The sequence below is a fragment of the Lampetra fluviatilis genome, chromosome 3 (assembly GCF_964198595.1).
Source record: "Lampetra fluviatilis chromosome 3, kcLamFluv1.1, whole genome shotgun sequence".
NCBI lineage: Eukaryota > Metazoa > Chordata > Hyperoartia > Petromyzontiformes > Petromyzontidae > Lampetra > Lampetra fluviatilis.
In genome coordinates, this window is record NC_136277.1 from 13,512,244 (window position 1) to 13,582,865 (window position 70,622).

The window sequence follows — 70,622 nt, forward strand, 5'->3', positions numbered from 1 at the left end:
GACAAACACGCACAGAGACACAGAGACGACCACAGAGACTCACAGAGGAGAAAAAACCCACAGACACGCATAGAGAAGCACAACACCCAGAGAAACTCATAGACACGTAGACACGTACAGAGATGCACATACACACTTAAAGATTCAATGACACACCTAGAGAGCCACAGACACCCAGAGAGACCCACAGACATGAACAGAGACCCGCAGACGCGCACAGAGACCCACAGACACGCACAAAGACCGACAGACCACCACAGAGACTCACAGAAGCGTATAGACTCACAGACACGCTTATAAAAGCACAAACACCCAGAAAGACGCACAGACATGCACAGAAACCCACATACCCGCATGGAGAACCACAGACACACAGAGAACGACGGACGATCAAAGAGACTCACAGAGGAGCAGAGCCCTACAGACACGCATCGAGACCTAGCGAGATGCACAGACATACACAGATACCAAATACATGGACCCACAGGCACGCATCGAGAACCACAGGCACCCAGAGGGACCCACAAACACGCACATAGACCCACATACATCCACAGAGGCCCACAGACGCGCACAAAGACCCACGGACACATACAGAGACCTATATATGACCACAGAGACTGACAGAGGAGCAGAGACCCATATAGATGCATAGAGACCCACAGACACCCAGAGAGACCCACAGACACGCACAGAGACTCACAGACACATACAGAGATCCACAGACACGCATACAGACCACAATCACCCAGATAGACTCATAGACACACACAGACACACAGAAAGACTCAAAAAAACACAGAGACCCATACACACCCATAGAGACCCATAATTATGCAGAGACCCACAGACACGCATAGAGATCCACAGACACTAACGGGCACCTACAGACATGCACAGAGACAAACAGACACATACAGAGACCCACAGACACAAACAAATACCCAAAGATGACCACAGAGACTCACAGAAGTGCAGAGACCCACAGATACCCAGAAATACCCACAGATACACACAGACTCACAGACACCCAGAGAGACCCACAGAAGCGTAGAGAGACACACGTACGACCTCTTCATCACTTACAATACGAATAAAGAGCAGTTTCCACACCAATATCAGCACCTTCACCACTAGAATCAACACGATCGTGACAAACATTGTACCATCCTCAACATCATTACCATCACTTACCTTGTATAAATGTCTCGCGGAGAAACTCCCACTCACAAGTGGAAGAGCGAGTATCTAGGTGGCGCTGTAGCTCGAACCGCGTGCCTTCTTACGAAGTTAAGCGCCAGGTTAGTGACGTCAGTGGTGACGTCACTGCACGCGGGTTACTGCTCAGAGTGGGAGACCACGTGGGCCCTAGGAAGATTGTTACGTCACGCAATGCCTGGTGCATTTCCCTGCGGACTCGTGGGTCCCCTGTGTTTAAGTAGAACATAACCCACCCACTAGATATTACACAGCAATACGTACATGCACCTGCAATAGTTTTACGTGTGCTTAAGAAATGTAACGTGTATTATATACACGATGTGTTGTGTGTATACAATGCGTGCTTGAATATGTACGTAATTCGATGAGGGTACATAGTATTAAAATATGGATATGCACGTATGGAAATAGTCATACATGTGCATACATGTGTCAACTTTTATTAATATGCGTACACATGCAACACAACCCCTCCCCCATCCTCCCATATGGATAATTACATTACAGTACATGTGCTTGTAATCATTTTACGTATAGTATGGGATAACATTTAATAACATTCAATATGCTCACAAGTGGCAGAGCCAGTATCTGGCTCTGTCACTTGTGAGCGTAGACCCACAGACACGCAGAGAAACCCACACACGCGCAGAAACCCACAGATGCACTTAGACTGACAGGAACCTACAGTGACCCACAAATGTGCACAGAGACTCACAGACACACACAGAGACCGACAGACGATAACCGAGATTCACACAGGAGCAGAGACCCACAGACACACATAGAGACCCACAATCACCCAGAGAGGCCTAAAGACACCCAAAGAGGCTCACAGACAATACAGAGACCTAGAGACACGCACAGAGACCCACAGGTACACACGGAGACCGAAATACATACATAGAGACCCAAAGACACCCAGAGAGACTCACAGACACATACAGGGATCCACAGACACGCAAACAGACCCACAGGAACCCAGATACCTACAGACACGCACATAGACGCACAAACACCCAGATAGACTCATAGAAACGCACAGACACACAGAGACTCAAAAACACACACAGAGACCCATAGTTACGCAGAGACATACACGGACGCATACAGAGACCTCACTGAAGATCATAGAGACTCTCAGAGGAGCAGAGAGCCACACACAGATATATACATCCACATACATCCACAAAGACCCATAGACACGCACAGAGACCCACAGACACGAACAAATACCCACAGATGACCACAGAGACTCACAGAAGTGCAGAGACCCACAGACAGCATAGAGACGGACAGACACCGAGAGATACTCACGGATACACACAGAGACTCACAGACACCCAGAGAGACCCACAGAAGCGCAGAGAGACCCACATACGACCTCTTAATCACTTACAATACGAATAAAGAGCAGTTTCCACACCAATAGCACCTTCACCACTAGAATCAACACGATCGTGACAAACATCATTGTACCATCCTCAGCATCATTACCATCACTTACCCTGGATAAATGTCTCGTAGAGAAACTCCCATTCACAAGTGGAAGAGCGAGTATCTAGGTGGCGCTGTAGCTCGAACCGCGTGCCTTCTTACGAAGTTAAGCGCCAGGTTAGTGACGTCAGTGGTGACGTCACTGCACGCGGGTTACTGCCCAGAGTGGAAAGACCACGTGGGCCCTAGGAGGATTGTTACGTCACACAATGCCTGGACTCGTGGGTCCCCTGTGTTTAAGTAGAACATAACCCACCCACTAGATATTACACAGCAATACGTACATGCACCTGCAATAGTTTTACGTGTGCTTAAGAAATGTAATGTGTATTATATACACGATGCGTTGTGTGTATACAATGCGTGCTTGAATATGTGCGTAATTCCATGAGGGTACATAATATTAAAATATGGATTTGCACGTATGGAAATAGACATACATGTGCATACATGTGTCAACTTTTATTAATATGCGTACACATGCAACACAACCCCTCCCCCCCCCATCCTCCCATATGGATAATTACATTACAGTACGTGCGCTTGTAATAATTTTACGTACAGTATTTAGTATAATGAATATGCACGTGTTTTGCCTTTAATGTAGTGTGTATATATTGCCACTATGATCACTATGATCATTGTCATGACGATCATCACCGTTGCCACCAGTAACACCATCGCTGATATCATTTCCTTTAGCAGTATCGTCACTGCCGTTAACTCATCCATCATCATTTCCAGCACAATTAACTACATTACAACCATCACTATCGCCACAATTATCATCACCGACGACGTGGATGTAAGTTGAACTTCTTTCGCACCGTACAGTCAGCCATGCTAATCGGGCATGTGGGTAACATCTTCCAACCACAATTTTCATGACTAAAGCCATTACGAATAGTATCACTATCATTTCTGGGTGTCCGTCACCTCTACAACCAACATCCCACTCGTATTTACCATCTTCAAATTACCATCACTTACAACACGCAACACGAGCTAAGAGCAGCTTCTCGACCACTATCAGCACCATTACCACTATCAACACAATCATGACCAACATAATTATCCATTCTGAAGGACGCTACTGGGCAGTTGGAGGCAGTCGCCCTCCAACAACAACGGAGGGCGGAGGAGCGACGCTCACAACAACGAGCGGAGCGCCGGGTGGCTAAAGCACAGCAAGTTGGCACAGTAGGGGGCACAGGTGGGTGCATCAGCCAGTCATCTCGGTCATCTCGGTCAGTCGACCCGTGGCACCTGGGTCTGCCCCGTGACCTCCTGCCAGCGGGCGTTCGACACTTCACGTGGCCTCAAGGTGCACATGGCCTGGCACAAGCGTCGTGGTGACGTCACCGCCAATTAGTGGCGAATGGCGGTTGTTGTTGACGTGTGGGGTGTGGGGCGTGTGGGGGGTGGAGCCTGTGCGGGGGTGTGGGGCGTATGGGGGTGTGGGGGGGTGGGGGGCGTGTGGGGGGTGGAGCCTGTGCGGGGTGGGGGTGTGGGGCGTATGGGGGGGTGGGGGGCGTGTGGGTGGTGTGGGGGGCGTGTGGGCGGGGCGTGTGACGGGGTGGGGCGTGTGACGGGGTGAGGGTGTGGGCGAGGTGGGGGGCGTGTGGGCGGGGCGTGTGACGGGGTGGGGCATGTGGCCGGTGTGGGGGGCGTGTGGGCGGGGCGTGTGTGGGGGGGGTTGGAGGTAAGGGGCCCCGCCTCATTCATTTCCAGGGTCCCGCCTCTGGGCAGGCTGCGTTCGCGCTCCGCGCTGGGGCCTTCTTCACTCGCGCGGAATCAGGAAGAAGAAAAACCAAGGGGCCTCGCCCGTCTTCTCGTCCTTCTCCCCGGGGGCTGAGCGACGTGAGTGGTGGAGACACCGAGCCAGGGCCCGCCGATGCCCTCCCGTGAGATGCGACCGCTGGCACGTCAGTCAATGCGGTCTGCGAGATACAAACCGGCCGAGGTCTATCGTGTCTATGAAATGCAAACGCGGTGATACTGTACGCTTTTTTTTACCCCGTATTCTTGTACAGGGGACATCGAGTACAGTATTCAGGTTCATAACGGGCGAATAAAGTCTATATGTGTGTCTCCCTTTGTAATGGGACGTTGTAGGATAAATGTTCAGATTCCTAAGGGCGCGGGGTGACCAATAAGATCTTAATTTGTCCGTAATAAGAGAGGGCACTGATAAGGAGATTGACAGGAATGGTCAAATGCAGACTTGATTCCTTGCAAAAGGTTTCTATTTGGTGATTGAAACGAAGTTATATCATGTTTGGAAACGCTCATTCGGCCATATCACTCCACTGCTGGATGAGGGGGCCTCTTTCGTCGGATAGGCGCGGTTGGCCACGTACGGTGCGAAAGAAGTTCAACGTACATGTCGGGCAGCATAATAAAAGTACAGTACACCTTTTTTTAATGCCCTGTTCTTTGCTGCCTACCGTGTGCCCCCCCTCCCCTCCGCAGCCTATAACACCTGCGTTATGCCTGGTGGTTACCTGGACAAGTAGAATTCTAGGACAACCGCATTCCAGCTTCGGATCTCACGAGATCGGTCGCGTCCCCCCCCCCCCCCCCCCCCCGTGATTTTGTTATCGTACACGTGCAGTCGTATTTTAAGACATTTCCCCCAAAAAGGAGTGATACACGAAGATCCTGGGCGAAAGGAGGCATATTTATCGTGAATAGAAGAACTATGAGGCAGTCAGTCGTGTGCAGCAAAAAAATAGGCGCTTGATCTTGGAACAGGGCCAGAGAGTACGGGGACTCCTACTTACGAATGAGTTATAGGTCCCAGAGGTCTGTTCGTAAGTCGATTTGTTCGTAAGTCCAACTTGACTCCAGTCGATTCTAAAATGGTGTACGACGTGTACGCTAAACACGGGGAATGGATTTAAAAGTTGTATAATCTGTAGATGTAGATGCCGCTAGTTCTTAATGTTCTGCAGATGTAGATGCCGCCACCACCACCATCTGTTGCGTAGCGGTTGAACTTACGACTCTTAAGTCCGAACAGGCAACTGGATATACGGTCAGGCTCATATCTCTGAAAGTTTGTAAGTCGAATGTTCCTAAGTAGAGGATTCTCTGTACTCGACAGTGCTAATCGCACCTTTGATTAGCACGGTTGGCCACATACGGCACCAAAGATGTTCAACATAGGTACATACATACTAGGGAGTTCCAGATCATGGAGACAGCAGAGGAAAGTGGGCACATCCTTCCACTCGGTAAAGATTGACTGGGAACTTGGACAAAAATCCTTGGTTATTGGAGCTGAGAGTGTGTGTGGAGGGGGGTATGGTGAGTTGAGCGGTTAAGGGTGCGTGGAGAGAGCAGAGTGAGATGAGAGGGAAGTAAAGGGAGATTAAATGGGAGAGATAGGCAGGGGCGAGTCCATCAAAGGGCTTGAATATAGTGAGCGGGTTCTGGAAGTTATCTGGGATTGGAATGGGGGAGGTCGTAATGGGATTGGAGTACAGGTAGGTTTTGTATTCATTTGGAGTATTTGGAGGTCACATGAGGTTTGGTTTGTTCCGCTTCTACTGCGGAATGTAAACCAATGAAATTGAATATCCACATCTTCTCCCCACAGACGAATCGTACAGAATGGCATGTGCAGTGGCCACCCCGTTGCTGGAGCCGAGCGGGGACTTCCCGGCGTGGCTGGAGGCGCAGGGCGTGAATGAGGAGGTGGCCCGGGCCATGGACTCGGAGCTGGGCATCCGGGACTACGGGGTCCTGCGCGCCTGCGTCGAGGACACCCTCGTGCGAGCCGAGCTGCTGGCCACGGCACGCGACCGCCTGCCCTTCGGCTTCTACGCCGTGCTGCGACAGGTGGTGAAGGCCCTTCGGGAAGCCGAGCCCCACGACGCTGGGACGCCGCGCTGGGACGACGACGCCACCGGCTCCTCCTCCCCTGGCGACGTGACGCTGGGAGGCCTGGTGGACGTGCTGCTCGCCCTGTTCAAAGGCTTGAGCCGGGAGCTGCTGTTGTCCGTGCAGAGGCTGAGTGATTGGGATGGAGTTCAATATCCTAAAGCTTCGTTAGACACAGATGTGTTCAGTAAAGAAGAATTGACAACTGAAATGGAAGATGATCTATTACATGGTATTTATACATTACCCTGTCAGTAATAATATCATACTACATAAGAAACACTTTTCTGTTTGGTTTCCTGCCGGGATTTCTGGCTGGCGCTCAGCCAAGTGATCGGGCACGGTGGTGACGTCACCCGTAACCCACAGCTTTTGAGCCGGGTGTGTGTGCTGACGTCACACCCCCCCCCCCACGCACCTTCCACCCTGGACGTGTATCCTGTGCAAATGCACGGGATACACTGTCATACAATCATGCTATATTGGAAAAAAAATTATTCATGCTGGCTGGAGGGATGGACGTTCATGTCTAAAAGGACATGCTGGCTACTAATATTACAGATAAAATTGATAACGGTGCAAACTGCAATTACAGTGATCCCTCGTTTATCGCGGTTAATGGGGACCGGAACCCCTCGCGATAGGTGAAAATCCACGAAGTAGGATTGGCCCCCCTAGGAATTTCCGTATATGTGTGTGTGGGTACCAGAATGTTTAAAATATGTATATTTATACTTTATATATATATTTTACTTAAATCTATTTAATTATAAAACCTTAATATTATACACTCACTCACATATATTTTACTTAAATCTATTTAATTATAAAACCTTAATATTATACATTCACTCTCTCTCACGCAGCCAATCAGCTCACGGGATACTGTACATCCACTCGTGCTCTCATTCGTCGATCTCGCGCCGGGAACCAATCACGTGCCTTGTCTGAGTGCCCGTGGGTACAGTATGTACAAAGCCTCTGAGAGAGTTTCTCTCTTTGTCTGGCATCCTGGGAAACCGTTTCTCTCGCGCATCACGATGAAACAACGCTGCTTTCCGCAATACGGCTGCCGATATGGCGGTATTTTTGAATTTTTATTTTTCGATTAATATTTTTGAAAAATCCGCGATGCACTGAGGCCACGAAACTTGAACCGCGAAGTGGCGAGGGATTACTGTACTTGTTCACGCCACTGCTAGCAGGAGCTCCATTAGAGGGAACTCTAGAGAACCCCTCATCAAGAACATGTCCTAATCTTGCACACTGGCCAGAGATTTTACCAGAGGTGAGATAAGGTACACTTTATCCCACCGCACGCAGCTTGCCAATGGACTGTGGTGTACCCATTCTAATGACAGAGGCATCGTGATTTAATAAACTCTCGCAATCACCTCGGCTGTCGCACTCTCGCAAATCGAGTCGAACCGGCAAGTCATGTGTGCCAAGCATTACACCATGGCAGCATCCATTATAAAGTAATGTTCTTGTGATTTGTCAATTTTAAAATTAAGTGACAATGTCAGGAGAGAACAAGCCCAAAACTCGCCATTCCAGTGACGGCTCAAAATTGCTTCGAGTGATGTCTATACCGAGGTGACGTATGGTTAAACAGCCCCATTGAAAAATTTGACGTAGAGCACCATCCAGCACTGGAGTGGCAAAGGGCCGTAAATTGTTATGATTTTATCATTTTAATCTTGACCACAGACAAAACTATATTTTTTGCTAAAATTCATATTTTGCAGCCTTCCAATGTGATGTGGGGTTGTACCGCATGATGTTTGGAATTTTTCTCCCAAGTGCTGGCAAATTTTTCAGCCATTCTAGAATTTTACTCCATTCTAAGAAAAAATCACTCCCTCAATCAATTTCGACCGTACTGTCTATATAAAACATGTCGATGTGTCATTTGGGTTTGTTGCAGATGAGCCAGAAGAGATAGAAGATGCAGTCGGTGATGACTCAAAAAATAACTTGACAGTGAACATTTTTAAAATGGAGCCCTTTCAAGGTACAGCCCTTGCTTGATTAATCAAATATGCAACATATTCACCATATGTAGAAACTTTTGTGAACCTAGTTCCAAGACCTTCCTCTTCTCTGCCTATGACTCCCTGACTTCCATCAATGAAGTATCTGAAATGTACATGTACTTCTTTTCCCATCCACAACTGGATGAGGGCCCCTCCCCACTCTGCGAATCATGGTAATTATTTGACCACCCTTTACGCTGCACAGTGCAGGTTGATGACGGGCGGAAAATAAACGTGGCAGTACAGTGCAGTACAACAATGGATTTGGCTGCACTGCCGTCTTCTGCCCACCACGTAGCCCTGTAGTATATATAAAAAAAACTGTTATGGTGGTTAACCACAACCAACCACTGTCTAGGTCCAAAGAGCCTGCTTAGCTTCTGAGATCTAACAGGATCAGGTGCATTCTAGGCGATTTGGTTAGACAAATGACAGCCTGCAAATTGCCTGAAACATTTTTGTGGCATGTATTGTCTGACCGTCATTCGGTCTTGTCCGACGCGTTTTCCAGATGCCGTCACTGATTTCACAAATCCCGTGCTGATACCTCAACCGTCGCAGTGCAACTCTGAAGCGCATACTACAAACGAGCCACTCGGTAAGAGATCGAGTTAGGTTGCAGACGTGCAACACCGATGCAGTTTAAAGGGTGACTTTAAGTACATGAGACTCGATGCAGATCAGCACCAGCATCATCGCGAGATTGTGTTCGCACCGCATTGCCTCTCCCAGAAAATGTTTTCTCATTGAGAGTAGGTTTGAGGCCAGAGTGATGGTTAGCGCAACGCTTTAAACAGGACCCTGCGGGGTGGGCTGGTAGGAACGAATAACCAAAGAATATCAGCATAATGTATTATTACACTTGTTTAGCCAGGAAAGCCCCACTGAGTCAAAAGGTTTTTGTAGGGTCCTGCCAAGTGTTTGCAGTAGGGGGCGATGTTGCTACACCTAATCGGACGATACGAAGGGAGAGATTGAGGCCTAGTTCTAGGCTTTAGACCTAGCTGTAGGCTTTAGGGCGCTTTGAGTTAATTTTTAATTGAAATGTTTTAATTATTAATGTAAAAGATTTAAATTAAAATGTTTCTATTTAAAAACATGACGGAATGTAACATTGTCAAACATTAACTCCCTTTCACACGCGTGGGTACGATACGAAGGGAGAGTTTCAGGCCTAGTTCTAGGCTTTAGGCCTAGCTGTAGGCTTTAGGGCGCTGTGAGTTTTTTATTTAATTTCAAAGTTTTAATTAAAAGCTATCTCAGGGAATTATAAGGGAATGTTACACGTGTTTAGCCAGGAAAGCCTCATTAATTTAAATGTTTTAATTAAAAGCTATCTGAGGGAATTATAAGGGAATGTTACACTTGTTTAGCCAGGAAAGCGTCACTGAGTCAAGGTTTTTGTAGGGTCATGCCAAGTGTTTGCAGTAGGGGGCGATGTTGCTACACGGACGGACGGTCGGATGGACGGACGAAATAATCTATTGGTGGCTGGTCCACTTCGTTCCTACCAGTATTAACCCTACGACCTGAGTTTGTTTCGCACCTAGTGTGGTGATGTACAGTCACATAACCCAAGTGAATGACACTTGGGAAGAACACTTTGTTAATCCAGCAGTGGATTAACAAAGGGATGTGAACTATGATTACATATTTATAAAAAACAAGCCGGACCCATGGAAAAGCTGACTTTGTTTCAATCAAACTATTATATACCCACCAATCTCTAATCAATAGGTGTAGTTTTAACATAGGATCTTAAATGTTGGGCTTGCATCTCCTCACTTTTCCCACTCATAACAAGCTCATTACATGTATGTGTATATTATAGAGGATTTTTACAAGTATATGGACAATATATATGCGCACTTACTGATTCAGTCACTCACCGATGGTCGGTGACCTCATCACTTATTGTATCATTCCGACTAAGTTCCGAACTTCATTCATTTATTCCTCCACCAATATTGAGGACTGGGTCTACCACTGTTTTTTGCCATCATACTGCTTGTGGAAATGCTGCTCTTTCTGCTTCTTTCCTTGCACTGCTTGTCTTTGGAATACCACTGCTATCGTCGCATTTCCCAAGTTCTTATAACCTTGCTCAATAACTAATTATCTTTTACAGCTTAAATTATGCTATTTATTGCTGACTATCTGGTGTCTTTGGGACCCCGGAGTCTGTACTCGGCGTTCGTTATGAAAATACATAAATGCATTGTAGTTTTTTTTACTGCTGCAAAATCTAATTGGTGGCATCGGCTTTGGCCATGATGACATCTTGATTGACTTTCTGGTAAAGGTGAACATCATTTGGCTGACCAGCCCGGAATCTTGATCCAGAACGTGACTTCACTGCCAGCATCGGGCACAACCGCTGCGTTCACTCAACCTTATCTGTGGCCTCAGCAGGAGGCGGCTGAAACATATGGTGAAGAAACTGCCGCCAAGAAAAAATCCCATCCACCGAAGCATCAACGCTCATTTGCATCGAGCAACAGGAAAACGAACCCGGGAATCCGGGCCGCCTCCGTCGACAAGAATGGACCGTACGTGTTAAAACGCCCGAAGGCGGCTGAGTTGGAGGACACCAAAGAGAAGCCGTACCAGTGCGAGCTGTGCGGCTGGAGCTACTCCCACACCTCCAACCTGAAGCGCCACCTACGCACGCACACGGGCGAGCGGCCGTACCGCTGCAACATGTGCGGAAAGACGTTCTCGCAAAGCTGCCACATGAGGTCGCACAAGCGCACGCATACGGGAGAGCGGCCGTACCACTGTGGCGTGTGCGGAAAGACGTTCACGCGCTCTACCATGCTGCGATTCCACCAGTGTGCGGACGTGGAACACTGCCCGTGAGCGAGTGAAATGTCGGGGCTACACGAACGAGCCGGGTCTACGACTTCAGTTGATTAGTCTGTAATATTAATAACGCTATTTCTGCGTTGAACAGGGCCATGGTTTTGGTGGAGTGTTCTTGCCTGTATGTATGTTGAACGTCTTTTGCACCATATGTAGCCAAATGTGTTAATGTTGAGGGGGAATGACGGCAAACTAAACACAAAGCAGTTGTAAATAAATTAGTTTTAAATCTAGATTTAAAAGTGCAAAGCTCCAGTGGCCTCCTTGCATATAATAATCGTAATTTACACTTAGAAAGTGCGTTTCACCCAGAGGTCGCAAGGTTGTACAAAGCTAAAAGCAAGTAAATAACTCCTGATTTAACCACGGATACAAATACCCCCCCCCACCACACTCCCAAAACACACAACCAAATTAACAAAGAGAAAAGGCCTCTAAGAAAAAAAAATCTTAACGCGGGATTTAAATAAACCGAGGGACTCAGCAGATATCGGATGGGGAGTGAATTCCACAGTTTAAGGGCCACAGTAAAAGGCCACCCTGGTCACCCATTGAACAGAGGTACGACTTCGGCACACAATAACACACAGACGACCCAAGAACTCGCGTTGGGACATGGGTGGAGCCGTGGAGGTCATGGGTGGAGGTCACGGATGTAAGAGGGGGAGGCACTGTTGAGGTTACAGTATTTAACAAGCCTGACTGCTGATGAGACCCAGAAGGTTTAAACTAGTCCAGATTTTGCTTGCTTCAACATATGTCGATGCATCGTTTTTGTCGGGAAAACAAATAGACCTCTGATTAAAAGTTGTTTTTAATTTAAATGTGGAGACACCAAACGGAGTTCTGCATGTACAATTTTCATTGAGGGTGGCTCACAGGTCAAGAGCGCGGAGCTGGAACTGCTGAAATTTTCTAAGTTCAATTATCTGCGTCTATCCGCGCTTCGTTGTAGCGCCGGAGATGGGCCACACTTACCTACAGTGGTCAATAGGGCCCACCAAGGGCGGTACCTCGTACCGGCAGGGGAGTTGCTGCATTGCTCAGCCCAAAGGCAGGAGGGGCTGTGGGGTGTTCTGGGATCCCCCGCTGCCCCAGAATCCCACGCAGCCCCGCCCCTCGGTGGGGAAGGTGAATATAAGCGAACCTCTCCAAAGGTTCGGGGGAGAGGCCGACCGAAAGTATGCCGTAAGTGGCCAATTTCCAACTTTCGGCATACTTTCGGTTTTGGCCGAAAGTAAATTTTTAACTTTTGGTTTCGGCCAAAAGTAAATTTTTCACTTTCGGTTTCGGCCGAAACTGATATATATCGCCGGTGACGATTATTTGAACCGGTCCTGGGCCTCCCCTAGGTCGACCCAGCCTCAAACGAGTAAGTGGTGTGGTGTCAACATCGCCACTGGAGAGACAAAGGCGGCCGGCCGTGGTGAATCCAAGTCCCGGGTGAAGCCGGGTAGTAAAGCTAGTACAGTATTTCATAAATCTTGTGTTCGGTAACTTCGGTTATATATTTTTCTGTTTCGGTTTCGGCCGAAAGTGAAGTTAAACTTTCGGTTTCAGCCAAAAGTAAATTTTTTTCTTTCGGTCTGGTTTCGGTTTCGACCGAAACCAGAAATTCTGTTTCGGTCGGCCTCTAGTTCGGGGTCCAGTCGACAGAAGGCCAGCCAGCTTAGGACCCTGGACCCCCTAACCCCGCAGTCCTTGTAAAAGCCGGGGCTCTGTGCGGGCCAGTGGTGGGACCCTGGGACTCCCAGCCTGACATCCTTGTAAGGGCCAGGTCCGAGGAAGCCAGTGGTCTAGACCCGCACCTTGGCTGGGTCGGGTTAGCCTCCCCGAGGTAATTCGAAGCCAGAGGACCTGAGAGCGTAGCCGGTGTCAGGCACGCTAGACGTAGGCTGAGTCCCTATTCTGTATACGAAGGTCCGTTACTGTTGTGCGTTATAATAAACGCGTCGCCTCTACAAGTGTCTCCGGAACTCACTACACCTGTACGAACTGAAGCTCTGTGTGTGGATAGCAGGATCTGCCGATCGCTTCCCCCTACATCATTCTGTATTCAAGGATCTTCACTGAACGGTGTGATGGATATGCCTTTAAGTGTTGTTCAGAATTATATTTCGAATTAATATTGAGCAGTGTTTTCCATGGAAAGTGTGAAGCAGTTTTTATTATATATATTTGCACTATGCACAAATTACTATTTTCTGCGTAGTGTCAAAAGTAAATCTAGGTGATACCTTTTCACGGAAGTTATAAACATCGACAGAAGAAATAATTTTCTATTGACTGTATTCGTGAAAAAGGCATAAATATTCATGGAGAAACATAAGCATCTCATATTTGCTGATGACAGAAAATATGACCGTTGTCAGATGGAGATGACCTGCAGGGAAAAGTTATGATTTAATAAAAAGTCTGAAAGCTTGTGTTTGGGTTAAATGAGAAAAAACAAGGTCGTTAGACAAAGTTAATCAAACACTTCAAATATTGGAAGGACAACTGGAAAACATCAGAATGTATACCTAGGACAGCTATTAAAACTGATGACATCAAGATGTTATGATGCCATGTGACATTACATCCGAGTACTAATCTGTACCTTATGTTCGTCGGTCTCATTTATCTTTCAACTTACAAATCCTTGTGTTTATATCTGTAGCAATGTCATCTCTTATCTAATTTAAATCCCTTTCAGTTCACTAATCTACATTTAAAATTTTGACTTCAAACTTTCGTGACTGCAGGAATTCATATTCTTGGTTCTTTCGGTAAAGTCCCGTAGATAGAAAATTAAGTTAAAAATAAAAGCAAAAAAAAACACGTTTCAATCGCAACACAAGCGGTCTTCATCCGCCTGATGAAGACCGCTTGTGTTGTGATCGTAACGTCGTGATTTTTTGGTTTTATTTTGAATTAAAATATTTCTAATTTTATTTTCTATCTACATGACTTTACCGAAAGAACCAAGATTAGAATCTACATTTTGTCTCCGTGACCATATCTCTGGCCACTCAATAGCTTGGTGGGTCACTTCCAAGAACCATCATGGGCCTCATCTGACCCTCGATGTTACCAGTAACAAAACCCAGGATTACAGAATGACCAGAATGGACAACTTATTTAGACAATTTATATGAAGAGTACATACTGCATCAGGTACATTTTGAAGCGTAACTGAAAGTTAATCAATACAACACCTGTTATAAGTCTAAGTATCCCTATATTTACATATGCTTTTTATAATTCGTGCTGGCCTTTCGCCAGTGGTGGAATTCCCACTTTCCTTCAGTTGAGGTCCAATCAACAGCTTTCGATTTCTGCAGCGAAGGTTGGAAATTCCACATTTTTCTCCCAGGAACAATCCTTAATGAAAACACAACCCCCACCCTATTGATTTTGCTGCACCAAGTGGTGCACATTTTACCCTTCCCAGAAGGAAGATGACGACGATGTTAGTTAAATAATCCTTAGAAATCTCAGTCTTCTCAATGTTTAAAGGGTCCAGTCAGATGCACAGCACAGTTTTGTAAATCTCCATTGTTATGTGTCTTATCCACCACACCGATTACAGGGGTTGGAGTATATCGTGCGGTGGACATACCCACGTGTTATACCGCTGCCCCTCGCAGGCAGTCCGTCAAACAGACGTAACGAGCGTACAGCACTTAGAAGTGCTTGTCCATAACAAACTCGCACTCGAGAGTTTATACCACCTTGACCTGGAATCAAACCAGGTGCCTCCAGATGACGGTACCAATATGCAACCTGTAATATGATGCCTTATGTATGCAAATCATTAAGTTTGCATGTACATGACACGGGAATAAAACAGCAAACAATACAAAATACACAAATATATCATAAAACCATCAGTATACGTGAGAGTTTGGAATGTCTCCCGTGAGAGATTTTCTTAACTTGGCTATGCATAAAGTACACCGCAACAAGTGTTGGATAATAACGATACACAACGTCGTAAATATATTACATCCATTCCAGATATACAACCAAATCAACAGTAAGAGAGTTCCTGGTAACAGAGTAATGTAAAAGATAAGGTAAAGGTGGAGCCCTGCAATTGCTTGCTCACATCACTGCTGGCAGGACCTCCATTAGAGGGAGCTCTAGAGCCCTTCTAGAGCAGTTGTTCACAACCTTTTTTTTGGCTGTTACCCCCCTTGTTGAATTTTGTTTCAACCGAGTAACCCCCTTTCCTGGCCCAACATGGTTGAGAAATGTATGAATAATGAACATATTTTCACCAATTGTCCATTTTGTGAGGTATCCCAACTTGCTATTAACTGCAAGCGAATACAAAAAAATCACCGGACCCTCTGCATGGATGACGCCATTTGTTCGCGCTCGCGGGTTACCCTTTGAAACCCCACATTACTTACGATCAATGAGTTTAGCAAGGTCTTTTATATCATTCCAGGTTATATGAATTTATTTGTATTATTTTATCTTGGCAGATTCATAAATTATTATTCACCAATGACTCGCATGTATGATATAATTTCACACAGTTATAAACACCACACCTGTGACATTGCCACGTACACCCCAGGGGTACGCGTACACCCGGTTGAGAACCACTGCTCTAGGAGGGCATTTGGTCCACATTCACCCTGGTCAGATTCCTTGGAAGAGGTCGGAGTAGCCGCACCTTTTGGAGATTTAAAAAACCTGCTCACTGTTTTACCTGCCACGTTGGGAGATCACAACAAACCCAACCCACAACCTCTAGATTACAAGTTCAATTTGCAAACCATTCCATCACGGCAGCATCATGTATTCTTGCGTCATAAAATGTGGCAGAGGCGCAAAGGATCTACCATCAGGAGACCATTCGCAACCGAGCTCGCCGAATGTCGCTTGACCATCTCCGCTCTGCGTCTGTGGAGTAAGCTTCCTTGCGGTAATACGCAATGAGCGATCGCCTAGTCTTCAAGAGACGGCTGAAGATATATCTGTATGAAAGAGCATTTGGGCGACACTTGGGCTTTGTGCCGTGTGCTCTAGACTTGTGAGTGACTCGCTGCACGAGTTCTACACCGCGCTCTATTAATCGGACAATATTATAGAAGATAGGGTTGTTATAGGTTCACCTTCCATGTTTCATGTGCACATTGATACCATTACACATAATGTTCGTATGAAGTTCCATCCGTTCCTCGACACTGATACAAAAGCAATGAAATTCTGTCCACATCTGACGACTCGGAGGACTTGTGTGTGTGTGTGTAAATAGTGACCACCACTGGAAGTCCATGTATTACTAGATGCTAATTTGGGGGAATACTGCATGTAGTATGTCACTGGGGATCCATACATTCCCGAACATTGATAGAAGATACTGATGTTTGTAGTGGACACTACTGGAAGTCTATACAATTCTGGAGAGCACATAGCACTGCTGTGTGTTGTATACATCACTGGAAGTCCATATGCTCCTGAACATTGATGTAGGACGCTGTTGTGTGGAGTGGATGCGATTGTAGGTCCACATATTCTGGGACACTGTCACAGGGGACTGCTGTGTGTAGTGTACATCACTGGAGGTTCACACATTCCTGGACACTGATACAGGAAACATTGCGGAGTGGGCATCACTGGAGGTCCAAACATTACTCGACATTGATACAGGATATTTTAGTGTGTTGCGGACATCACTGGAGGCCGATACATTCCTGAACATTGATATAGACGACTGATGTGTGTAGCGGGCACTACTGGAGGGCCATGCCATTCCTAGACACTGATACAGGGCACTGCTGTGTTTGTATCATCCACCATCGGAGGGTCCATTCCTGCACAACGATGCAAAGGATTCCTTTGGACACGGGCCACCGCTGTACGTTTGTTCGCACTTTGCCGATCGCTCCGCCTCAGGCTCACATGAGCTGCAGCTTTCCGACGAGCTCCAACACCTTGCTCCTCCTGCAGAGTGCTCGCGGTGCCGGCATGCCATACACGTGCTCGAGGAAGCCATAGACGGGTGCCACCTGCGCCGGGTACTGCACCCCGCACACCCAGAGCAGCTTGAAGAGCTGGTCCAGCGCTCCAACCAGTGTCGACTGCCGCAGCGGCAGCGCTACGCCGGCGCCGCGTGCCACAATCGCGTAGCTCGGACGCCCAGATCCCACCGCCGCCGCCGGCGCCACCGCTCCGACTCCAAGGCCGACGAGGAAGGGCTGAGTCCGTGGAGGAAAGACAGCAGCGTCGTCGAGCAGCGCACTGGCGCTCGTGCCCACCTGTCGATTCGTACGTGGGTATTTTGCCGATTTCAATATTTTAACCCGGATTTATCCCTTCATATGGAACATCTCCTTTACAAGGCAGGTTTCAAGTGACACAAACATGGCAAAGACCTATAGAAACATGTTAAAATATGCATGCAGTATACGTTTATACAATGTCAAATACATTTATACAGCACAGAACAGGTATGTACATTTGTAGTGTAGAACTGAAATAAAGTTTAGTCAGTTGGTTTTCGCAGACACTCGTAATCTAAGTGTGGTCTTCCAGGTCAGGCCATGTGCTGGGGGTTTCTTCTGTCAAGCTTCTGCCACACTCTACTCCTCTACTGCAGGCATCAACATCAACTCCAGAAAATGCCCACATCATTTCGATTTAAAGCTTTCGTGACTGCAGGGATTCATCTTCTTGGTTCTTTCGGTAAAGTCACGTAGAAGGGAAATAATAAAATAATAAAAATAAAACATAATAAAATACAATTCTCACGACGTTTCGGCCACAACGCAAGCAGCCGTCCTCAAGTGAAGAACAGGTCTGTCGAAAAGACAGCGTCACCCGAGGACGGCTGCTTGTGTTGTGGCCGAAACGTCGTGGGAATTGTATTTTATTGTTTTATTTTTATTATTTTATTATTTCCCTTCTACGTGACTTTACCGAAAGAACCAAGGAGATGCCCACATCAGTTCTTCAGGAACTAAGGTAAATCCCCGCAGTATTGTGTGGCGAAAACCTTGACAGAAGATACGCACAACACGTGGCCAAGCTCGGAAGAGCGCACTTGGGCGGATGGAAATATTACAAGCTAACACAGCAGCCAATCCTACATTTTAAGGTGATTCTTTGATTAGAACAATTATTAGTAGAGCTGCACTGCATGATTGACCCGATACCTCGGTAGGCTTTGCCCCTATACCATCTGGGTCATAGCTACTTTCCAGCTTGGTTGGTTCCTCAGCGTGGCGAGATGCAATTTGCATGAACGACGCTATCATAAATTAAACATTGTCATGAGATTAATTCATTCAAAATTCTCACAGAGCAGCGCAGCACCCCCCGCATGTCAGAGAATGGCCCATGGAAAGAGATATTACAGAACCACTCCTGAAATATCTTCATAGTGACCTCTTATCCACAAATTAGTGTGCAGCTTTCTTCCAGGCATCCCCGCTACAGAGAGGAATGTGTGCCGCATGACAACCAAACCGGTATTTAACACTCTCAAGAGATGGATTTTTTGCCAAATGTAACACGATTTTTATCGTTGCGGCCATTGGTGACCGAGCCGAGACCATCAACCTGCTGCTCCTCCGATGAGCACAGTTGGCTACATATGGTGCGAAAGAAGTTCAACGTACATACGTCTATACCCGAGAACCCAGTTTAATCACAGGTGGTTTCGCCAAAACCCCCATTCTATTCCTGGCGTATAACTCACCGGAGCAAAGTCGACGAGGTAAGGAAGCGCACATTTGATGCTGCACTTGGAGCCCTTGGCTGGGCCGGCCATCGTCGGGGGGAGCAGGTGTGTCAAGATTTTGAGCATCGTGAAGCAGACTTCATCTGAATGAGAAGGAATCGTACATGGAGGCAACGATAGCAAAAAGAAAACGGAGTCAGGTGACGTGCACATGTTTACGGGCCCTTGAATGCGGGAAAGGGAGGTGGGGTCGGTGAATCAGGCGTAGATTGTCGTCACATGCTGTGAAACTCTTGACCTATTGGGCTGGTGAGACTGCTGAGTAAAAATCGTTACAGAAAGCGGGTGGGTACCCGTTTGTGGAAGATGTTGAGGGCTATCCCAACCATATGCGGGTTTGCTTCTCCACACACATGAAACACTCATTGCAAAATAATTGGCCAAACATTTTAATATAGTAAATGTACAGCCCTGTATCAGTCCATCGCTGGATGAGGGCCTCTGCATATTATGTGGGTTTGTGGGGATGACCATACTTCACCACACTGGTCAGTGTGATGTTGGTGATGGCAGAGAGTATAGATGTGGGAATATAGAAGCACTGTGAAATCCTCACTTAACGTGTGTTCCTACCTAAAATGCGCTTTTGCTATAACGAGGTTCTTCCATGGGGGTTACACTTTTCACACAGAGTGGAACGCGCCCCCCGTTATGACGCAGTTTCTGAGCAGTCGACAATGAACTACTTTCTTGAGCTGCGCGGCTAAGCTGTATGATGTTGTATGCAGAATGATACAGTACGTGGAATGATACATTATGCGGCATACCCTCATCTCAGTTATTTGCTCTGCCATGGGATAACTGCAGGATTATTTAAAAGTGCAAATGTGATTCAAATTTGCAATTTTTATTTATTCATTCCCGTAGTGTGTATATATATAGTCAATAATTCAGCGCTTAATGCAGCACTTTGCAGGAATGCATCTTCTGTGTTAATAAATTACTGTTTCGTACTACAATAGATTTTTCTGCACTGCTCACTGCTGCCCACCACGCAACCCCGTGCCCTATAACAACCTGCTGTGCATGGTGGTCTCCATTCCAAGCTAGCCTGCTTAGCTTCCGAGATCTTGACAAGATCGGGTGTGTTCCAGGTAATTTAGTTTTTGAGAATTAAATACTCTCGCGGACGCACGTACATTGTAAAGCATGTATGTATGTATGCTGAACTTCTTTTGCACCGTATGTAGCCAATCGTGCTGATTGGAGGTGCAAAGTGTGTCCACCCCTGCACTGTAATAAAGCATCATGTAAATCCACGCCTTTTTTTGCTCTGCACCTCCGATTAGCACGGTTGGCTATGTATGGTGTGAAATAAATTCAAAATACACACGTACATACTCGTTTCTGTTTGCGCCTTCCCTTCGAGGGGACTGCCTTGCAGCCGCGTCTCTCTGTGGCTGATAGAGCGGGGGTGTGTGTGGACCGTGCTCACCGGGGGTAGCTGCCACCTCCACATCCCGGAGGAGGATCTTCACGTCCTCGGACTCGTGAACGGCGAGCCGGCGCAGCTTAGGCACGTACGTGTGCTCCCACCGCTCCACAAAGTTGCGTCCCTTCCCGTATGAGATTTTGTCAAACTCCGCATCGAGCTGGGCGAGGGGGACAATTTTGCGATCTTGAACGCGATGTTCGTCAGCGGGGTCAAAGGTGCCCCCCATTATTGTCGTTGTTGTCATCAATCAAATAATAATTAGGGTCATTATTATTATCTCTAGACTATTGCAATTGTCACTAAACATTGATGGCATTGCCAATACACTCACCCATACAGTCACATGCAGTTACCTACCCAACCACTCACACATGCATCCTACCTACATATTTATACAACCATCCACCCACTTATCCACCTGAATTCTGACCCATCCACCAACCTACCCTCACTCAAATACTCAAATACACACCCATACTTGCCTAATCACTCCATGACCAAATTCATCACATTCTCACGCATAAACACACCCACTCATATACACATTCATTCACACACCACCCTCACCCACCCATTCACACTCACTCATCGCCTCTTTCACTCACACTCACATACAAACCCACGTAATCGCCCAACACTCAATAACCCACGATATCACAATTTCATCTAACATATTTACCCATTCATTCACCTTACTCACTAAATCACCCACTCATTCAAAAACTCATCCAACCACTATCCACACCACCCAGCCACCCACCCACCCACCCACCAACACAACCACCACCCGCAATCTGACTCAACTCACCAGACCGGGAATGGCCACCAGGCGCTGGAAATCTCGCGGGATTTGCTCTGGGTCGCTCGTGGCGTCGCTTGGGTCCAGCAGCAGTGTCCGGCTCCGCTTGACGGCCATTGCCGCCGCCATGCCGCACCCGCCCTCCTCCAGTTTCCGCTTGTGCCTTTTCGAGAATTTTTTCTGGTCGGCGTTCAGCTTGCGCCGCAGATTCCGCAGACGGACTTCTACAAATCCCGTGTGGCCCTGAGGGTCGTAAAAATGTTCCTGTGGCAGACACGGGCGCAAGATTGTTCGATGCGGATCGTGCGTATTTGTTATGCTGTAACGGGGGTGGCCAAACTTCCTCGCTGTACATGCCACATGCAAAAAATCTTCTTATGGCCGAGAGCAGCAATTGCGGGGCCGGTGTGCATCTGTGAAAGCTCCCCAGGAGTAATCATGTTTGGCTCTGTTGCCAGGTGCAAGTGCCCCGGACCACTCCTGCTTCTGCAGATTTTTTCTATTTCAAATGAGGTTACATTGAAAAGTAATACAATTGTATCTCTCTTGAGCCACACTTTAAACTATCCAAGAGCCGCATGCGGCTTTTTGAGCTGTGGTTTGTCCACCCCTGTACTGAAATAATATTAACGACGATTATTGAATCCTAACTCAGTGTCAGACTCATTTTCAGAAGGATGCTGCATGGGGTTGTTTGGTCAATGTCTTTTGCAATAAATGTAATGTTTTCCACTCACATTCTTACCACAAACTTATTCACCCACTTACTTACCACATTGTTACCCACCCACAATACTTACGCACCTACTCACTAATTCAGTCACTTACACAGTTACTTGCCAACACACTCGCTCACAATCGTACGCACAAAATTACTCGATTAGCACGGTTGGCTACATACGGTGAGAAAGAAGTTCAACATACGTACTCACCAACCCACCCTTTCACCAACTTACTCAACCACCAACATAATCGCTCACATTCTCAACCAATAACATATCCACATACTCGGTCACATACCCACTCACTCACTTGCTTGCTTAACTCACTCATCTACCCGAGAATATAACCAGCAGATTAGGTAAATAAACTCACATGGCCAGTGACACTAGAGCCCCCGATGTCCAGTCTCTGGGACGGGAAGATGTCGATTATTTCCTGGGAGATGCTCGTCTTCTCCACGGAACTTGGGTAGCTAGAGGGAGTTGGGGGAGCACAGAAAGACCCATGCGGCGTCATGATAAGCCCCCCCCCCCCCCAAAACCATGCCTCAATGCCTGATACATGCAGTGTAATACTTAACGTATTAAAATTGGTTTTATTACGAAAAAATATTTCCCCTCAACAATCTACAGTAAAACCTTGGATTGCGAGCATAATTCGTTCCGGAAACGTGTTTGTAATCCAAAGCACTCATATATCAAAGCACTCATATCAATTGTGATCACGTGACGCTCGGCAGACAAAGCGTATACACGTACAACTTGTATTGCAAGACCTCGCTCGTGTATCAAATTAATATTTATTCAAAAAATTTGCTCGTCTTGCAAAACACTCGCAGACCAAGTTACTCACAATCCAAGGTTTTACTGTATTCCCAATTCTGCTCTATGCATCATGTCATGGAACTCTCGCCGAGCGGTGTATTGCTTCACTTTCCCACATTCCCTGTGAATGATAAATGTTGTTCGCATTACTTTCAAATCGATTTTTTTTTCAAATTATTATCAGAGATAGCCAAAGTAGGTGAAAAAGCAAACAATTTGACAGTGACTGGACTAAGACCATCAATTCCCAACACTTGAGAATCCGGTTTGATCACGTGCGGCTGAAACTTGTATTCGAGCTCAGGTTTTCATAACACATGTATCAATTTGTACATGTTTGTAATGTACACCTAGACTAACTGAACCAAGGGGACACATAACTAGACGGAATAAACCATTCAAATGATGAAAAGTAGACCTTTAAATTAGATTAAAATGTGTCGATAAATGAGACTAAAATGTGTCAATAAATGACCATGCATTGAATTGAAATTGAATTGCAACAAGCCTAGTAGCTAGCTATGCTTCAAACCATACAATAAACTAATGCGATTTTCTTCTAATAAATTAAACAAATACCGTATCCATCCTGTTCTTCCTGTAAAGTTATGCAGGCCGGACATCGATTCCAAAGACTTTTATCCCACAATTCCATGCTTAAAACAATGCAATGTATTCTTCTTCTTGCGTATGGCTTATGTAGATGCAGAGCAACAACTACAATTTTACATTCAGGTGGTTAAGCCAGATAATCAGGTCAGTAGTAGCGGAGTGGATCGCTGTGATGTCTCCTTCGTATTTGTGGACTGTGCATTGCGTTGTTATATGTTGTACGGTCTGTTCTGGATGACCACAGTCGCACGCTGGAGAGTTTTTAATTTACCTTACTAAGCATGGACTTAAGCCAATGTTAAGGGGAGTTTAACCTCATATGTAATTTGCCCCTTATTGCTGATTATAGTATTTTAGAAATATCGTAATAAAATTCCATATCTGTAATTTTAAAAGTAACATAACCTAATTACTTGACTATGTTTAAAATTACTTCGTTTAAATCAACCTAATGCAAAATCAACTCGGAACATGCCCGATCTTGACAGATCTAAGCAGGCTTGAGCCTGGATAGTACTTGGGATGGTTCACCACTGTGCAAAGCAGGTGACTATAGGCTGTGGGACTATGTTATGGGAAGCACAGTGTGGGGAGGCCCAATCCTGCAGCATAATAACAAAGGGCTATCCACGGATCGTTAAATCAACGCATGCTAGGTTGATTTAAATTCATAAATGACAGCACTATGCTCAGTGTGTACAGAGACATACATTGTCTCTGTAGACACTTATATTAAAACTGGTTCAGAGTTTTGCTTGCAATGAATCAACGCTGCTGAAAATCTTTCGCTTCCAGAAGTCCGTGGGACCTATGGGTTGTGTAAACATTACTTTTATTTAAGTGGAGACAGCTTTATGAGACATATTGTCTACATATCTATATTTGGTAATAATATAGGACTACTGGTGCTGGTCTTTGGTAATCGAATTACACGAACCGGTTACCGCCCAGGACTACACATACACAATACGTGCAAAGATGCACACATACATCTTGCTTTCGCATATATAACCGCACATATATACTGCATAAAGATCACTATATAGCCTTATTAGTTGAGTGGTCGAATGCCGTTAGCGAGTACCTATTAAGGTCATATCGCGTACGTGAAGGCGGTGACCAGTGCCATGCCTTGCTGTCTTTGTCTCTCGAGTGCTAAAGTTTACACACCGCACCAGCTACTTATTTAAAGCAAAGTTCACCTAGGGGAGACCCAGACCAGGTTCAGATTCCACTTGCCACTGATGTCATCCATGGCTGGGCATCGAACGCCTGTCTACAGGTTTGCAGTGCTGTGCACGAACCACTACACCACCACTCCTCACAAACGCACACACACTAACTGCACATTTGCCAAGACAAGGACTTCTTCAGCCTCACGAACCTCACTTAAAAATGGTGTTAGTGAGCAACTATTACGGTTGCCACAGCACACGAGGACACACACACACGTGTAACAAACACAGAAACACAACAGATAGTTTATCCCGAACAATGAGTATATCTACGTAGCAACAGCCTAGCGTATGTCCGTATGTCTAGCTATCTATCTGGCCATCTGCCTTTATGCCTGTCAATCAGTGTGCCTGTGACAGTCTACCTGTTATTTCTATCTATGTGTCTGTGTGTGTGCCTTGTCTGTCTGCTGGATCATCTACCTGTTTATAGGTCTCTATATATACGCCTGCATGCCAATCTACTTGTGTGCCTACCGTTCCTCAGTCTGTTTTTCTCTTCTGCCCGTCTGCCTCTCTGCTTGCCTGCCTGCTAACCTGCCTGTATGTCTGTCTTTCTGCCTGCGTGATTGCCTGCGTGATTGCCTGCATAACTACCTGCATGCCCGCATGTCTGCATACGTGTCTGGTCAATCCTGCCAGCGTTCTTGCCTTTCTCTAACTCTGCCTGCCTGTTTATCTGTCTGTATATCTGTATGCATATGTCCGTCCGTCTGATTGGGAGACAACACCTCACCACACCGCGACACTGTCGAACTGCTCAGGAATACGTACAAGCCGTGCCGTTCGACCAGGTGGGAAACGGCCAATTTGACCAATTCCTTCCTCGAGGACTGCGATAACATGCCTGTGCTCTGGCACGCTTCAAAGAGGTGTGGCGCGCGCCTCTGCAGGAATGCGCGGAGGTTCAGGGGTGCCCGGGTCCCCGCAGCGCTCTGGCAGTTAGCGGCGACCGCCTGCGGAAATAACAGTGTCGCCGTTATCATCACGATCATCATCACTGTCGTTATGATCGTCATCATCATCATCTTCACGACGATTGTCAATCATCGTCATAATCGTCATCATCTTTTAGTGCTGTTGCAACGATTGTTGCGAAGTTGTCATCGCCACCACCATTCTCGCTACCAATTCCAACATGACCCTAGTCTTCATTTCAAATATGTAATATCAGCATTGTCTTCATCACTTGTCCTCTGGACCAAATATCCATTTCTATAGGCCAATTCAATTTGGGAGAAACTACACGTGTAAGGATGCATTGATTCATAAACTAAAATAGATTCTTACGATAACTTTGTATGCAACAAGTCGTGCGTGAAAGAATCAATAATTTTTTTACCATTTTTGAAAGGAGAATTATAGAATCTATTCGTGTCATGATTCGTGACAATTCATCCAAACATTGGAGGGATTAATCGGTACATGACTAGGAGACATCGATTTTGTTAATTGTTCTATTCAAATGTACACATGACTAGGAGACACTCATTGATAGTACTATTAAAATGTACACAAATGGACACATTTGAATGAGGTCAACTCATAATCCGCAGCTCACAAATTCAAATCCGGGGTGGCAGCCACCCTCAGCCCATCATCATCATCCTGCAAGGAGGTTACATTATTGCCATTTTGTGGAAAGTCAATGGTGAGTGTTCTATGTAGAGAAAAGCTACTGCAATGGGAATATGGAATTTCCACAATTAGCTTAGGGCTGTTAATTGAAAAGAGCAGTGCCTCCCACATCACTTATCCTAACAGGGGCAAATTTGGTACAATATTCTTTGGCTTTATAAAGCGTCTAAATGCAACCCTATCTCAACATTCACATCTTGACAAAATAGCCAAAACATTGCTTGGGTGATGTTTTCCCAACTGTATATAATTAATACATGTCTTGTCCTCGGAAAGTTTTAATTCAATTGTTTCTCATCGCATGATCTCATTCGATTAAAATTGTATACTTTTTCATGACAATGTTGTGTTTGTTAGTAGAGTACACCATGATGATATGTGCCCGTTACGATAATCGCTGTGGTATGTTCCGCATGCTTTCACATGCTGTGTTTCGTTCTCATGTGCAACCTGAATTCCTCTCGTTGGCCTCTTTAATGGTGTACGTTTTGGAGGTCTGAAATGCAATGCACCGTCAGCAGTCCTTGATCCATGTCAGCCTTACAAAAAGACTTCCAATCTCAATTTGTTTTCACCTGGTGAAACGAAGACTTATTCTTGAGTAATATAATGATAACAGACTGAGGGTGTAATAACCATCTTGATACATTCCGTCTGCATCACAGTGGACATTAAAGATCCCCTGACATCATTTGCAAGAGGCTATTGCGTGCTGGCGTCAGCATTTTGCCAAATTCGAAAGTTCCACTGCAAACACCTTGAGACTAAGCATATAAATTGTCGCCCACTACTGGCTAATGCCCCAGGTCACTCTTGCAAATGAGACTCACCCTGGTCTCAGAGTTCTCACGTGGTTAAACAAAATAAACTTAGAACTTAAATTCATTATTGTCTCCTTCACTCGCTCAGGAGTCAAAACGTTTTTGTGCACTTTAAATTTAAGATCGCTACACTCCAATGGTCTCCATTGATTGAGTTTATTGTTATTTATCACATGTAATATGTTACAGGTTCGTTTTGATGTTGCAACAATTACGGTCACACTTTTTTTATCTTCCAACTTGCGAAGCAAACAAGAAAACCAAACATGTCAAACTACACAATAAAAATTTGTGAAACGTAGCTTGTGTGTGTCAGTCATCTCAGTCAGTTAACCCATATAACCTGGGAATGTCCCATGAGCTCCTGCCAGTGAGCTTTCGACATGTTACATGGCATCACAGTCCACCTAGGCTGCCATAAGCGTACAAGTGACATCACCGTCACTTAGTGGCAGATGGTCGCTGTGGTTGTTATCGTGTGTCACTCTTAATTGCAATAGTTTGCACAGGGCACTGCGATTCCAACCTGGGTACGATTCCCAGCCACTGAAAACGTCAGTGACAACTGGAATCTCACCCTGGCCTTAGCCACTCCTAAGCTAAATGAGTATTAAATGGTCAGCGGGTAGTGTTGTATATGTGAATATCAGCATTGGGGAGACATAGGTGATTGGTGTAGTGGTGGCCACACCCCCGCCATTTCCCTGTGTGCCATGCTGGCCTTAATAGGTGCTCCCGAGTGTAACACGTAGGCTTTCGTGATCAATATTATCCATAAGAGGTTTTTTGGGTTAGATCGCGTAAATAAAAATGTGTCGTTAACCCAACCGATAATGGATATCCATTGTAATTTATATGCAGACATTAAACCCCCCTGGCATTCGCACCTGATTGGCTCACAGGTGACGACATCACATTTATCCCTCTATTTATGAACAAAACAGAAGCATTTCTCCAAATCTGTCTGTCGCCTGATGATGCTGGTTGTAATTACTGGCGAAACGTCGTACTCAAATCGTAAATGTTGTGGGGTTTGTCTCCAACACACCGGTGTGCTGCACTAGTAACGAATTGGCACGTTTTGCTTACGTGACAAACCTTACTAGTTGGCTGTCGGGTGGTGGCGGGTTTATTGACACATTTATATTTACGAAATCTAATCCAAAAAAACCTCTATTAAGGTGCTCCCTAATCTGCACTTAAGCTCTAAATGGCTCAATAGGGAAGCTTTGTGTTCAAAGCTTCACCCGCCATTTGCGTTAACAAATGCAGACAAACGCGACCTCATTATAACCCAAATAGCATCAAATAAAAAAAGGAAATTGGTTGGTCAAATTTCACAAAGGTATTCATGGAGTTAACCAACATCAACATTAAAAAATAACTCTTGATTTTACAATGGGAAGGGTTTCAAGGTCAAATCACACTTAACAGTCAGCTCAGCCCCCAGAGGGCACAATCTCCAGAACTACCAATCCTACTTGCATATACGCGTGTCCTCTGTTGTGACTGTAAAAATAGGTTCAATAAAGTCAACTCAACCCATCATAATTTATCCTCGAATAAACATCACCATCATAATCGTCATTGTCACCATCACTACCACCGGCAGCTGGACGCATGATACATGAAATGGATCGTACATGCAAGAATCCATTTTTTTTTAATTCATACACCTTTGCACGTAATGGGTTCACGTTAGCTCTGCTGCCGCTAGTGGCCAATACATCTCACCGCAAAATAAAAAAAAAATGAAGTGAATATTGGATAAATATGGCAAACCACGAATCACATCCAGGACTTAATTTCTGACCAAAAATGGACGTGACTAGCAATCACAGCTATTGCAAGAGGTATACTGGATGTGGTGTGCCGGGTATGCAAATATATTCCGGGTCACGGACCCGGACAGGCCCAACTGAAATTAAAGCCATGCGTATATCATGAAAGAAGCACAATCACACGCTGCTGTGGGTACAGGGTAATGGCATCACTGCAACTCAAACATACGAACGGCAGTCCCTGTCATACAAACCATAGAAATCAGTCCCAGTAGTTTCGTGACCGTACCCGAATGGCATTCTGCCAAATGGACCATAGGAATGGTCGTGCAGAGATTCGAACTAATTAGATAACCAAGGAACAAGCCCACATGCGAGCCGACAAAAGGGGCCCCGGCAACCCTACCCCTCGGGCTTCTTGTCCCCGCACGAGTACCTGGGCAGCACAACCAAGTTCTGCCGCCCACACACCTGGTAACGGTGCGAGCCTTGCTCTGCGAGGGCTGGGCCGGCTGCGACGTTAGCGATGGTGGCGGCGGCAGCGGCGGCGGCAGCAGCAGCGTCAAATGGACGCGAGCGTTCCCTCGACGGATCCATCGGCCTGGGCCTGATGGGCCTGTACTTGGGCACAGAGGCCACGGGCGTCCGGTAGTTTGTGGAAGCTGGCGCTGACGTTGATGTGTGCGTTGGCACGGGCGCGCAACGTTTGGCGATCGGACGCAGAGCGGTGTTGCTGCGAGGAGAGAAGGGTCCCGATGTCGTTGACGATGATGCTGGGGCGGAGGAGGTAAAGGAGGAGGAGGTGGTGGCGGATGAGGAGGCAATGGTGGTGGTTGTGGCGGTGGTGATGGTGGCTTTGGAGCGGCGTCGTGGTGGGGCTGATCGGCGGGCACGGGGATAGCGGCCCGAGAGGTTGGTGAGCGTCTGGCAGGCAGAGTCCTGCAGCGAGGTGACGTCCTTGATGATGAAGCCCGCCGAGGAGGAGCTTTGGCCTGGAGGTGGAGAAAGTGGAGATGACGACGGAGGTGACGGAGGAGTTTAAGGAGGTAGAAGAGGAGATGATGGATGGAAGAAGTGGAGAATGAAGAGGAGTTGATAGTGGAGGTGGAGGAGGACCAGGTGGTATCATTCAAGGTATTTTTTATTGATATCAAATTAACTTAAATGCTCCATTTAAATACCTTGATTATTAAATTCAATACCATCCTGTCAGTTGGTCCATGCTTTGCTCTGGCACCGATTGTTAAGAGTAGGTGTAAAGGAGCCTTTTTGTGGGAAGTCAACAGTGGACGTCGCATGAAGCAATTGATGCCCAACATAGGAATGTGGAATTTTCACTGCTGGCACTAGACCGGCTCATTTGAGCAGGGAGACAAGTTTGACGATGACAACTACGCGAGCCATGCTTGCCGCACGAGACGCTGAACCTCAATTGACCCTCGGGAGGTTAACCGAGCCAGGTTCCAGGGCCATGCTGTGCCACCTCGGCACAGCTCCAGGAGGCCCCTGATTGATTTTCCACTGCAGAAGCCAGCCATGCCCCTGACTGATGTCACATAAACTTTGTACTGGTCGTTTTGATTGTATTGTTTGTTGTTATAACTTTCTAACCAGCTCCTACCAGACATCTGTGAAAAAGAGCTTCATAGCTCATCGGATTTCTCCAGGATAAATAAAGATTCTGATTCACATGCACTGTTGCAGCTCAGATGTGCCAGTGGAAAAGAGGTGTTAAAGGACAATTGAACTGCACGAGTGCACAGCCATCATACCATTAGATGGGTCCATTTGCAGTGTGCGCTCTCTGTAAATCAAGTCACCATCGTCCACAGCCTCTTCCACCTCGTCTGGAAATGCACACTCAAAGTCAGGACACCTGTGTTGACTTCCACAGTGCAATGGCTATAGGTCCACCCTTGCAATATACACGGTATCTGTGCAGGCACACGGAACACCTCACCGTGATCGCAAGTCTCCATTTTAATGATGTGTCCCGACCATTCCAAGCCGGTGAAGTCCACGTTCGGTATCAGATTCTCCCCCGTCTCATCTGCCGAAAGACACATTCAATTACAAGTTTTACAATATCTGTGCCTTTGGTAGGAGTCTCTTGATTTAAATAGGGGTCCCTCTCTCTCTCGGGCAGTGTTTCTCAAGTTCAGTCCTTGCGACCCCGACTGGTACAAAGAACAAAAAACTGAATACATTTGTCAATAACACTGTGGCCTTAAATAGAAAAGTTTATAATAGGCGACGTTTTGGGAAATAGCCCTTCATAGCATGCCCTTGATTACCAACCATCAGGTACAATGCAGTGTGCAGTAGATCAATGTGCACAATAATATACATATGCGAGTTTGGCACATTCTATGATGTGACAGCTTGGTGAAGAAAGGACTGCAAGGATGTAGGGGACAAAAAAGGCAGAAAAAAATGCTGATTTGACAACTGGAAAGGGTCTATAAAGTGAAATGAAGAACGCTCAAAGATAAAATGGGATTGAGGGAATTTCTGCAAAAGATATGCGATTTAGCAAAGGACTAAAGTGGGAGAGAACAGAAATACTGGTAACCACAAAAAGGATGGGTAACGAGAATTGAAGTTGAGAAACACCGCTCTAGGTTGAATAGAGGGTCTATTCTCAGTTTCAGTCAGGATCTCTCCCGCTTACGTCACTCTTTTTGGTTTCAGTAAGAGTGTAATTTAAGTGGGGGTCTATCTCGTGGTTCAACAAGGACCTTCCTAGGTCCATTCTAGGATCTTTCTTGGCACTACAGTGGCGAGATGTTAACTCCCTTGCCTGGTATGCAGGACGTCGTGCATTCGATCCCTGGAGAAAAGTCACGTGTACGAGGGGGAAGCAATCTATCCCGTACAGATGGAACTGATGGAGTCCATATTTTTGCTGTATGCCATCTCCTGGCGAGCCAGGATATGGCACCTCCACACCCCCACAGGAAGTGTCACAAGATTAGTTCGATCCACCAACCCTGTCTCCACTGTGCTGGATTACAGGAATGCATAGCCACCACCGTTTCAGTGTGTTCTGAAAACCTACACGTATATTACGATGGGTGAGGACTTCAATACATTAAATGAGAAAAGTACAAACTCACTGTAAGGTGGGGGTTCACACTCGCTCGCTTCCAGCAACTCCGTTGCCGCGCTGCACGCCGTCACGTCATCCTGGTGTTGAACTTCCTCCCCAGGTGGACTCGAGGGCTCAACATATGTACCGGCGCCATCCATGGCCCCCAGCCTCTGCACGGACAACAACAGCTCCCGGCTCAAGCCGCTGAACAGCGCGAGCAGCACGTCCACCAAGCCTCCCAGGGTCACGTCGCCAGGGGAGGATGCAGCGGCGGCGTCGTCCCAGCGCGGTGTCCCATCGTGGTGCTCGGCATCCTGCAGGGCCTTCACCACCTGCCGCAGCACGGCGTAGAAACCGAAGGGCAGGCGGTCGCGCGCTGTGGCCAGCAGCTCGGCCCGCACGAGGCCGTCCCCGACGCAGGCACGCAGGACCCCGTAGTCCCGGATGCCCAGCTCCGAGTCCATGGCCCTGGCCACCTCCGCGTTCACGCCCTGTGCCTCCAGCCATGCCGGGAAGTCCCCGCTTGGCTCCAGCACCGGGGTGGCCACTGCACACGCCATCCTGATGGGGTGTGGAGGAAAATCCGATAATAAAACATAGCCATCGATTTGAGTGTTATTGGATTTATTTTAAGTAACAAACCAGGTCAGCTTTCAAACATTGCTATATCGCGTTTGCATGCTCTCCTTTCATACATGTGGTTTTCTCCACTCACTATAGTTTTCTACACACACCAAACAAAACTAGGATCATTCAAAATAGGTTCAGCAGTGGAGCAGTGGTTAGGCGATCTGCACTGTGTACCCAGCCACCCTAGTCGATACCCTGCCATGGCTAATATCAGTGGGGAGTGATATCCGAACCGGCTTTGCGGCCCCACTTTCGCCAAGCCACATTGATCAACATATGGTTGTATTCGGTTATGTTATTCTAAACAACAATTTTACTTGACCAGTGTAGACTGACAAAAGCTGAGGTTTATCACTATAGTATTGCTGTTAAATTATTATCACCCCACATCATACATGTATATGTATGTTCAACTTCTGTCGCAACGCACGTAGCCAGCCGCACTAATCGGAGGTTAAATCGGCACTCCTTTTGAATTGTACTCTGCTTCTCGTTTGCCAATGAGAGTGAAACTGATCCTATCCGCCCTCCTACCAACTGCCCTTCAAATTATATGCACCCCTGACTCAATACGCATTTGTTTGTGGATATGAGGAAACAGGACAATCATTTGATTATCCGCGTGAAGGCAAAAAAATGCAAGAATAATCACTGGCAACAGGATACACCAGCAGTAGCTGCAATAAGTAGTGTGGATATTTGTGTATGCATCCTTCTGGAAAATGAATAATATTGTGTGAATCTAATAACATACCTGTCAACCCCTTATCAGTGCCTACCAAATCAGACCGTATTGGTCACCCACTTACCCCATGCCCATATAAATCTCAACGTTCATCCTACAAAGTCCCATGCCAAAGAAGAAACACAAATATACAACACGTGTTTTTTTTGCCCGTATTGAAACGGCCGTACGCCATATCGACCTGAAAACTCAATTTCCCTGTACTGTACAAGAATACGGGTAACCCATATGAGTTGACATGTATGTAATCGATGAGAATAGGTTTTCCCCTTTTTTTCTGGCAACAAAACAGGTGTTAAGATGTTAAAACACCAAACTGAAACCTTTTACAAGGAATCATATCTGCATTAGCCACAATACTTGTGGTCAGAATGCAAACACAAAACATACTCTGATAATATATGCATTGTCTTTGAAACTGATTGGTCCACACCAGAGACAGCTTTCTTTGGAGTCTAGTCTCAAAAGGTGTTAGACCAGAGGACCCCAAAAGGCGTACAGTACAAAGACAATCACTATCAGAGTAATGAGAGCTCGCTCGGGGTGAGCAGGAGGTCCCATGATGTATGTAATCACCATCAGCAACGGAATTCTGACGGTGCCAAGCTGTTATCAGCACACTTTTAAAACACACCCCGCAAGTTGTAATCAGTTGTGATGATAGACGGTGAGGTCTGCAACAAGAGTAGTTCAATAGACAGCTAGACAGCCGGACAGACGAACACGGACTGACGAACAGACAGGGCAGACCGAATGACTGAATCAGAATCTTTATTTGTCCTGGGAGGCATCCGGATGAGCTATAAAGCCATTTTTCACAGACGTCTCGGTAGACGGACCTGACAAACAGACGAGCCCAGACGGACCTACATGACGAAACGACAGACATGACGGGAAACAACGAACAGACGTATCACACAGACATGACACAAAAACATGTGAGAAACTTTGGAAGATTAACGACCGCAGTGGAGGCAGGGAGACAGCACGACTGACTTGACTTTGAAATGAGAGGCACACCAGCGGAGCTCGTCAATAAGCCGCAGAGCTGATTAGCAATGCTGCTGCCGTGTACATGTACGACCATCAGCACCAGCCATGATCAATCCACTGCTGCAGTACAGAAAGGGCCTCGTCCCTCCCCGAGCACGTCACCATGAAGGAAAAGGCCTTGCGATCAAAACGGCACCGTGTGCGATTTCATAATCTTACATTTTTATTGCCCAAGTCGCCTATAGGTTTAACGTCTTCGACCGAACGCAATTGGACACGGGCTGACCCACGGACGCAATCACGAAAGCGATATCCATCTCACAAGGCCCCCCCAACTACCCACGGGGCTGATTTAAAACCCATTAATTCGTGGTTGTTTTAAAAAAAAAAATGTGTGTAAGGTGTCGTGGGGGTAAGGGGGAGGTCGGGGTGGAGGGGGTATTGTTAGTTACAACATCGAAGCATCGTAGAGATGTGGCCATCCGCTTCATCCAGCAGTGGATGGACCCATAGCGAACGATTATGATCATGGGAGACTGCGCGAGAGGGTTGTTGTTGTTGCTGCAATAACGCCGCGATTAAGACTTTTTTAACCCCCAAACATCGAGGCGGATCCCATTAACAATCTTACCTATGGGTAGGTGAAGGACCTTGGAGAGCCGATACAGCTGTGCCTGCCACGATAACTCTGGGATTGAAAAAAAACCCACAAATTAAATGGGTGAGTGGGTGGGTCGATGGGAGTGGAAACCACCAACCCGTCGCCTCGCCACCACCACCACCGCCGCCGCCGCCACCACCGCCACCACCAACAGCTGACGATTCTTCCCGAGAAAGGAAGAAACTCTCCACACCACCACCCCCCTCACCTCCACGGCGTCCTCCCTCACGGTGTCGTTTCGAGTCGCCCGGTGGCTGCAACAGAATGAGGCTCGGGTCGACCCCCCTCCTGGTCGGGTCAGGGGTCGCGGTGATGCTGACACCCGCAGTCTCTTCCTCCTCCCTCCTACTATTGAATTGGATACCAAGGGACCGTGGCAATTTACTTAAAAAAAAGAATATGAACCACGCCACCCACGCCACCGCAACAGTGTTTTACTGTAGGGGGCCGTCCATAAATGACGTCACGCAATTTTTGACCCCCCCCCCCTTTCGTCACACGGCGTCACAAAAAGTCAGACCTCCCCCCTCTCAAATATGACGTCACAATGTTCTGCCCCCCCCCAAAAAACAACATGCTTCAAATCGTATTCTTGGTTCTTTCGGTAAAGTCACGTAGAAGGGAAATAAAATAATAATAATAATAATACACATTTATTGTATTATTTCCCTTCTACGTGACTTTACTCGAAAGAACAAAGAATATGAATTCCTGCAGTCACGAAAGCTTTAAATCAAAATGCTTCAAATCGCTTTAAACTCTTGTTATTGTAGTGCGTATTTAATGTGGCGCTGTACTCTTATGGTGTACGAGAAAACATTTATTAAAAGTCTATTTAATTAAGTAGAACGTGAAGTCTATATCTTTTTTAAAGTTGCGAATTTTGATGTGACGTCACATTTCTCAAACCCCCCCCCCCCCTTCGTCACACATCGTCACAAATGTCTGACCCCCCCCCCCCCAGGTGCGTGACGTCATTTATGGACGGCCCCTAGGGGGTGACCTTTGAATATCGCGGGTGCGTCGTTCGCGGTTTCGAGCCATCGACTATCGCGACCAATCTGCCCATGGATCGTGACGATGATGATGACCTAAACCCACTAATTTAGACAAGACTTAAGCGGCACTTCCCATGAAAGTAACCCCGCGATATTCAAGGGTCTCTTGTAATTGTTTTTTGCTGCAACGTTGGCGGTGTCGCGCATAAAAAATATCAACAAATTAAAAAAATCACCACATTCTGCCTTCACCACATTCTGCCTTAATTCGAGACCCAAATAACCATCGCACAGCTCCTGGCTTTGACATTCCTCCTCGAAGATGCTCGTGTAACCATCAATCAAGTTCAAGTTAATTTATTAGGTATAGCCCTGTGAGCCATTCGGCTCTTGAATCGGATGCAACCGCAACAAACAAAAAACTAAAACATGAATAAGAAAACATCTTAATGTGACTATGTGCAAACAGAAAAGCCAAGAAAAGACAGCAAAATATTGCAGAAAAAGCACCGTACACCAACACTGTGTGCAAAAATCCCAGATCATCAGCAGGCAGATGCTCACATCCCAAAAGCTGTCAACCCATACGGTTTACCCGTATTCTTGTAACAGGTACATTACATTTTCACGTCCATACAGCCGTTTCAATACGGGCAAAAAACACATTCCTGCGAAGGGAGCTGGTAGGAACGTTGGGTTGCTCGGTCAATGGCCAGGGTCAACGGCGGCGTGGTGTATTCCGCAAATATGCCCGACTGTGAGGGCGGGCACAAGCCGGCGTGAGTAGGTTAAACGTTGAGTTTTATAAGGGCACCACGGGGTGACCAGCCCCTCCCCACCCAGCCCCACCCCTCCCACCCTCCCCACCCAGCCCCTCCCCACCCTCCCCTCCCCACCCAGCCCCTCCCTGCACTACGGACGGACACAATAATCCCATGTGGGCTGGTGTAACCAGGAGGTTCCTACCAGTAAAAGTATTGTCTATTTGTTTGAGTTTCTCTCTTGTGATGGGACAGGACTGCCTCATAGGAGCCACCCAATATTGGAGAGCAGTGGGTTTTTTTTATTGGCATGACCTAAATAATCTTTATTTTAAACTACGAAACTGTTTTTATTTTACCGGGTAAGACCCACTGAGCCATAAAGCACTTTTTCAGAAGCGATCTGGCCACAAACGATAGCAAAACGAAGTGGCTTATCACGTAGAAATATATAGCAGTAGCCAAATACTCTAAACGCGTGATGTTGATTCTAAATGTGGAGAGGAAACCCGGAGGACCCGGAGAAAAATCCATGCGATCACAGGGAGAGAGAGATGCAAACTCCAAATCTACAGCAGGTGTGAGGGTTGGGATCGAACCCACAAGCACAATTAACACATTGGTAAATAATACTGTGGAAAAAGATATAATAGGTGACGTTTCGGACAATGGCCCTTTTTAATGGCACATAAATTCAACTGTTCATCTTGCCCCCCCCCCTCGCCTCCATCCCCCCGCCTCCATCCCCCTCCGCCTCCATCACCTTCCCCGCCTCCATCCTCCCTCCGCCTCCATCACCCCCCCCGCCTCCATCACCCCCCTCGCCTTCATCCTCCCCCGCCTCTATCCCCCCCGCCTTAAACCCCCTCCACCCCCCACCCTCACCCCTCCGCCTCCATCCCCCCCTCCCGCCCCCATCCCCCCCCCCCGCCGCCCCCATCCCCCCCCCGCCGCCCCCATCCCCCCCTCCGCCCCCCCCCCTCCGCCCCCATCCCCCCCCTTCGCCCCCATCCCCCACCCCCTCAGCCCACACCCCCCACCCTTCCGCCTCCAGCCCCCCCCCGCTTCCATCTCCCCCTCCGCCTCCATCCCCCCCCTCCGCCTCCATTCCCCCTCCGCCTCCCCTCCGCCCCTCCATCCCCCCACCGCCTCCACCCCCCCCGCCTCCATCCCCCCCGCCGCCTCCACCCCCCCTCCGCCCCCCCTCCGCCTCCCCTCCGCCCCTCCCCCTCCATCCCCCCACCGCCTCCACCCCCCCCCGCCTCCACCCCCCCACTGCCTCCACCCCCCCCCTCCGCCCCCCCCCTCCGCCCCCCCCCACCGCCCCCCCCCACCGCCTCCACCCCCCCCCCTCCACCCCCCCACCGCCTCCACCCCCCCACCGCCTCCATCCCCCCCCGCCTCCATCCCCCCCCGCCTCCATCCCCCCCCGCCTCCATCCCTCTCCGCCCCCCGTCTCCATCCGCCCCCTCCAACCTCCCCCCCGCCTTAACCCCCCAAAACCCCTCCACCCCTCCCCCCACCAACCTCCAACCAACCCCCAGGCAAGGTGGCGCCGCTCTTCGCACGCGTCACGATGACGTCACGCCCTCAGTCCACCAATTGCAGTCCGAGCCGTCGTCTCTGTTCACGAGACGAGGAGGCCGAGGATTCTCCGCAGAGCCCTAAAGGCTTTGGGGGGTTCCTTTTAGGGATTTATTCTATTGCGTTGGAAGCTACCGCAGCAGCAGCAGCAACAACAACAAATATTTATACCAATTTTTTTTTTAACCCCAAAAAAGACATTCTACGAGGTAAGCGATTTTTTTCACTTGCATCTGATTTTATATTCTTTTAAAACCCCCGTTAACATATTTACTCGGCTTAATTCATTTTGCCGTTGGAATGATGGCACCTGAAGCCAGACAGGTTCGAGCCTGGGATAGTAGCGCTTTGGTGACGTCGGGGCTAGGTGGTGGGCGGCAGAGGGGACGGTGCGATCAAAAAACCCATTGTCTTACACTTTACTGGACTTCATTGACAATATAACCGTAAAGTGATCGCTGGTCGACGGTGTAATTTGACGTCGTGTGATGCTGAATTCATCCTTATAGGTTAAAGGTCACCGAACTTGCCAATCAAGGTTCGAACACCCAGGCTTGCGGCTATTGGAATAAGAGGTTTACCTTTCCGAACCACATTCATCCCCATCCCCCACACCACCTCTGGCCACCCAGCATTGCAGTATGAATGGGGACCCACGCCGCAAGCTACGGTTCATTGGGACAGGTCGTGTGTGGTGGGGTCAACCACCTTACTGGACATCCGTGAAAAATATCTCTGTAAGCTTATCGGATTCCGACGATTTGAATACATAATTCAGATTCTGACCTCTTCAGAAATCGCCTGCGCCAGCGTAGAATTAAAGCCCTTCTGCCAGCAGCGGCGTGAGCAAGGGCAATTGCAGGGCTTGCAACTCTACCTTATTTATACCAGACGAGGGGGTGGGGTGACAATGGTTTCACATGTGCGGCGAGCCTCACACTGATGTCTTATAGGCGAAAGTGCCCTCCCCACCACCTCTGAAAATTCGTGAAGAACACTGGTAAAGACAAAGAGTCCAGCGACCAAGGCCAGATACTGTTAGGGCAGATGATTTTTTTGATGTTGCTTATCTACTGTGAAGCAGCAGCGGGATCAGGCAGAAGCTAGAAAGCCAGATTAAGATAGGATCTCAACTCGTTCACTTCCCTTAAATAGTGTAATCTAACATCCACATCCCAATCACTTTATTGCCTCGCCTCCCCCTAATTGGTTCCCCATCACACATTCGTGACTCACAAAGATTGAGTCGATTCTAACCAAGCGTAGATTTACATTTCCAGCATCCCCAAATCATTGTAACCCAGACAATCGTATCCACAGCTCACGCCAATTCAGTCTATAGCTGAGAATCGGCTGGGTTATTTTGGAGGATTCATTACTGATTTAGGTTTGATCATCCGAATAATTACATAGCAATTGGGGTAAAAATCTCCCCCTCTACTCCCACGTGTGTTGGCTTGGCATCGCGAGCCGTGCAACACTGGATTTGGCTTGTATTCTGCCTTCGGAAGGCAGAATGTGGGGGCAGCTGCCATTGTTAAACGTGCCTAAGTAATTGACTACAAAAACGTAGTAGATGAAAATATAGTCAAGTAGTCGGTCGATAGTCCCAACTCTAATTCGCTCGATTACAGCACAGACTGGCCTAAAACCAGAGTCAGTTGGTCACTTAAACAAAATCTGGAATCTCATGGCATTTCCCAAACGGGATGCTTAAAATAAATAATTACCCGAGGCATTACATGTATTTTCTTGTTGGAACTGCCCACTACATCCCATCAGAATGGCGTACACAGTGACCACCGCGGTGCTGGAGCCGAGCAGTGACTTCCCAGCATGGCTGGAGGCGCAGGGCGTAAATGAGGAGGTGGCCCAGGCCATGAACTCGGAGCTGGGCATCCGGGACTACGGGGTCCTGCGCGCCTGCGTCAGGGACGACCTCGTGCGGGCCGAGCTGTTGGCCACGGCACGCGACCGCCTCCCCTTCGGCTTCTATGCCGTGCTACGGCAGGTGGTGAAGGCCCTGCAGGGCGCCGAGCCCCACGACTCCGCTTCCTCTCCTGATGACGTGACGCTGGGAGGCCTGGTGGACGTGCTACACGCGCTGTTCAGCGGCTTGAGCCGAGAGCTGCTGCTATCTGTGCAGAGGCTGGGAGCCATGGAGAACCCTGAAATTTGCGTTGCTGACTGCACTCCACCTACAGCGGATGTTGAATACAAGGACCTGGCAGTCAATAAAGAGCTGCCCTCAGAGGAGAGGAATGAATTATCCATACACAGTGAGCACCTGCTGAAAAGAGGTAATGCCCTAAAATCCTCATGGGATTATATGTGTGATGACTGTTAGACAGAGATGAGACCACTTAGTAATCTTATGCAGAGGTCACGTAGAGACTAATTTTGTCCGAGTAGATACTTTTTACACTATGGTAGGGACCAATCTACCTTTAATACTAATTTAATGTACATGGGAAAGCCTCACTGAGTCCTTCTTGTTCACGTTTGGCCAGTTCTTTCGTAAAGTGGAAAGAAATTGGAGTGCCCAAAAAAAACCCATGAGTACAAACGAATGATCTTCAACATTTTACAGATATGAGTCCAGAGTCCACTTGCTGCCCCGACAGATCTCACCAGCTGAGTAAGTTGCAGGTCTTGTAGCACATGATTTACAGCCCTATATTTTATATACTAGGGCATAGTGCCATGCAAATAGCAAATCAAATGCATTGTGCACAGTTATTCCATAAGGCATTTGGAACCCAAGAAAATGGAGCGGTCAGATGAGTTTACAGTCCAGATCCCAGATGTAGATTCCAGCCCCAGCTTCACCCTTTGCCAGGTTAAAGGACAACTTCATGATGGGATGGCCACACTCACAAATTCAAGTACACACATACACCAATATGTAAATGTTCTTTATTTATATATATATAACAAAATTAGAGCCCATTGAGACTAAAATTCTTGTTTTTAATATGGAGACATGGGTTTATATGAGAGCTAACAACCTGTCATTTCATAACCTATGATCCTCACGTGGCGAGTTTGACAGTCTCGGCCCATTCACTGCACTTTGCGACACACCTTCAACACGATTAAACAAATTATTATATCGTCACAATACACTATACACAAACATGGTATATTACACACGTTATCGTCATGGTGTCATCTTGCCATCAGGTATGACAGTCCATGACAGCAGGTCGCAACACTCCAAGCGACAACTTAGCCAATACAAATAGTTAAACACTCGTGGGAAGTGATGTATTTGCATCTACCACTCACAATGGCAGCTGCCATTCACCACTAAGTGGTGGTAACGTCACCACGGCACTTGCGACGAGTCGAGGTGCATCTACCACCACTCTCTCTCAAAACACAGATCAGGAGCCCAGCCAAGCAACCGAAGTTTTTTTTACCTGAAGATGCCTCATCTCTGCTTTTTAATTTGTCTGTCTTCTGGTCCAAGTAAGCTTTGCATCATGGCCATATGCTGTGGTTTCAAGTCTTGCCGATTACCACAATGTAGGAGCATCTCTGGTGGTCACGGTTCACAGCCACGTCTGCAGCTGTGCTGTACATCTGTGAAAAATGAGCTGCATAGCTCATCAGATTCCTCCAGTCTAAAGATTCTGATTCAGATGTCAATCTTGCAAATGACTCTCCTGGTCTTTTGAGTTCTTACTTAGTTAAAAAAAATTATAAAGTCCAGTAACATATATCCACCTCCAGTCAATGCAGTTGATCATGACTTGAATGGGGTGGCACCATAGACAATGCCTATAGCAAGAGGGATGCGGGAGTGGAGGGGGGGATAATATACTGTAATCATAACTACTCAGCTATCAATCCAGCTCTTGTCCCAAGAACCTCCTGCATGACCTTATTGACCTTGTTTTAGAACAATAATAATGCAATTTATAATGCTCCCAATATTTCCTGAACATAATTGTCTACAGCTCGAGGCGCGCGGAGCCTTCTATACAAAAAAGCCACAACACTACACGTATGCTACAATATGTACATGCATAACACAATTCACATATGTATACAAACTAACTGGCTCAGTGCTTAAAAGTATTTTGTTTCTCACGTTTCCCTTGTAAATAATAATTGCAGTCTTCGTGGGTTCTCACTTGGTAAAATAAAGGTAACCGACAGTTGCACAATATCTGTATTTAATAATTCGGTCATCATACACATTTCCAAGTGGAAAAAATGCTTTTAATGTGCAATGTATCTCAGTCGACATTGAGGAGAGAATGCCAAATTATTGTGTATTTCGTCAAATAACCATTTATGAACATGTGGCTCTGTGCAGAATACACGGGAGAAGTTGCAACTTTGGTTTCCGAAGACTCCAGTCGAAACAAGCCGTTGCACAAAATAAAATTGGAAGACCAAGATGGTAAGAAACAATCCATTTGAAATATAGATTTTTATAAAAAGTAAAAAAAAAATCTTCACTTTTATCCCAGGTTATACTCCAATTATTCTCACTGGCAACATTCGATATTTTTTTTTTATATTTGGAACACAGGCAGTGTGAGCAGTACATTGCCATGTGGAAGATGTCGCATAAACATTTCTGAAATCTGATAATTGTTTTTTTACCATTTTATTTGGCAACAAAACTGACACCTTTTTTACAAGGAGTCATGTTTGCATTGACCACAATACCTGCAGTCGGAATGCAAACAAAAAACATAGCTGATAATGTATGCACTGTCCTTGAAATTGATTGGTCCACACCCGAGACAGCTTTCTTTAGAGCCTAGTCTCACGTGGTGTTGGACCAGATGACGCCAAAAGGCGCACAACTCAAGGACAATGCACCATCAAAGTATGAGAGCTCGGGGTAAGCATTTACACCATTGGAACCTCATTTGCCAGTAGCAAAATATGATAATTATTTTTTACCCTTTTATCTGGCAACAAAACTGACACCTTTTTTACAAGGAGTCATGGCCTGAGGCTACTTGGAATGACGCGCTTTTAATGCAGCTCGTAACACCATCGGAGACGCATCGGCACATGCTTATCATCTGCTGCCTTAAATTTCATAAAGTAAAAAAAAATAACTTTGTTCAATGTGTATCTCCCTCATGATAAACGCAGACATGTACATAAATGGACGACCTTCAGATCTTGGCTTCCAGTCCATGAACACGACCATGGGCTGCATCTCTCACACATCGCTGCAGATGACGGAGGCTGGTGAGGAGGTATGGGCGGGCATAGGCCGGCAAACCGTGGGGCCTCCAATGATGCCAATCCCCCAGTACCACCCTCTTGATGGTGGCGGTGGTGGTGGTCAGGGGGTCATTCAGTGGGGTGAGGAGAGGCCCTACTCTTGCAAGATGTGCGTACAAACCTTCACATCGGAAGCCCACCTCAACGTGCACCTGCGCACACACATGGCCACGAGGCCATTCCGCTGCATCACATGCGGCAGGTGCTTCTCAAACAGTAGCAGCCTGAATGTCCACGAGCGGACACACATGGTTGAGAAGCCGTATTGCTGCAGTATATGCGCGCAGACCTTCTCACATCTCAGCAGCCTCAAGCGGCACCAGCGCACGCACACGGGTGAGAAGCCCTATCACTGTGATGTATGTGGACAGGCCTTCACGAACAAGCGCAACATGAAGTACCATCGAAGCAAGCACGAGGGAATGGCGCTGCCACAGTGATGCCACCTCTTGGCACAATGGTGTGGTAGACAGGTGTGCATGTAGTGGGTTCGTGCGCAGTGTCCCGTGAAATGCGCGGAGAAAGATTGACAGAGACACGGGCCTCCCTGCTGTACAGATGTAATTTTCTTATTGATAACCCTGCGTTGTACTACAGCCACACTCATTGATACCAGTAAAAGGGAGTACAATCATGTGATGCATGTCAGCAGGGGGGGCATGTTTATCTGGTGGACTAGCATTCTGCTTTGACACAACTAAACCACAGCCAGGCATAAAAATGTGAATCAGGGCTTTTTTCTGGCTGTCAGACTTTATTTCTGCTGGCAAGGCCCACTGAGCAAAGCAGCTCTGTTAAAAGGATAACCAGCCCAAGACTATCAGTAACAGGGGCAGTTAACAGGACAATGCCAGTTGAAATGAAAGCAATTCACTTGGCAGTCGAGGCAAATTCGTACAAAATCTGTGAATGGTGCTCATGCTCCCAGCATGAAGTTGCCTTGATGAAGATTTGTTAAATGGTACAGCAGTGACACCTTAGTGTCTAATAAAGCTCAGTTCCAAACAAAGCCTTGGAATGCCTCAAAATTAACTTTTGGTTGCATTTTATTTTAATCCAATGTGGATTTTTTTTTAAGTGTAGAATCTGGTTGACGAATTTAATTTTTTTCTAACTTATGACAATTGTAAAATATTTGCTGTTGAGATCAGAATAATGGTAATGTAATGTAAAGTGCAACAGAATCATGGCAAATCGTTGTAATCATTAAAATTGTTACTATTGGAATTGAAATAAATGAATAAATAACCAAATTTGTACTGCGCAAAATATTTTACAGACATGAGTGACTGAGGCGCGGAGCCAAGCTACATGTGACTAAAGCCAGGCAATTTCTAACCAGTACATGTGCTGCGAATGTGTAGCGGAGATGGCATTTCAGACGGCGGGGGCTGCCACGGAGAAACGATGCCTGGCAGCGACGGCCCTCATCCTTGGTATAGAGAGGAGGTTTTGAGTGGCACTGTGGGGAGTTCTACTGTGGAGCTGTAGTATAGGGTGACTGGAGTGAAGATATGGTGGACAACCAAAAGTAGAAGTGTGGTGGCAAAGGCAGGTTATCTTGTATTTGGCCCTGCTGGTTGGAGGAATAGATGATGCAGTGTTTGTGTTTTAAACTTGGCGACCCGAATTCCGATCCTCGGCCGTGGCCAACATTAGTGGCGTGTGATAACTGAAGCAGTCCTGGGACCTTCACCTCCTACGCTAACCTAACCTGCCTGATACAGTGTGGGGAAGCCTTAATTCAGCAATTGATTTACAAAGGGTTGCAAACTACGTAAATTACTGTAGTTCAGGATAACAGCAACCATTAATGATTTTTTTATGAAGGGATTTTTTTCCAAACCATTGGCCAAAGAAAGTGGGTTGAAAGATAATCTAGGGAGAAGCAATGTGTGACTTTCCTTGTAAACGTTTGTAACAACGATTTATAATTTGACAAAACCAGTCGCACATAACTCATGCTATAAAATTGTCCAATAAATAACTTAATCGATTAGAAAACTTGTCCCTGACATTTACTCCTATACCCTAAATCCTAGGAAACATGGTATGTAGAAAAATAGCTTTTTTTCAACTTTCTGAAAAAAAATCCAGTTTTTGCAATGTCCAAACATGATTTCATTAATATATTTTGACTATATGCACGCCACCACAGCCATTTCCAAAAAGGCAGTGCAAATGACGATTTCAATTTACATAGTATCTAAATGCAATCACATCTTGATGAATTTACCAACAGCAGATTAAATTGGAAAATAGAACAGGGAGGTAGAGGTGATAACCAAGGAAAGTTTGCATAGGGCAGCACCCCTGGTAGTGATGGAAATCCCTGTCTCAGTATTAATACCGTAGGTCACACACAACCCATTTCGTGTTTGAAGGTACGCATCAGCACAATGCACAACCATGCATCACTGCGGTGGCAGAGGTTGTGGTGGTGTCTGGCTCAGGTGCTTGCCTTGATGGTATATCATGTTGGGCTTGCTCGTGAATGCCTGGCCGCACACTCCGCAGCGGTATGGCTTCTCGCCGGTATGCATGCGCTGATGTCGTTTGAGGCTGTTGGGCTGCGTGAACGCCTGTCCACACACACCGCAGCGGTATGGTTTCTCGCCTGTGTGGGTCCGCTCGTGGATGTTCAGGTTGGTGCTGCTGGAAAAACCTCGGCCGCACATGGCGCATATGTAGAGCTTTTCGCACGTGTGCTTGCGCAGGTGGATATTGAGCATGGCGTTCTGTGTGAAACCCTGGCCGCACAGGTTGCAGAAGTACAGCTTGTTGCCTCTGGTGGACGCGGCTGGCTGTTGTGCGATGATCGAAGCTCTGGGCTGAGCGACCTGCTCTTGCATATCTGGTTTCATTTCCGCAAAGCAGCGGTCAATATGAGTGCCGTTGCCGGTCATTGTTGTTACCGCCGTTATTACCGGTGGCGGCGGCGGTGTTATCGTTGCTGTCGTTGACGGAACTGTCCTGGAAACGTGGCTACCAGCAGACAGACCTTGTGTGGTTCCGTCGTGTGGGGATGATGAGGTTACGACTTGACTGTCGACTTGCATCGGCATCACGAGACGGATGATGAAACCCGAAGAGGGTTCAACAGTCTCCTCGTCTGAGAAGAAGATCGTGTTTGTACATCAGAAAAATCCAAATTATTGTAAAGTGGCAGATAAACAAAGGATCGCCACTTGCTGTGTAACTATGAAATGCTATATAACACATCGATAATGATGCGGTTCCTAGTACAATTATCAATCTTGGATCGTACTCTATTTTATGTTCCTGTCTGACATGAGTCGACTGGCAAAAAGGAATACAAGGGAGATATAAAAAAGCAAAAAAAATGAATGCATCATAAGCTTCCACAAGTCTCACTTCAGAGTACAAAAAATTGGTTTGTAAAGCATCTCAATATGATCGGATCTCAAGACACTATAAGGATGAGGCACCAATGCGCTTTCAAGCACAAATCCTGATCCACGCCTTTCTCCACATCATCGTCCACCCTCGTTCTGCCCGAGGCATGTCACAATGCATCAATTCATTGATTAAAAATAGATTTTTGCACTCACGAAATCCATTTAAAATCATGTGTCAAAGAAACTATGCTTTTTGATCTAATGGAGATTTACAATTGAGACCGTAAAAAGACAATTAATGGAACAATTTATTTAGATTGATCTTTATACTTACGAAGCATGTGTCAAATCACGTGTGCAAGGAATAATTTTAGATTTATGCAAATAATATACAATTACAAGACGTTAACTCAATATATTTGGAAACAGTTACATTTGCAGACTATAAACTGCCACTTCTGACTTACAAAATCAGCTCATCCAGAAAACCATCATACCTCAGTTGACAGGCTAAAGGTTTGTATTCCTTGTGTGCTGTATTCATCTGCCATGCCATCAATGGAAGTGATGAAAACTAATGCCTTCACAGCTGAGTGGAGTTTCATATATGCCCCGTCCGGAACTCAAATTAGGCTTGGGGTTACCGCTTTTGAGTGGACAGTCCATCGCGACTCTTGATTAATCTCAAGAGTTCAAACGAATTAATCTGCATGCACCATTACAATCTTACAAATTTTGGCGCTATATAAATGAAATTATTATTCAATTTGACTTCCTCTCACTTTCCCCTCTCGCCCCCATCTTCCCTCCCCATCGCTCTTCACCTAGCTGCTGCTCTAGGGCAGGAATGGCCACAGAGTCCCTGGCCCCCGTCTCCTCGCACTTGGCACGGTCGCTCCAATGTACGTCTCAGTGCGTTGACACCAATGCCTCTTCTGCTTGAAAGGAACAGTGGCCATGGCAATCGTAAAACGGCAACCACCGATCAATCTAATCATCAGTGTGAATTTAGGTGAACATAAGTCAGATTAGGTACACGTGGATTACAACCCTTTGTCGATCCACTGCCTTGATCACTGCCTACCTATACCGTGCCCATACGTGCGAGACGTGGGAGCTATTTGGCCGTACTTTGCCACGCTGGTAAGTGCAAGTTGAAGGTAGTGAGCACAGACGTTGGAGCACTGTACAGGACCATACAATGGATGTTTCTGCACTGCCCTCTGCTGATAATGAGTCACTTGAACAGATACCTCAATGGTACCCTTTAAGTCACCAAATTGTTCACAGACCCTCCTACTGAGAACATGTGCAGAACTATGTTTGGTGTAATGTTTTTATTGAGTGTGCAATCATCGGTGACCAAGCTGAGCCTTTCAATTCACTACACTTAAGAAACCGGTTTAATTACAGGCAAGCTGCCTGTATTTAAACTCAGGTTCCCAACTGTGCCAGGTTAGTACTGACCTTTAAAGGCCACTTGGCCACCTCTTTATTTGCCAACTTTTTAATAATGTTCCAGTTTTGCTATTGTCCCAGAAGCTACGTGCCTAGGATTGACTATGGTCCAAGTTTAAAGCTTCATTAAAGAGGCAAAAAAAGGCTTAACCATTATAGCGTTCTAGCAACACATTACACAGTGATGTCACTGGAGTATCATAATAACGTGCTTGATCTGCTAGTTCCAAGTCTACTGTTAATGTGTGAATGCCCATTTGTGATGAATGTATGTGGACACTTTACCTTCTGGGGCCTCCGTTTTTATCTGCACCATCGAGTCGTCTGCGACTGAAGCCGAGGTCACTTCCATTTTGTCTGAAATAAAATGAAAAACACAGCTGTCATCAATGCTGATATCTTCATCATAAGCCATGATCTATATGCTGCTGGATGAAGGCCATCCTTACTAGTCCCACAATGCAGCAGTCCATCTAGTACCTGTAACCAGTGGTGAAGATTCTGACTGCTGTCCTAGTCAGCCACCTCAATAGGGTGGCTACCTTTTCTACAGACCAATCCCAGATGCATTCCTCAGTCAACATAGATCTATCAAAACCGTGCAGTATACGCGATGAAGTTCAGCAATATACCTGATCTCGCTACAAATTAATTCCTCCCACCCAAACACAGATGCCGATTTCCAGACCGTCTGAGTCAAGCCTGGAAAGGTCGCAACCCTACGGGCACCTTGAATACGATGACACATTCATTATCCATGTTTGATGGACTTGTGTCCAAGAGTAAGTTACCATTTTCAACACGTAAACTTATATCAGATTTCATTCCATCACGATCCCAATCAGCTTCAGATGTGAAGCCCTCAGTGCACACCCCTTGGCCGTCCCCAAGTCCCAGCCTCTGTGTAGTGGGTTCACAAGTGACAGAGACGGTGTAGTCGAGGCACACTATTTATTATAACTTTACACTCGGCACAGGCCAACGTATACAACACTTGAAGGGGTAACGGCCCCTTCACCCGTACTGGACTGGGACACACCCTTAGGCTATCTGCCTAACTGGTCAGCTCCCAGGTCCTCCGGTAAGGGTGATAAGGGAGGCTATCTGAGACCCGGCCCTGGTCAAGGCACAGGTCACGACACCCAGCCAGACAGACTCGGCTCTTAGAAGAACATCGGCTCTGAGGCTCTGGGGCCGCGCCACTGGCTTGCGCTGCTCGGTCCTGAGAAGGACGGCGAGTCAGAGGATTTCCAGGGCCTATCTGCAGGTCTTCTGTCTTCACTGGTTCTTCACTCGTTAGCTCCCCAACACTGGACCACGAGCCCTCTCACTCCCCGCCTTTTATACCAATTTGCCACCGAGGGGTGGGGCTGTGTGGGATCCCAGCATCCCCCCACAGCCCCCCAGGATGGTAACCATTTGCGGACGTGGGCACCCCTGTGTGCTTGTCCGTTTCCCTCCCGTAACACCCCTACATCTGCATGGACAGCAGCAGCTCCCAGCTCAGCAATCAGCACTTACCATGAATCTCGTTTAAAGTCATCTCTCCTGATCCTTGCTCCAGTGCTTGAGGAAACAGCAAAGGGGTTACATAATTGGAAATCATACCTGAAAAAAACAATGGGCCTAAATAATATCCAGACACAAACGATACAATAATTTTGGCACAGAATGTAGCTAAGAAATGCCGGCTACAATTGTTAAAACAACAAATGTCACTGGAGTACCATAATAACATGCTTGATTGGCTACTTCCAAGTCTACTGTTAATGTGTGAATGCCCATTTGTGATGAATGTATGTGGACATTTACCTTCTGGGGCCTCCGTTTTTATCTGCACCATCGAGTCGTCTGCGACTGAAGCCGAGGTCACTCCCATTTTGTCTGAAATGAAAAACACAGCTGTCATCAATGCTGATATCGTCATCATAAGCCATGATCTGTCTGCTGCTGAATGAAGGCCATCCTTATTAGTCCCACAATGCAACAGTCCATCTAGTACCTGTAACCAGTGGTGAAGATTCTGACTGCTGACCTAGTCAGCCACCTAGGTAGGGTGGCTACCTTTTCCACAGAACAATCCCAGATGCATTTCTCAGACAACCTAGATCTACCATAACCGTGCAGTATATGCGATGAAGTTCAGCAATATACCTGATCTCGCTACAAATTAATTCCTCCCACCCAAACACAGATGCCGATTTCCAGACCGTCTGGGTCAAGCCTGGAAAGGTAGCAACCCTACGGCCACCTTAAATACGATGACACATTCATTATCAATGTTTGATGGACTTGTGTCCAAAAGTAAGTTACCATTTTCAACACGTAAACTTATATCAGATTTCATTCCATCACGATCCCGATCAGCTTCAGGTGAAGCCCTCAGTGTACACCCCTTGGCCGTCCCCAAGTCCCAGCCTCTGCATGGACAGTAGCAGCTCCCAGCTCAGCAATCAGCACTTACCATGAAGCTCGTTTAAAGTCATCTCTCCTGATCCTTGTTCCAGTACTTGAGGAAACAGCAAAGGGGTCACAGAATTGGAAATCATGCCTTAAAAAAACAATGGGCCTAAATAACATCCAGACACAAACGATACAATAATTTTGGCACAAAACGTAGCTAAGAAATGCTGGCTACAATTGTTAAAACAAGTAAAAACTGTACCTTGAAGGGGTTCCATTTTAATTTGGTCCACAGTGATAGTGGAGTTGTTGTCATCCGAAGCTGGAATTAAGGTTTCTTCCGACTCCTCTGCACCATTCCAAAACCACATCGGAAACATATAAATAATATTTTACATGTATAAATCCACTCCATTTTTCCCTAAAACGTATAATAAATTACAGCTGTATCATTGGCTGATTATCAAGGGGCACGACGTAGTATTATCAATTACATTTACAGTTTGTAAAGTAACATTACATAATCAAAAGCACTGTACGATGCAAAACAAATCTGAAAAGAGGGTACAATTTTGCATTACCATTTTGTTCAAATTGATCCATTTCTGCTGGCTCATCTTCAGAAGCAACACGAGCTGCTGATAAGGAAGAAGCCACTTGGCGTTTCCGATAGTCCCCGTTATCCAACCTCTGCACGGACAACAGCAGTTCCCGGCTCAAGCCACTCAACAGCGCGAGCAGGACCTCCACCAGGCCTCCCAGCGTCACGTCGCCGGGAGAGGAGGCAGCGGCGTCGTCCCAGCACGGCGTCCCAGCGCCATCGTGGGGCTCGGCACCCCGCAGGGCTTTCACCACCTGCCGCAGCACGGCGTAGAAGCCGAAGGGCAGGCGGTCGCGCGCCGTGGCCAGCAGCTCGGCCCGCACGAGGCCGTCCCCGACGCAGGCGCGCAGGACCCCGTAGTCCCGGATGCCCAGCTCCGAGTCCATGGCCCTGGCCACCTCCGTGTTCACGCCCTGCGCCTCCAGCCATGCCGGGAAGTCCCCGTTCGGCTCCAGCACCGGGGTGGCCACCGCGCACGCCATATCCTGGTGGGATCCAAAGAGAGACTGTGTCCAAGTCAATTGTTTATACTTTATGGTAAACTAAATGGGGTGGTTGCATGGATGCATTAAGGCACTGCTGTATAAGTTTGGTTCACCAAAGGATAAATGTCTCGCTACTCAAGTGAACATAGGGGTGAGTTGCTCATCTCTAATGGTGGGCCAAAGCCAACGATGGTAATTCCACGTTCCAGTGGCAGAGCCAGGCTTTACGAGGAACTCCTGCTTTGGTTTACAGTAATCAATACATTGCGTCATACAATTCACTCAAATGCCGTGCTCCACGACTTTATATCAACGTACTGTTTTCAACTTTTTAACAATGGTAATTCATTCACACGCGAGACGGTTAACCCTTTCTGGCAATAAAACAGGTGTTAAGAAGATGTTCAAACACCAAACAGAAAACGTTCGCATGGAACCGTGTCTGCATTAACTGCACACCAGTACCTGTGGTGAACGTGCAAACAAAAACATAAACCAGAGAATGTCTTCACCACAAGGACTACGTGTCACCACTGTACAGTGGTACCTCGGTATACGTCGTTAATTCGTTCCAGAAGGTAGAACATACCGAAAATGACGTATACCAAACGGATTTTTCCCATAAGAAATAAAGGGAAAGGAAATAATCCGTTCCAGAGAATAAGAAATTTGATTTTATACGGCATATTATACATTAACGGGGTTGTATAAAATAATTTAGACACTGCTTATTACGAAAATGCATACATAAATTAAAATAAATGCATAAATAAATAAAACTAAATAAAAATACAATTTAACATCACTTTACCTTGCAGAGAGGAGTTGATGGCCGACGAGGATGGTGGTGAGGAAGGGGAGGAGATGTTATTTTTGGGAAGGAGAGTCCCCTTCCACTAAAACCCTCGGCCTCTACAAACTCCCCAAACTCGGTATCAAATTCCTTTGCATCGTCTTTGTTGACACTGGCCGCCTCCCCATGCCTCATGACACAATGTATGCCAGTCCTCTTCTTAAAATTATCAAACCAGCCATGGCTGGCTTTAAACACTTCACTAACATCTTCACTCGTTCCTGGCATGTCTTTTATAAGATCAGCATGCAACATCTTAGCCTTCTCGCAAATTATAGCCTCTGAAACACTATCGCCGGGCAACTGTTTTTCGTTTATCCATATTAATAACAATTTTTCTACTTTCTCTAATGTCTGTGATCTTTGTTTTGATATAAATTTCACCCCCTTTGCAACGTTCGCTGATTTGATGGCTTCTTTTTTTTTCACAATCGTCGAAATTGTCGTTCTCGGCATACGGTATGCCACCGCGAGATCTGTGACGCGCATGCCCCTTTCATACTTTTCTATGATCTCTTTTTTCACGTCAATAGTGATCCTAACCATTTTCTTTGTAGCTTGGCTTTTCTCACGAACCTTCTTAGGGCCCATCTTGAATGAATTGGCAAAATAAAATTCACGTTAAAATGACACAAAAAACACGTGACAATTCACGGGAGAGTTCTAGAAAGGGTTGTGCACTGAACGAGATCTACACAGGCAGACTGAGGAGCTTTGTTTTAGTCGTATCCAGTACGCGGTGACTCATCCCGACCCATACAAGCTCTAGCAAGCGCGTCGTATCCCAAGCAAGACATCGTATCCCGAGCGAGACGTCGTATCCCAAGTGAGATGTCGTATCCCAAGCGAGACGTCGTATCCCAAGCGAGACGTCGTATCCCAAGCGAGATGTCGTATCCCAAGAAATGTTTTTCTCGTCAAAACACGACTTATACCAAATTCGATGTATTCCAAAGCGGTTGTATACCGAGGTATGACTGTACTTTGAAGGCGTTCAACGCAAGTACGCACTACAGTGATCCCTCGTTTATCGTGGTTAATGGGGACCAGAACCCCTCGCGATAGGTGAAAATCCGCAAAGTAGGATTGGCCCCCTAGGAATTTCCGTATATGTGTGTGTGGGTACCAGAATGTTTAAAATATGTATATTTACACTTTATATATATTTTACTTAAATCTATTTAATTATAAAACCTTTTTATTATACATTCACTCTCTCTCTCTCTCATTCACTGGGGTTTTATTCACTGGGGTTTTTACCTTGGAGAAGAACATGGTGATGGGTAGTTGCTGTCGTTGTTTTTTCTTTTGCTGCAAAATGCCCTTGTACAAGGACATAACCCCATCAACACGGTTGCTAAACTCGACAGCTCGAACCATATTATCGTCGATGTCTTGTGCAAATTGTTGCATTGCCCTTGCCATGTTGCACAATTGTTGCAGGTTCTCCAGGGTAAGGCCACGCTCTTCAATTTCTTCATCTTGCTCTTCTTCGCTTTCTTCTTCACTTGCAGACTTCGTCATCTCAAGGAGGTCTTCATCTGTCAGTGGGTCCGAGTGGGCATCGATAAGGCCGTTGACGTCTTCTTCCGTCATGTCGACGAATCCTTCATCCCTGATGATGCGAGCCAGCCTCACCGCCTTCTCCACCGCCGAGTGATGAACTTCGTCAGGAGTGAAGCCTGCATAGTCATGCACCACGTTAGGCCATAATTTCTTCCAGCAAGAATTTATGGTCTCAGTTTTCATGTCCTTCAATGCTTGCTGGATATTAGTCAAGCACGACGCAATGTTGTAGTTACGCCAGTACTTTTTCAAGGTGAAGCCTTCTTCGTCGTCAACTGCCGCGATGAGGCCCTCCATCGTGGAACGAGTGTAGAGTGCCTTAAAGGCACGAATGACACCTTGATCCATCGGCTGAATTAGCGATGTGGTGTTAGGGGGCAGAAACTCGATCTGAACCCCATCATATTGCAGGTCTGTTGCATGGCCTCCTGCACAGTCCATCAAGAGAAGGACCTTAAAAGGGAGGCCCTTCTGAGCCAGATACAGCTTCACCTGGGGAATGAAGCAATGGAGGAACCATTCGAGGGTCAGGGCTTTCGTTATCCAGGCCTTAGAGTTATGCATCCAATACACGGGGAGCAGAGCCTTATTTTTGTTTTTTAAGGCCCGTGGATTTTTGGCCTTAAAAATAAGGCCTGGCTTAAGCATAAAGCCTGCAGCATTGCCACACATGATGAGAGTGACACGGTCCTTGTGGGCCTTGAAGCCTGGCCTCTTCACTTCATCCTTGAAGAGGAATGTACGAGAAGGCATCCTCTTCCAAAAGAGGCCTGTCTCGTCCATGTTAAAAACTTGCTCAGGGAGGTAGCCGTCATCACTGATGAGCTTAGGAAACTCATCCTCCACGTAACGACGAGCAGCATCGGTCTCGGCAGAGGCAGCCTCACCATACAAAGGCACGCTTTTGAGGCCGTATCTCTTTTGAAATTTATCGAACCAGCCTTTGCTGGCTGTAAAGCCTCGTCCTCGAGGAGGCGAATCACTCGTGGCAGAGCTAGTACTGGCTTGAAGTTCGTCAGGATCATCTTCAGCGGCTTCTTCAGCATCTCCTTTGTCGTCGTCATCGGGCAAGGTTTGATCATAGAGAGATTTGGCCTTTGTCCTGATCATATTAGTGTCCAAACTCACGTTTTTTTTCCTGTAATCAGCAACCCACAAGGCTAATGCAGCTTCCATTTTCACAATTCTCTTATTACGCGGAGTTACCACACGTTTCGCTTCTTTATTGAAGCTTATTGCAGCAGTTTTGCGGATGTCAGCTTCGTCTTTTTTGATGTAGCGCACTGTCGATTCATTCACTCCATAATGGCGTGCCACCGCGGCATAACTTCTGCCCTGTTTTAACATATCTAAAAGTTTGACCTTTTCACTGATGGTCATCATCTTCCTCTTCCTCTTGGGCTCACTAGAGGAATCTTTCGCAGGGGCACGGCGCTTAGGAGGCATTGTAAGGGCTTAACGAAAAGTTAATTTCGAACACAACACTAAGATACGCGAGACACAGTTGACAGCGTGAACGAGTGGTGAGATACAGTGATCCCTCGTTTATCGCGGTTAATGGGGACCGGAACCCCTCGCGATAGGTGAAAATCCGCGAAGTAGGATTGGCCCCCTTGGAATTTCCGTATGTGTGTGTGGGTACCAGAATGTTTAAAATATGTATATTTATACTTTATATATATATTTTACTTAAATCTATTTAATTATAAAACCTTAATATTATACATTCACTCTCTCTCTCTCTCATACGATACGTATTATGGTGTTCTACACTCACCAATGACAGTAATATCTTGAGACTTGACTCCAGTAATGACGACGATGACGATGACAATGACGACGATGACAGACCTGTGCAGTTCGATGAATGTGATGATGAATGATGATGATGATGGTGTTACTGCACAGGTATAATGAGGCCTTTAAATCAGTTCGAAAAATCCGCGATGCACTGAGGCCGCGAAACTTGAACCGCGAAGTGGCGAGGGATCACTGTACAACAAGGGAAGAAGCTGGGAGAGGATGCGATGATGCGCAGCCAATCAGCTCACGGGATACATCCACTCGTGCTCTCATTCGTCGATCTCGCGCCGGGAACCAATCACGTGCCTTGTCTGAGTGCCCGTGGGTACAGTATGTACAAAGCCTCTGAGAGAGTTTCTCTCTTTGTCTGGCATCCTGGGAAACCGTTTCTCTCGCGCATCACGATGAAACAACGCTGCTTTCCGCAATACGGCTGCCGATATGGCAGTATTTTTGAATTTTTATTTTTCGATGAATATTTTTGAAAAATCCGCGATGCACTGAGGCCGCGAAATTGAACAGCGAAGTGGCGAGGGATTACTGTACCCCTAAAAACTCGCCTTTGAGAATAACTTTTCTTTTAGAAAACTTCGTTTCACTCACCCTCGAGAAGTACGTCAATGATGCGACACCTGCTCCCACGTCAACGCTTACTTTAATTGATTTACTTTATAAATGAATCTTCAACTTTTGTGTGCGTGGTACGAAGGATGTCCGTAACTCGTTCACACGGAGCAGGCGCGCCTGAGATACGTGGCGCCTGCTTCTGGGGCGAGCCGATTCGAGAGTTTAGGGACCGCGGCGTTTTTGACCTACACACATATTTTATTTAAAAAAATCGCCATTCATTTCTATGGAGCATATTTTTTTTTGTCACTGGGTTGCAAGTTGTCAACAATAGCCATATCAGACATTAAATATATCTATCTAATACGCGTAATCATTGGTTCACAGCAGCTCAAAGACGTGTGCTAGAGTTATGAGATATCCCGTGTGTGCCCGTCATTTGAAAGCCTGACACATTTTTGTAGTGAGTGCAATTGTGAACAATAGCCATATCAGACATTAAATACATCTAAATCGGCATAATCATTAGTTCACTGTAGCTCAAAGACTGTCGCTACAAAGGTGTGTAAAGTTAAGAGATATCCCAGGCCTTGAAGACTAGAATCGGTGATTTCACCGATGTGTTCAGGAAGGCAGTTCCATATCCGGACAGCAGGGTGAAGAAGAAAGCTTCTGTCCAGGGAGCATGTTTCTGGCTTGGCAGGGTTGTGCATAATTGGGTGGCATGGCATCTTTCATGGCATTCGTTTCTCCGTCACTCGTTTAGTTTGTCCCCGTGAAAATGTAAGGGTGACAGATCTGGGCTGTAAGGTGGATGGGAGGGGGGTTAATTAAATGATACTATTAAAACGATAAACAATTTTGTATTTAACCAGGTAAGGCCCTCTTAGCTACACAGCTCTTTTTTCAGAAGCGACCTGCCACAAACGATAGCTCAACGAAGTGGCATAGAATGTGTAAGTGTCTAGCAGACAAATACTCCAAATGCGTGGTGTTGATTCTATGTAGGGAAAAAACCGGACCCGGATACAAAAATTGACGCGACCATGGGGAGAGACACCGCAAACTCCAAATATACAGCAGGCATTAGGGTCGGGATCGAACCCACAACCTCTTGCGTACCATGCGAGGTAGTTAACATCTCGCCACCGTGGCTCCACGCCCTGCTCATCACTGACACTTCGGCATCTGGGAGCGAAGCACCGGCATTCCCACTTCGTGGTTGAACCCAGAGCCTGAATGTAAGAGGCTCATTGCCTTGACATGCTGAGTGGTTGTGGCGATGCGTGCCCGTAACCTTGTTACTGTGGAGGCGAGGGTCGGTGGGTCGCACAAATGTTCACGTGGGCGTCGAGGTGCCATACCGTAGTGGCTCTCCATGAGAAGGCGGTACAGCAAGTCTACCGATCACCATGTTTTTCGTCTGTACAGGGATAGTGTTACCCCCTTGCACATGCGGGTTTTCTCCGGGTGCTCCAGTTTCCTCCCACATGAAAAAAGTCATTGATTGGCAAAAAAAACATCCTTAAAATAAAATCCCAATTGCAGGACCCTCCTGAAAACAAAAATTAATTTGACTCAGTATGGCAGTGATGTCATAAGGCAATATTTTTACACACACCCACCGATCCGCTCCCCTAATCTCCCGACCCCAGCAGAACCAAGGCATGTATCACATCCCAGCAGGTGTCACAAGCCTGTTGGATCATTCCGTGAGTTCAGCTCATCGAGCCCATACTTGCGTTTGAGCTGCAGCTCCTCAAAAGGCCGACTGTCCACACTTCAGTGTTTTCTCACATGTTAAGAGAAATATTCAACCCTGCCAGGTAAACTATCGTACAAAGACGGTCACTGTATCGCGTGCTTTCAGATGCGCTTCTGCAGCAGTCTGGAACGTTCTTCCTTCCGATATAAGGAAGCCACTGGAGCTATGCACTTTTAAATAATCAAGATTGAAAACTAATCTCTTTAGAACTGCTTTTTATGTTTAGTTTGTCCTTCCTTGCACCTCCAATTAGCACAGTTGGCTACAATACGGTGCAAACGACGTTCAACATAAATCCGAATTTTGGTGATGGAAGTGTTTACTGCAGTGGTGGTGACTATAATCGTCGTAATGGTGCTTTAGTGTAAGTGGGAATGCTTTTTCCTAGTGGCAAGTGTTGAAGGTGGTATTGGTGGTAAATTATGATGGTAATTTTCACAACCAAATTTAGCAATAAAAAGGATGTTTCATTTGGAAATATGCCAAACATTAGGGGGAAACTTCCAGCATTGAAGACACTTTGAGTTATGGAATTTTACTTGATGATTGGCATGTTTACAAATGAAGCATCATGCCTATTGTCACATTTTGTCGTGAATATTTCCTGTCATCTTGCTGGTGACCAAAAACAATAACTGATGTGACAAAGACTTATACATGTGAACATTTTTATTGTTTGGTTGGTGGAGGGTTTCACAACACAACACATATTTGGAGATCATTACATGGTCAAACCCACATGTCAAATGTGAATCGTGATACTGCCAACAAAAATATGTGTTAAGTGAAAAAAGTGGTGATATAGCAGGTGATGCTCGTGATCATGATAATAATGGTGGTGGATTTTATAGTGATAGTGGTGACAATGGACATAGTGATGAATATAGTAATGGTGATGTTAGTGAACTTGATGATGGGAATGATAGTTATAGTAGTAATGATGAGAGTGATGGTGATAATAACATAGGTAGTGAAGATTAAAGAACAATGTAGATAGTATTGTGAGAAGTTTACTGAACGTGATTTTCTGGCTGAAATTAAGCTATGATAACTGCTGTTTGAAGAATCTTTGGAGCGTTGTGTGACATGATGTCCGACGTTGTGCTCCACATTTTGGGAGCTTCTGCAGGATCGAAACGCAGGGCGCCATGCTGAAAAACACGTGGTACACCCTGAAAACATCAGAGAGTTCTGCAGAAAAAACAATAAATCCAAGGTGGTAGTATAGTCTTTGACGATAATCATCAGCAGGACGTGGCTTCATAACAAGACGTCACCCCGCCCACACGACCACCGCCACGGTGCCACCACCACGGCTGCTGCTGCTTTTTCCACTGCGGTCGTCACGAATCGAGTGCAGGCGACAGGGTGAGTCCTCGCTCGTGAAGTTTGTAACGGTAGCGGCCCCTAGTAGAGGCGCGGGGCAGGGCCTGGTCTGGAAAGCGCGTCCATACTGTCAGCTGGAAAGAGACCAAGTGGGAATTGCAAATGTTGTGGGTTTACTCTTCAACACACCAACGAATTGGCATGTTTTGTTTACATGACAAACTAATTGGCTGTGTCGGGTGGTGGTGGGTTTAACCACACATTTATATTTACCCGATCTAACCCAAAAAGAACCTCTATTAGGGAACCGCAATGCTACGGCTTATGTAGTTTAATCGCCACGTGCAAAAATATCGTCCTACAATTTTCATATCAGGGCTCTACGACACATTCGGTCAATTTTTAGTCGTTGCTGAACGCATACATTACAAGGTCACACTCATTACACACATAGTGCTTGCCAGAAATTAACCACAACATCTTGCTATTTTCGTAAAGGAGCATAAACCATCACGTAAACTCTGGTAATCCTTTCAGCGGCTTTTGGCTAACTATTGAACAAAGACGGTCACTGCATCGCATGCTTTCAGATGTGCTTTTGCGGTCATCTGGAATGCTCTTCCTTCCGATTGAGGAAGTCACTGGAGCTATGAACTTTTAAATCTAAATTGAAAACTCATTTCTTTATAACTGCTTTTTGTGTTTTGTGTGTTGTCCTTCCCCCGCACCTTCGATTAGCATGGTTGACTACGTATGGTGCGGAAGAAGGTAAACATACATACAAACAGTGCGACCGTCCTACAGCAAAGAAAGGGTGTTTGTATATCCTTGCTGGTTCACCACCACCACAAACACCAGCACCAGCTATATAAGCACAACAAATTCAAAAAATTCCAAATATACAGCAGGCGTCGGGGTTGGGATCGAACCTACGCCCTCCTGTATACCAGGCGAGGTAGTTCAAATCTCGCCACTGTAGTTTGTGTCGTAGAAGAGTAAGAGCTGCACCAGACTAGAGACGTCGCGCACGGCTCTGCTGGACGGCTCTGCTGGACAAGTCTGACGACCTCAACCACATTCCACAATCACCTGCACAATCACTACCACCACCACCTCCAAAACCATCCCCCTACCACACCGTCACGCGTGCGTTGTACGGGAGCGAGAAACCGCACCAGGCCATCGACGTCGCGCGCGGCTCCGCTGGGCAGGGCCTGGGCACACAGCTCCGTGTGGGCTTGGTGCGCGACGGAGCGGTGCAGCGTGACTCCATCGGCGTCGTCCACGTCCGAGTCCGCCGAGAGAAGCACCACCACATCGCCCTGTCACAGCCAAACGCGCAGAATTACTTCGACCACACAGCAGCCACCCTGACGACAAAGATAAACAAATCACTTTAAAATATACATAAAAATATTACTATTTTCATCTTACGAGGTAAAGCCCACTGAGGTATTAGCTTCTTTTTCATAAGTGACCCGGCCACAAATGATAGCTCAACGAAGCGGCTCATCATGTGGACATTTATAGCAGCAAAAACAACAACACAGCAACCACAATAAAAGAAACACCACCACCTCACTGCCTTCTGCGAGTTGCAACCAATAGATAATGCGCGAATAGAAGAGAATGCACAACACCGTATTGTTGAGCAAAGTGAAGCGAGGAGTGGAGGAGATTGCACACCGTTCACCATTCATACATTGCGGCGATGCTGAACTAGTAAACTAAAGAGGCGCGCTCACGTGCAGTGTGTGGTTGAGCAGCACGCGGCAGTAGTGGAGGAATGCGAGCGTGGCCGGCACGGAGAAGCCGAGAGCGGAGAGTGAGTTCACGCTGTCCACAATGAGGACCGGGCGTTGAACCGGGGACCCGGGCTCCGAAGACGACAGGCAGTGCTTAACGGAGGTGTAGAGATCCCGCAGGCTTTCAGAATCTGAACTGAACACGCGCACACACATACAACACATACAACAGCCTCATTCACCGCAAAGTGGCTGTGATGTCACCATAGTGCTAGTGTCAAGCTATGTGAAGCTTTGAAAGCTCACTGGCAAGTCACGGGACAGACCCAGCCAGTCAACCCAAAAAGGGTCAGACATCTCAGGCAGACAACCCAAACGGGGTTGTCTGCCTGAGATGATTGACAGATGCAACACCTGTGCTCCCCACTATGCCACCTCTCAGCATTTTTGCCACCTGGCACTGCGATCCTTGTCATGAGCAGCACTCCTCCGCACTCTATTGTTGTTGGAGCGTAACTACCTCCAAACTCCCCACTAGCATCCTCCACAAGCCTGCACCCATTTAAAGAGAAGCTGCTTGGGCATACAGTTGCTGGGCTACATGGTCCAGGCAACACAGCCCAGAGGAGCTCACTAATGAGGCTGTGTTCAGACCTTTCAAAGAACTGAGCTCCTCACACAATTCAGCTTGGTTAAACCCAGGATGGTACATAGGCAGGCCAGCCTGAAGGTTTCAACCAGTGCAGACGTTGCTTTAAAAGGGTCCACGTTCTGCAAACGTAGAGAACAGAGGGCATAACAATCGGCCAAGTAGCTTCCATTACAACTTTACGCAGCCAATGAAAAGATAATGCTGTCCGACCGATTCAATTAGTATCTTAAGGTTTTAGGCTGGCTGCAGTGTGTCGCGGGGACTCGAGTTTAAGAAGCAAAGCCCGAGGGAGAGGCGGGATATCTCAACGCAGAGTAACAAGGTGCGGTTATATCGGGCTCACCGCAGGACACTGCAGGGGAAAGCCGGCTCGGCACGCTCCCCTGCTCGGTCGAGGGTGAGGTCCCGTAGCGCGGTGAGCCCCTCCAGCACCACGAGCTGCCCGTCGCGCCGCGCCAAGCCCAAGTTCACACCCTGCTCGCAACACACAGCCCCAAGGTCAGGGGTCACATCAAAGGGGGGCAACAATTTCTAAATGTTTGTGTTGAAACGAAGCGTCGAGGTGCAACGACGCATCGATTGCTACTGCTACGTTGGTTTTTGCGGTTGTGCTTTATAGCTTTCCGATGTTTTTCTTAACTTGACTCCTATGTTTGTCGTGGTCAAGTTTTGTAATCAAAATGTAATCTACTTCCTGTTCAATGAATTCCAAATTTTGCACACATACTCAGATCCGGTGACAATGCATGCCTGTATCAAAATCGGCATCATTTAATCAATTAATTGGCTCTTTTAAAGCAATTAACATTTTGTATGGACGGCTTATTAATAAAATATTTATTTGGGTAGGTCAAAACGCCGCGGTCCCTAAACTCTGGAATCGGCGCGCCCAAGAAGCAGTCGCCACGTGTCTCAGGCGTGCCTGCTCCGTGTCAGCGAGTTACGCAAGTAATCAATTAATTCAAGTAAGTGTTTATGTGGGAGCAGGCACTTCTCTCGTTCTGAGTCAGCTCACTAAGGCTCCCAATGATAATGGAATCATGTAGAGCATCGACCACACGATGTTGAGAACCTGTGTTTGAAGAGGCAGGGGGTATCAGCCACCCAGTGCGGTGAATGTGGGGCCTTGAGTTGTGGTTAACAAGTGGACTCACCAGTTTTTGCGCGACTGTCGCGTAGTGGTGGAAAGATTGAGCCATCGCAATAAAACACACTTTCCAGCCATCTGTGAGGAGAGGACACGTAAGCAATTAAGCTGCATGGCTCGTAGATCTGAGCGCTGGGATTCGAAGCCTGGGTTCGAATCCAGGCCACTGTGCCTATGGTTAAACTGGGTTCTCAAATGTTGCGAGTTGATGGCTCTCAGCCTGATCAAAAATTACTGCACAAAAAAACCCATCACGTTAAATTTGGATCTGGCCGTTACATGGCCCAGCGGTAGCACGTTCTCTGCTTGCTTCAGAGGTTTGCGATTTGAATCCAGGATGCCCTGGTTATTAATTCGGGTGTTATAACCGTAAAAAAACACACTGTCTGCTTCACAGTGGACGTCAAAAATCCCATGACGCCATTCGAATTGAATCGGCCATTTGCCAACATCACGGTCCAAATTCGAAACATTCCATCAAGATGACTCAATTGGGATTACACACAGCATCGTTGACTCCTACTGTGAAACTACTGCAGACTATGTCTTTGAAACATAGTACCATCCTTCATGATAGTTTATCGCTATGTAATTATATGAACACTAAATGTACAAAATTATTATTGGTTGATCCTGCCCACCAGGTTCTCTGTTCGATAGATCCTCATGGGACGAGGAGGCTAAGGGATCGGCCATAGGCCTCGTGGCTGCACCAGATCGACGGTGACTGTCAAGGCTTGATAGCAAGGAGCTCGCAATGGGGGCTTTGCCAGGAGGGACCCTAGGGATGGGGGCTGGAGGATGGATACTGCTACGCCCTGCCTCGGCGTATTCTCCCATGAGAGTCAATCATATTTTAGAAGATGAGTACTGCTGCCCTCCCACAATGTGGTACTCATTTATTAATCCCAGACAGATGATGATAAGTTTCTGTTACATAGTGCTCTTCAAGCTAAGCAACCCAGGATGCTTTACAAAAATAATAAATAACTAAAAAATCCATTGAACATTCAATGCGGTTCTAAAATGAACTATATAAGAAGCAATTATTCACGACCATTCATATGAAGAGCATATTGGATCGGTTTATGTTAAGTGAGGCGTCAGTGAAGCAACACTTCTATCGGCCACCTTTTATGTAGGAGGAAAGGAAGTGATGGATGAGAAATCCTCCGTCTGTCTGGTCTTCTGTGAGCAGCACAAATGACCCCTCCTGCAAACGATTATCGTGATCAGCTTACAAGAATCCTTCGGCATCTTGAAACTCGTCAGTGAAATTCCAAGCATGCATCTCCCCCAGGCGTCTTTACATAGTTTCCAAGGTCATGCTTTCAATTTGATTTTGGGATCAGTGTTTAAACTTGCCTATGACATTTAATGTAACTGAACTCGACAGATCTTGGAAGATAAGCTGATTGACAGATGCAACACCTGTGCTAAGCCTGCCTTGTGCTTTAATTGGCGACCACCATGCCTAAACAGATTGTCATAGGGCTGTGGGGTTATGTGGTGGCCATCAAAGGATAGTAGAGCAAAATCCATTGCTGTGACTGATGCAGGCAGTGATAAGAAGGCAACTGACACTATTTGGACACATATGTAGGATGAAGAAAAACAGGAATATTAAAAGTGTGTTGTTCGGGAAAAATGGAAGGAACCGGAAAGAGAGGAAGATCTGACAAAGAATGGCTTGACGACGACGACGACGTAAGAGATTGGTGCCAGGAAGATGTGGTCACTACTTTATGCATATTGGCACAAGACAGAGGAAAGTGGAAACAAATGACGAAATGTGCAGTGGACACCTGTGGACTATCTGCCAATGGATCGTGATGATGACTCTGCCTTTTTGTAGCCAAATCGATGATCCCCTCCACCTCCTTCACCAACCAAAACTGACCATCATAGTGAAGTATAGTCAAATAACCGGCACGAGCTGAATGGCATGTGAATACCCCTCATCCAAAATTGGATTGACAAAAAGGGCTGTACATGTATGTAAAAATAATCCCCAGAATCAGTTGTTTTTATTCTGTGCACCAGAAGTGGGACATCCAGCCTGCGGCTGGGATTGAGCCCATGTTCTCAAGATGTGTCGTGAGCTTGGGCTGTACTGCTGCCCTGCCGTGTCTGACCTGCGGCTGAGGCGAGGAGGCGTCGAGGTGACCGTCACGGGAAGAGTTGCGTTTAAGTAAATCGTCGATATCCTTGAACCCGGTCATCGTGAGCGACCCCCGCCTACACCACAACAAAAGAGCCTCAATACTCTTCACTGTCAGCACGTGCTGATCGTGAGCACCAGTGGCTTTTCATTGGAGGGCCCGCGGGCCACTGGCGACCCCTGGTGGCCTTTACTGTGGCCACCTGACAATACACAAATGAGAAAACACCGCATTATGCTGTCAAACCCCAAATGGTTTAAAATGTGTGGCGGCCCCTACACAGACTTCTTATCGGCAAAAATGGGCCCCCCTCTGAAAATCAGTGAAGAACACCGGCGAACACCACCAACATCGTGCTGCAAGAAAGGAAAGTCAAAACTGGTGTTTTCAAACGAGTGAACTTGTCCCTGCCATAGAAATGTAGATATTTTTGACCCATATTCAATCATGGGAATTACACATTCATGTCTGCCAGTCAATCGACACGACTTTATATATCACACAATATAATAACCCTTATACTACATTGCCTTACAATGTAAAATACAAGGATTATTTAAAAACTAGCTCATCAGCTGCGAGTGTTGGCTTTAGCGTCACACGCGAAAGGAAACCGAATTACGCCCCGTTTGATTGACAGGTTCCACTCATTTCGCTCGTTTGGCCTGAGGTTTTAACATTTTAAATGACCGTCACCAGTGCACCAAATAATTCGCCTGGAATAAAAACACAGCAAATAGGTTACTATAAAATACAGTTCTTCGTCAATCCATGGCTAGATGTGTCGTGTGGGCATTGGGAGTTATTTAACCGTGCTTGCAAACCACTCCGGTTAGGGGCCGTCCATAAATGACGTCACGCGATTTTGGACAATTTTTGACCCCCCCCCCCTTCGTCACAAAAAGTCAGACCCCCCCCCCTCAAATATGACGTCACAAAGCTCTGCTCCCCCCCCCCCCTAAAAAATATAAAACATGCTTTAAATCGCTTTAAAACTATTGTCATTGTAGTGCGTATTTAATGTGGCGCTGCACTCTGATGTTGTAGGACAAAACATTTATTAAAAAGTCTATTTAATTAAGTAGAACGTGGTCTACATTTATTTCAAGTTGCGCATTTTTACGGACGTCCCCCCCCCCCCAAAGGTGCGTGACGTCATTTATGGACGGCCCCTTAGGCTTAACCCAACTTCGCTTCGGCGTTGTGCCCAGATTTAGATGCATTTCGGCACGACGTGGTGAACGGTTGTTTTACCCATGAGTGTCTCGCAGAGTCGCAGGGTATCGTGACTAATTTTTTTATATTATTTTGCCAAGTTTCCACAGTAGGTGGCGATGATTGCCACCGATCGCAACCGCAAGGGAATTATTTGCGAGTACGGCATTCTCCTCTCTACATGTTTTTAGCTTGCCAATGTCGTTTCTCTTGCCAATGGCGTCACGGGATCTTCAACCCCCCTCCCTCCCTACTCGGTATGACATAGATAATGCTAGGGCAGTAATAACCCGGGTGGGCCGCTGAATTCGAACCGCGAGGCTCTGCAACGAGCGGTGAACGCTACAACTAAACAATTATATTCGTGGTTCTTTCGGTAAAGTCACGTAGAAGGGATATAATAAAATAATACAAATAAAACTATTAAATTCTCACGACGTTTCGATTGCAACACAATCATCATCAGGTGTGAAAACCACAGCAAGAATGTTTTTTTAATTGTATTTTTAATTTTCTTGCTGTGGTTTTCACACCTGATGATGATTGTTTGTGCTGCAATTGAAACGTCGTGAGAATTTAATTGTTTTCTTTTTATTATTTTATCATTTCCCTTCTACGTGACTTTACCGAAAGAACCAAGAATATGAATCCCTGCAGTCACGAAAGCTTTCAATCGAAACTAAACAATTGTTTTTTTTGTTTCGCTACGTAAGACCCCACTGAGCTAAAAAGCAGCTCTTTTTGTTCAGAAGCGACCTGGCTTTAACAAATTATGAGCTCAACGCAGTGGAACTGTGTAGCAGCCAAATATTCTTCAAACGCACGCCGATTCTAAATGTGGAGGGGAACAAACCGGAGGGACCCGTGGGGAGGGGGTAGGAATTAAATCCACGGGACCGGGTTCGTGTTTTCGGGATCGAACCAAACCCACGACCTCCTCCTTGTACACCAGGAGAGGTCGTCAACATCTCGCCCACGTGTGGCGTGCCCCCCCCCCTCTCTCACCGCCTGTTAAGGTCACAGCGCCCAGGCTTCGGAACGTTGCTGTCATTACCGACGGGAACCAGATGCGTTAAGCAACAACGGCGTGGACATTAACGACGAACCGCGTGTCCGACGTTTCACCACCACCCCCCTCCTCCATGCCCCCCGAAGACGTAACAAGCAAAAACACCGTGAGCATGGCCCTACACAAGAGGCCAAACCGCTGGACGGAAATCCACCAGAGTGGAATCCGACGAAGGGAAGCGTCGTATGTGCAAGAGGAGGAAAACGCACCCGTGAGATGTTTAAAAGGGCGACGCTCTTGCAACGAAGACGTCAACAAGGCGGACGACGATTTTTTTTTCACAGCGCTACAAATCATCAATCGCGCCGCGAAGTCTGCCCACTTGCAGCCGCCGCCGCCTTAAGACGTGCGTCGCGACCGCTTTAATCGAGGCACGGGTTGGGGTGTTGTTGTTATTGTTTAAATTAACAGCGAAAACGCAGCCGAGAAGTAAATTTGGAGAGAGCCGCTCGCTCCTGTTTCGGCCCTCGCGAATCAAGACAGCGGCCGAATGGAGGCATTTCCCGGGCACCGCGGCGAATTGACCGCGACGATTCAAGGGAGCGCGGTGAAAAAAGAAGCCCCTCCAGCAGCCTTGTGGCGAGCGTGGAATGGGCCAACAAGGGGCCGTCCATAAATGACGTCACGCAATTAGGGGTGGGGTCAGACATTTGTGACGATGTGTGACGAGGGGGGGGGGTGAGAAATGTGACGTCACATCAAAATGCGCAACTTTAAATAAATATAGGCAACACGTTCTACTTAATTAAAGACTTTTTAATAAATGTTTTCTCCTACAACATCAGAGTGCAGCGCTACATTAAATTTGTATGTGCAAGCACCACGCAGAAACAAATACAACAGAGATAAATGACAGTACGCAATAGTATTCAACTTACATTTATATTGAGTCGGCAGGTTGTCTACAAATTTACAGCGTGCAGTCAATTACAACGCTTCATCTGCAGTAGTCCCCGTACTCTTTTGGATTTAGAAAAAAAGGTGGAAAGTATGTGCTTCCTAAACGTGTGCCCAGTGTCAATAAAGTCACACAAATGTTGACCCAAACGAACTTCAATCGGAGGAAAAGACGCACCCCCCCCCCAAAATGTTGCCCTTAAATACGGCGGGGGGGGGGGGGAGAACCTCTTTGAATCCGTAGCATACGGTACACGTACTCATTACATAACATGCAACAATAAGACATAAGGCGTGTGCTTATTAAGTGCTTTAAACTGATGTGCCAACCTAGCTGCAATTGGTTAACAGGTTGGAAAGATGAGACAGGAGATTGAAACTGGGCTGAGATTTGTCTGCTTAGACGTTTGCCCGCTGGAAGGGATTGGTAAAGAAAATCCTAATGAAACAAAATGGAACTATTTTTGCAAGTTAAAACTTTTTTTGATACATATGGACAAGAGAAAACATGCATATGCGTGGGTTGTGCAACGCTTTGCCTTTGCCCTCTTAAAAGTATTTATTTCGCAAAAAGTTTTGGTCAAATCTGCATGACATAACATCATACAACGCGTGAAGTCTCGTGCGAGCATGTCACGCGAAATTAAGTAATATTTTTGGTCAAAAATAATGATTTGAGTGCTTTTCGATTTAAAGCTTTCGTGACTGCAGGGATTCATCTTCTTGGTTCTTTCGGTAAAGTCACGTAGAAGGGAAATAATAAAATAATAAAAATAAAACATAATAAAATACAATTCTCACGACGTTTCGGCCACAACGCAAGCAGCCGTCCTCAGGTGAAGAACAGGTCTGTTGGAAAGACAGCGTGTTCTTCACCTGAGGACGGCTGCTACCCCCCCCCCAGCCACGATCCCCCCACACACTCTGCAGTAATATCTACGGCCTATAGTGGTAGCATCTACTGACTGTATTGTTGTAACTGCACACATCGGGGGGGGGGGGGAGAAGAGGACACCACACAGTGAGGAATTTACCTCAGCGTTGTGTATTTTTATGGCATTTTTAACACGAAAGAAAATGTCCCCCTCACCCCCACCAAACGCCTGCCTTGGTAGGGGCCGTCCCCCCCACCGAAGGTGTGTGAGTTGGTATGGTCGAGCGCGCTCAGTGTAATAAATAATTAAACGAAAACAGCACTAAATCACTAATTAAACTACTTTAAAGTTGACGGATGGGAAATAGCGCTTGCTTACCAGGGGGGGCTTACAGCGTGGTACCTGGCAATTTTTTTTTTACGTAAACCCCACGGTTTGCGAGCCTAATCCTTCGCAAGTTTCGGCCGCACAGACAGACACACAGACAAACAATGACATTTATAGGTTAGATGGTTTAATAGCTCTCTAATTGTTACGTTTCTAGAGACCTTGGGCTCCCTCAGCACTCTCATTCACGCATCTTCAAGTGTGAGTCTTCCCAACACAGCCCATGCTGTTCACGCTGAAGCGCTGCAAGGTGCCCTGGCCTCACAAGTCTCAGCACCCACTCCACTCTCTGACCCCGATCCCGACCCCGACGACCCCACCGTGCCGTGTGTCAGCATATGCGCCTTCAGCTTGGCGCCCTGCGAGAAGCCCTCCCCGCACGTCGTGCAGCGGTACGGCCTCTCGCCCGTGTGCACGCGCCGATGCACATTGAGATTGGAGACGCGCGTGAAGCGCTTGTC

General features: G+C 46.7%; 6 protein-coding genes across 19 annotated transcripts in view; 2 read left to right on the plus strand and 4 right to left on the minus strand.

Annotated features, from left to right (window-relative positions):
* The first annotated feature begins 4,447 nt into the window (after nt 1-4,447).
* LOC144952850 (uncharacterized) lies at nt 4,448-13,694 on the plus strand. Its single transcript, XM_078883324.1, has 5 exons — nt 4,448-4,578; nt 6,320-6,835; nt 8,531-8,617; nt 9,151-9,237; nt 10,942-13,694. The coding sequence occupies exons 2-5, from the start codon at nt 6,334-6,336 to the stop codon at nt 11,496-11,498; spliced, it is 1,233 nt and encodes a 410-aa protein (XP_078739450.1). The 5' UTR covers nt 4,448-4,578; nt 6,320-6,333; the 3' UTR covers nt 11,499-13,694.
* A 355-nt stretch (nt 13,695-14,049) lies between these two features.
* On the minus strand, nt 14,050-35,563 carry LOC144952493 (uncharacterized). 5 transcript variants are annotated; one of them, XM_078882954.1, is made up of 12 exons: nt 35,436-35,475; nt 35,198-35,254; nt 32,224-32,759; nt 31,068-31,157; nt 30,880-30,954; nt 29,579-30,099; nt 25,642-25,823; nt 22,569-22,668; nt 21,483-21,737; nt 20,675-20,831; nt 19,198-19,322; nt 14,050-17,755 (listed from the first exon to the last, which is right to left on the minus strand). In XM_078882954.1, exons 3-12 carry the CDS (start codon nt 32,756-32,758, stop codon nt 17,396-17,398), a joined length of 2,400 nt encoding a protein of 799 aa, XP_078739080.1. In that variant the 5' UTR covers nt 32,759; nt 35,198-35,254; nt 35,436-35,475; the 3' UTR covers nt 14,050-17,395. The 5 variants fall into 5 exon arrangements, with proteins under 5 accessions (XP_078739080.1, XP_078739086.1, XP_078739067.1 ...); XM_078882960.1 differs by lacking the exon at nt 35,198-35,254 and having other exon boundaries at nt 21,483-21,716; nt 35,436-35,563; XM_078882941.1 differs by lacking the exon at nt 35,198-35,254 and having other exon boundaries at nt 35,436-35,563.
* Nucleotides 35,564-38,602: 3,039 nt separating this feature from the next.
* LOC144952894 (uncharacterized) lies at nt 38,603-44,266 on the plus strand. Its single transcript, XM_078883374.1, has 4 exons — nt 38,603-38,779; nt 40,353-40,870; nt 42,895-42,981; nt 43,692-44,266. Exons 2-4 carry the CDS (start codon nt 40,354-40,356, stop codon nt 44,264-44,266), a joined length of 1,179 nt encoding a protein of 392 aa, XP_078739500.1. The 5' UTR covers nt 38,603-38,779; nt 40,353.
* Nucleotides 41,494-57,086, minus strand: LOC144952455 (uncharacterized). Of its 7 annotated transcripts, XM_078882887.1 has the most exons (9): nt 56,958-57,086; nt 53,529-53,576; nt 51,628-52,132; nt 51,309-51,395; nt 51,108-51,152; nt 50,456-50,527; nt 50,165-50,251; nt 48,929-49,000; nt 41,494-46,938 (listed from the first exon to the last, which is right to left on the minus strand). In XM_078882887.1, the coding sequence occupies exons 2-9, from the start codon at nt 53,574-53,576 to the stop codon at nt 46,241-46,243; spliced, it is 1,614 nt and encodes a 537-aa protein (XP_078739013.1). In that variant the 5' UTR covers nt 56,958-57,086; the 3' UTR covers nt 41,494-46,240. The 7 variants fall into 7 exon arrangements, with proteins under 7 accessions (XP_078739013.1, XP_078739044.1, XP_078739022.1 ...); XM_078882918.1 differs by lacking the exon at nt 53,529-53,576; XM_078882896.1 differs by lacking the exon at nt 53,529-53,576 and having other exon boundaries at nt 51,628-52,153.
* Nucleotides 57,087-59,345: 2,259 nt separating this feature from the next.
* ELP6 (elongator acetyltransferase complex subunit 6) lies at nt 59,346-68,569 on the minus strand. The gene is made up of 8 exons (XM_078883453.1): nt 68,212-68,569; nt 65,692-65,794; nt 64,688-64,769; nt 63,564-63,634; nt 62,753-62,883; nt 61,758-61,953; nt 61,188-61,334; nt 59,346-60,146 (listed from the first exon to the last, which is right to left on the minus strand). Exons 2-8 carry the CDS (start codon nt 65,776-65,778, stop codon nt 60,030-60,032), a joined length of 831 nt encoding a protein of 276 aa, XP_078739579.1. The 5' UTR covers nt 65,779-65,794; nt 68,212-68,569; the 3' UTR covers nt 59,346-60,029.
* Nucleotides 68,570-68,690: 121 nt separating this feature from the next.
* Nucleotides 68,691-70,622, minus strand: part of LOC144952635 (uncharacterized) — a 7,453-nt gene continuing 5,521 nt past the window's right edge. For all 4 annotated transcript variants that reach the window (XM_078883130.1, XM_078883134.1, XM_078883124.1 and 1 more), the window contains one exon: nt 68,691-70,622. This exon is cut by the window's right edge and continues 569 nt beyond it. In XM_078883130.1, coding sequence (XP_078739256.1) covers nt 70,392-70,622 — 231 coding nt within the window. In that variant the 3' untranslated portion in view covers nt 68,691-70,391.

Excerpts from the sequence above, each read along its gene's own strand:
- LOC144952850 (XM_078883324.1), top strand. The coding sequence starts at position 6,334 with ATGGCATGTGCAGTGGCCACCCCGTTGCTGGAGCCGAGCGGGGACTTC. Across the intron at positions 6,836-8,530 it reads GGAAGATGATCTATTACATG|ATGAGCCAGAAGAGATAGAA; the intron begins GTATTTATACAT and ends GGTTTGTTGCAG. Across the intron at positions 9,238-10,941 it reads TACTACAAACGAGCCACTCG|GTGAACATCATTTGGCTGAC; the intron begins GTAAGAGATCGA and ends TTTCTGGTAAAG.
- LOC144952493 (XM_078882941.1), bottom strand. The coding sequence starts at position 32,758 with ATGGCGTGTGCAGTGGCCACCCCGGTGCTGGAGCCAAGCGGGGACTTC. Across the intron at positions 31,158-32,223 it reads GTGTGAACCCCCACCTTACA|ATGAGACGGGGGAGAATCTG; the intron begins GTGAGTTTGTAC and ends GTCTTTCGGCAG. Across the intron at positions 25,824-29,578 it reads AAGGCTCGCACCGTTACCAG|GCGGTCGCCGCTAACTGCCA; the intron begins GTGTGTGGGCGG and ends TTATTTCCGCAG.
- LOC144952894 (XM_078883374.1), top strand. The coding sequence starts at position 40,354 with ATGGCGTACACAGTGACCACCGCGGTGCTGGAGCCGAGCAGTGACTTC. Across the intron at positions 40,871-42,894 it reads TGAGCACCTGCTGAAAAGAG|AATACACGGGAGAAGTTGCA; the intron begins GTAATGCCCTAA and ends GGCTCTGTGCAG. Across the intron at positions 42,982-43,691 it reads AAAATTGGAAGACCAAGATG|ACATGTACATAAATGGACGA; the intron begins GTAAGAAACAAT and ends TGATAAACGCAG.
- LOC144952455 (XM_078882864.1), bottom strand. The coding sequence starts at position 55,997 with ATGCCTCCTAAGCGCCGTGCCCCTGCGAAAGATTCCTCTAGTGAGCCC. Across the intron at positions 51,153-51,308 it reads TAAAATGGAACCCCTTCAAG|TACTGGAACAAGGATCAGGA; the intron begins GTACAGTTTTTA and ends TGTTTCCTCAAG. Across the intron at positions 49,001-50,164 it reads GACTTTAAACGAGATTCATG|ACAAAATGGAAGTGACCTCG; the intron begins GTAAGTGCTGAT and ends ATTTTATTTCAG.
- ELP6 (XM_078883453.1), bottom strand. The coding sequence starts at position 65,778 with ATGACCGGGTTCAAGGATATCGACGATTTACTTAAACGCAACTCTTCC. Across the intron at positions 61,954-62,752 it reads TTCCCCTGCAGTGTCCTGCG|TTCAGATTCTGAAAGCCTGC; the intron begins GTGAGCCCGATA and ends GCGCGTGTTCAG. Across the intron at positions 60,147-61,187 it reads CGCGCGACGTCGATGGCCTG|CTGACAGTATGGACGCGCTT; the intron begins GTGCGGTTTCTC and ends GTCTCTTTCCAG.